The 72089-nt window shown below is 34.9% G+C and overlaps 3 pseudogenes; all 3 read right to left on the bottom strand.

Annotated features, from left to right (window-relative positions):
- Window positions 1-13880: 13880 nt before the first annotated feature.
- On the bottom strand, window positions 13881-15210 carry LOC149253287 (xyloglucan endotransglucosylase protein 2-like; annotated as a pseudogene).
- Window positions 15211-23080: 7870 nt separating this feature from the next.
- On the bottom strand, window positions 23081-27635 carry LOC149253286 (F-box protein At1g67340 pseudogene; annotated as a pseudogene).
- An 821-nt stretch (window positions 27636-28456) lies between these two features.
- Window positions 28457-53335, bottom strand: LOC149253285 (protein trichome birefringence-like 11; annotated as a pseudogene).
- Window positions 53336-72089: the final 18754 nt, after the last annotated feature.

Raw genomic sequence — 72089 nt, 5'->3', positions numbered from 1 at the left:
TAAATGAACTAACTAATCAATTATATATATAAACTGATCAATTATACAACCAAAACCTATGTGGGTGATCAAGGAATTTTACAAATTAAATCAATGGAGATGTAACTGAGAAAGAACAATTTCTTATATTCATAAAACTAGAGAAAATCCTTACAACCATGGAGCCTTGATGTTGCAAGTCCCTTCTACAATCTCCAACCCTCTCCCTTGCTAGATAAGTCTTCCAACCTAATCTCAATAGCATAAACCTACTTCCAACAATCCTTCCCCAATCTTTCGACCTATAGTAGCTTTATAGGCCAAGAATGGGAAGTTATGGATCCATTCTCCAAGGGATGAGATCCACTATTAGTGGGATAGAGGTTCCACAAAGGAAGGGGAGTTACTCCATGATCAGAGGGATCAATACTGAATAGGCCCTCATTCGAAGCTTGTTGGTTGGGATAGATGCTACCAACAATGCTTCTAGACTTTACTTTTTATTTTTTCATACTTCAAGTCATGTTTGCAGGTCATAGTGGAAGACAGTGCGTACTTATGCACAAACATTACTTGTCTTCTCTACGTGTGCGTAACAATTAGCTAGGAAACTATGAATATAGCCAAAATAAAGGTTTTGTACCATAGGGTCCAGAAATTCCACTTTCTTAAAGATATTTTCGATTCAAACTTTGTAGAGGAATGTTCTTGGGACACATTTGTGAATGGTGAAAGATCCAAACCGATGGTCATTTGCCTAATGTGACAAAATGGCATGTAATACCTCATCCTTCCTTTTATCATTAGACTAATCCACCATCACTCGAGAAATCTATGTGTTTCCCCATTATTATCATTGATGCCTCCGTAAAGAGCTAGAAGTAAGAAAGTTACAAGCTACTATAGAGGCTTTGGAGGTTCATGAGGCCAACAACAAGCTAAATCTTTTGTGCATTTATATTGAAACCAAACATCTCATCATATTTAGGATGAAATTGTCATAGAAGAACAAGACATTGCAAGACAACATTTTTGTCTCATTGATTTAGAAGTTGTAGACTGGGTGCTTGACATAGGGCACACTAGAGGAACGTTTAATTAATAGATGAACACCGTGGACACTTACTAGCATATGAAAATTCTTCTAGGTAGAGTCGTGATAGATGTAATTGAGGCCGAGGAGGGAATCGTCCTACTATTGGATGAATTACAATTATTCTTGAAAAGTTTGGATAGGCACCTAAAGTGGATATAAGACCACCTTATCTTGCCTCTAGATCTTAGAAGCTCACCTCGGAGTAGTAAGGATCCAATCACGGTAGACTTATTAGATACCTCCAAGTATGCATGATTAGTCATAGTTTTTTAGGCTTCTTTAGTTCTATATTGGTTTTTTATTTCCATGTTAAATGATCGATTATGTTGTAAATATACAAATCAAATTCTCTTTTTTTATTAATATTTCGTGAATTATGTTTGAATGTCAAAAAAGTTATAGTTTTACCATGAATCTGGTTTTTCGAGGATAAACCAGAATAAACCAAAACCAATACATATGAATAAACCAAAACAAATATATCTTTTTAATAAATAAGTAAAAATTAACCCCAAAAAATTAACAAAAATTCAATCTGTATTTCAAATAAATCAAAACTTTTAAAACCACAACTTCATTCCATATTTAAACTTTTTAAATTCAAATTATCTCAAAATTTTAAATTTTAAATAATATTATATTCACCATCGTGGTAAAGAAGACAAGTCAATGGAAACTTTTCAGCATACAAACTTTCACAATGTTTTAATGTAATTACATTCGTAATGTGTTTCCCTTTGAAAACAAGTCCGAGCTACCACCGTGTGCAATTGTGTGCCTTCCATTCTCTATATTAGAGGATAGAACTATCTTATACCTTCATATTGATACTTCCATCGACATATCAAGGGGTTAATAACTCCCAAGCAGCTATAATGGTAAAGAAATCACCAAAAACAAGAATTAAAGGGGGAGCGTTTCAGTAGATCAGCCATGGCAATGGCGATGACAGAGGAGGACTTTCTAAGTAGCCTACAAATAACAATGTAGGCTCCTTTTGTTGTGTGTCCAACCAAGATTTAAGTTATGTTTCTTGAACTTGATATTGTTAAATTTAATTTATGTTTCTTGATTAGTTTAATATGTTACATGGAAAAGCTCAATGAAAAGTTCTATGAAAATATAGCAAAATAATACATCAAATGAGAAGAAGAAGAAAAAGAGACAATATGCTAACAATCTAATCTGGAAAAACAACAAACGAAAACGTCATTGGAGACTAAGGTATTTTCCGTTAATGAAACAACTTTAACATCCCTATGGGGGTCGAAACTTATGTGGACGATTTTGGAGGAGTTTGTAAATCATGGTATAGTTGCAGGGACCTCACAGCTTTTTGCAACTTTTTGTAGAGGAATTCCTGATGTTTTTATTCTTTTACGTTTTCTTTAGACACCCTACTTTCCAATAGCCTATTTAAATCTATACTTCTCTCGAATGTGCACTTAAATTAATTTAAAGTTTATTACAATTTTTAAATTGAAAACTACATTGGGAACGAATTGTTGGAGAGTGATTTGTCGTTGATGCTAGAGCCATGGCAGGATTATGGCATATTGTTTTAGCATTTGATTTCTCAGATTCTTATAATTTATTTCTGAGAATGAATATATATATTATATATTAAAAAACATTGTTTTTTAATAGGAATTATTTTTTAAGAAGCAGGGATTGTTTTCTATTATTGTATGTTATAGTTGTGAGAGTGACATATTTTTGTCATAATAGTCAAGATTTAATCTCTACCCTAATGTTGATATTGAGATTGAGGGAATACTTTGATATATATGTTAATATGACATTGCATTTGCACATATTTATATCTAAATATCAAAGGTTTAATCTCTACCTTAATTTTGATGTTTAAGGTTGAGGGAAGTTGTGATAGCTATGTTAATATGGAAATTAAATTTTTTTGTTAGCTTTGACGTTAAGGTTGAGGGAAATTGTGATATTAATGTTAATATGGAAAACAAATAACAACTTAGTTCATCCTAACAACTTTCATGTTCAACACTAGAGACATTTATGTTGGCATTATGTTTCTGGTATGGCTATATGTTACAGATGTTGTACTTGATGGCAACACCACTGGCAAGGCTCTCAATATGTTGAAAATTAAGAAGTACGCAGGAGATTAGTTCAGAAAGTGCATACCCGCAGGTACACCGTGAAGGGACCGCGACCTGATACGCAGGTCAGCAGTTCAGGAGGTGCGTACCCCCAGTGCACACATTTCAAGGCAAAGAAAAGCACACGTGGGGTTTCTTATGTTTAACCTTTGGTATTTAGCCGACGCTATATGTGTTATTATGGTGTCGGCCCGTGGTATTGATCCATGATTTAAGGAAGAGCTTTCCTATATAAAGCAAAGGAGATCATTTGGCTTATGCATGTTTTGGGTTGAACATCTTATGAGAGCTAGATCTGAAATATTATGATCTCTTGGGAGTAATGTCTAGATCTAAATAAGGCGAATCTACTGATGGTTTGAGATCTCTTCGGCGCATGATCAGATCTGTAGATCTGATTGTCTGGGTTATTCTTGAAGTCTTGAAATCATCTATGCCCGAAGGTACGCAGGTACAGTGAAAGAAAAGTGCGTATATACGCTAGCACGAAGCGTTTCAGGTGCGCCGATACGCAGGAACAGCAGGGTTGTAGGTGCGGAGGTCCGCAGGCAGTTCAATGGACATAGAGCGAGGTAAGCAGGTGAGCAGTTGATTACAGTGCGTACGTAAGCAGGTGAGCAGTTGACTACAGTGCGTACGTAAGCAGGCGAGCAGTTGAGCAGAGTGCGTACTGTAAGCAGGCAGTACATGGGTGAAGCTGCTTACTTCTCTTAAAATCTCTGTTTATCATTTTTATGATCTGGGTTGTTGAAGTGATGTTTGGTTCTGGTATTATGTTCAGATAACAGCAGTGATTGAGTGAATGATTATGATTAACTTCAGTTTTGTTGGATGAATGGATCGATTTAAAATGACTTATCTTCATGTGATCTGATGTACTAGATCTGGTTGATAACTCTCATAATATCATTGTATATGTATGGATCTGATGATTGGGTGATTCAGAAGGTTGTTTGATTATGAGCTTCAAAGTTGTTGTTGGATCCAGTTTGAAAATTTATGAAAAGTGGTCCTTGTAAGAAAAGAAGTAGGGGGTTGTAGCTCCCTTCCAGGAGAGACTGGAAAACGAGAGAGAGAGTTGTAGCTCTCTGCAGGTTGCAGCCTGCGTACTGGTAAAGGACTGCACCAGTACATAACCATTGTAAAAGGAGTTTCTAATTTGAAAGAAGATAGAGACATATTGCAGCAGGTGGTTTTCACCCACATTGGGTTTCCACCTTACATCTTGTGTTCTTTGGTGTGACTATCTGTTTTCTTTGTTCATGTTCATTATTTTATGGTACTGACATGCAAAAATAATTCAAAGAACAAATAAGGAAGATTTATTAAAAGAATTAGATAATACTGATTCACCCCCCCTCTCAGTATTATTTCCAACAATTGGTATCAGAGCAGGTCCTTCAGAGAAGCTTGATCGCTTGAAGGTAGATCGTTCATCATGAGCAACTACGAGAGAGAAGCATCAATCAGGCCATCGGTTTTTGATGGGACAAACTTCAATTATTGGAAGGTAAGAGTTACTGCCTATCTTCAATCTCTTGGTACAGAAGTTTGGGACATCGTAGAGACAGGCTACACTTTTCCTTCAGCTACTCCTACAGATGCAGCTGAGAAAAAGAAGTATGAAACAAATGCGAAAGCAGTCAATACCCTATTAGGATGTATATCCCAATCGGAATTCATGAAGGTAATTTACTATAAATCCACAAAAGAAATATGGGACAAAATTGTCACGAGCTATGAAGGAGATGAACAGGTAAAGCGTGCTAAACTTCAAACTCTCAGGATTCAGTATGAGACTCTCAAGATGTATAATGATGAAAGTGTGGCTAACTATTTTCTTTGGGTAGATGAGATTGTTAATTGTATGAAAAATTTGGGTGAAGAAATAAAAGAGGCTGTTGTGGTTGAAAAGGTTCTAAGATCATTGTCCCCCAAGTTTGAATCTAAAGTATCTGCAATAGAAGAAAAGGAAAATCTACGAATTCTTACTATGTCTCAGCTACATGGAATTCTAACTGCTTATGAAATGAGAAAGGGAGGTCCATCAGACAGAAGAGAAGTTGCTTTCAAGGCATCAGGCAAAGGAGATTATTATGAAGCAAGCCACGTCCCAGAAGAAGAGGAAGAAGAATCAAATTTTGTCAGAAATCTTCAAAGGGGTTCTGGAAGGTTCAGAGGTAAGTTACCTTTTAAATGCTTTGCTTGTGGAAGAGTAGGTCATTATGCTGCAAAATGTCCTTATAAGGATAAAGGAAAGGAACCTGCTAGATGGAACAAGAAACAGAGTGCAAATAAGAAAAGCTACTACACTCATGAAGATAGTGATGGTCTATCAAACAGTGATGAAGATGAATGAGGTAATGAATATAAATTGTTAATGGCATTTGAAAATGATGATTATATGGATGCTATAGATGTGGATAACCTTTATGAAGAAATTACTAGACTCAAGAGATGTATAGAAGAAAAGAATATGATCATTGATACTCTACAATTTCAAATTGATGAAAAGGAAAAACATCTTGAAAAATTAGAAGGTGAAATTGTTGGTCTTAGAAAAGAGATTGAGAAAACAAAATCTATTAACTTTAAGTTTGTCAAAGGATCTGAAACTTTGGATGAGATTATCAATGTGCAGCGGTCTCCACTAAACAAAACAGGTCTGGGCTATAATGGAGAAACTTCTCAAGCATCCACCTCAAGAAGTTATCTTGATGCAGCAAGAAGAAATGAGCAAAAGCACAATGAAGATCATCAGGTAAAGCAGGGACGAATTACAAACAGAAACTATCAGGGGCAATCCATCTTAAGGGTGAACAAAAGCTACAACCAGCCACAGGTAAAATCTTCTCAATTTGGTTCAAGAATAGATGACAATAGAAATTACAATCAATTGGCTGGTAGATTCGATAACCGCAAAAGTTTCTTCAATGGACAATGCTTTTCTTGCCATAACTTTGGTCACAAAGCAGCTCAATGTGTTGCATATAAAACGATCATGACTAGGGAAGCTCAAAAACAAAGAAGTATGACGGGGATTACAAAAAGGACCTATAACAACTTTTCGGTTCTTGAAAATGAAGTTGAATGTTCTATTTGCAATAACTTTGGTCATGAAGACTCTGAATGCAGGAGCAGGTTTCAGCAAAAAAAGGAACAAGCCTCAAGCACCAAAACATGGAGAATAAAGGAACCTCAAACAGAAAGATGTGGGATAGCATTTTATGCAGAGGGACAGGAAAATCTATGGTACATTGACAGTGGATGTTCGAAGCATATGACAGGTGATAAAGAAAAACTTGAGTCTTATTCTGCTCTAGAAAAGGGAAAGAAAGTCTCTTTTGGAAATGATACTCCTGCAACTATAAAAGGAAAAGGCATTGCTCAGTTAAAAGAAAAGGTCAAGGCTGGAAATGTTTTGTATGTTGATGGATTGAAGCATAATCTTCTAAGTGTCAGCCAGATGTGTGATCAAAGAACCGAGGTTATATTCAGATCAAATGGATGTCTTGTTCGTGATCTTGATACAGGTAAAACAGTGATCAAAGGCAAAAGAACTCCAAATAATCTGTACATATTTGAAGAAGGACAACAACAATGCTATCTGAGCAAGGATGATGAGCACTGGTTATGGCATCGGAGGTTGGGACATCTAAGCTTTTCACAAATAAGGAAAGCATGCAAATATCAGGCAGTTCGCGATCTTCCAGATATCAAAATTCCTGACAACACCATATGCAAATCATGTCAGTTTGGAAAACAAACCAGAACTAACTTTCCAGAGAAAGAAGGATCAGCTAGCATGCCTCTTGAGCTAGTACATACAGATACATGCGGTCCTTTCAGGAAAAGAACACCTCGAGGAGAAGAATACTTGATATTATTCATTGACGATTTCTCCAGGTTTGTCTGGTTAGGACTTATGAAGCACAAAGATGAAGCATTCGAAAAATTCAAATCCTTCAAAGCCTTGGTTGAAAATGAATCAGGTCACAAAATTAAGTGCCTCAGATCCGACAGAGGTGGGGAATTTACTTCAAATGAATTTTTCGATTTCTGTGAAGAACATGGGATAAGAAGAGAATTCTCTACAGCAAGAACTCCTCAGCAAAATGGAGTTGTGGAAAGAATGAACAGAACAGTCCAACAAATGGCTCGTGCTATGCTTGATGAGTCAGGAACTCCCGCAACTTTCTGGGGTGAAGCTGCACATGCTGCGGTTGTTATTCTCAACAAAACAAATGTCCGGGTGAACAACACTCAAACTCCTCATGAGCTCTGGAGTGGTAGGACTCCTTCGGTAAAGCACTTCAAAATCTTTGGGAGCAAATGCTATATCAAGAATACTGATGAGCAGCTTGGCAAACTTGAACCTAGAGCAGATGAAGGCATTCTTCTTGGTTACTCTCCACATAGCAAAGCATACAAATGCTACAATAAAAGACTTGGCAGAATTGTTGACAGCATTGATGTAGTGGTTGATGAGAAGGGATACATTCCTAGGCAAGTACATCATGAAGACATCGAAGAAGATGAAGGCTACCCCCAACAACAAAATGATGAAGAAGAAGAACCTCAAGAAGAACCAGAGGAGCAAACAAGAATAGAAGAAAAGACTCCATCCAGATATGTTCAGAAGAATCATCCAGAATCTCAGATTATGGGGCAGAAAGAAGCAGGTGTACAAACAAGAAGAACAGTTGCAGAAGCTTCAAGCTATTTGGCATTACTCTCCTCTACTGAACCACAAAATGTGAAAGAGGCATGCAAAGATGAATGTTGGGTGAAAGCAATGGATGAAGAACTTGAGCAGATCGAAAAGAACAACACTTGGGAGCTGGTTCCTAGACCAAAAGATAAGAATGTTATCGGAACAAAATGGGTCTTCAAAAATAAATTGAATGAAAATGGAGAAGTAATTAGAAACAAAGCCAGACTTGTTTGTAAAGGGTATGCGCAGCAAGAAGGAATAGACTTTGAAGAAACCTTTGCTCCTGTTGCAAGACTTGAGGCCATCCGAATGTTCCTTGCTCTCTCAAGTTTTCAAAACTTCAAAGTATTTCAAATGGACGTGAAATCAGCCTTTCTGAATGGAGACTTGGAAGAAGAAGTATACATTGAACAGCCAGATGGGTTCATTCTTGGAAATGATCCAAATCTTGTATGCAGATTGAAAAAGGCTCTCTATGGTCTCAAACAAGCTCCAAGGGCTTGGTACTACCGTTTGGACAAATATCTTCATCAACAAGGCTTTTCAAAAGGATCAGCAGATAGCAATCTTTATATAAAAGTTGAAAATGACAAATTGCTAATACTTGTTGTGTATGTAGATGACATTATTTTTGGGAGCAATGAAGAAGCTATGAGTCAAAGCTTTGCCTTGGTCATGCAGAAAGAATTTGAAATGTCCTTGCTAGGAGAACTGACATATTTCCTTGGTTTGCAAATCCAACAAAAAGAAGGAGGAATCTTTTTATCTCAAACCAAGTATCTCAAACAGATTTTGAAGAAATATGGTATGGAAGATGCAAAACCAGTATGTACACCCATGGTCACAGGATGTAGCCTCAGTGCAAATGATGAATCTGCAGTAGTACATCAACCAACCTACAGATCTATGATTGGAAGTTTACTTTATTTGACAGGTACCCGACCGGACATCATGCATGCAGTTGGAATAGTTGGAAGATTTCAGGCAAATCCGAAGGAGACTCATCTTCAGGCAGTGAAGAGAATTTTCAAATATCTTCAAGGGACTAAAAATTATGGCTTATGGTATCCTAGAGATATAGATCTTACACTTCATGCTTATACAGATGCAGATTGGGCCGAAAGCGTGGATGACAGGAAAAGCACAAGTGGTGGTGCGTTCTTTATGGGTTCCAGACTGGTATCTTAGTTCAGCAAGAAACAGAGTTCGATTGCCTTGTCTACAGCTGAAGCGGAATATGTTGCTGCTGCATCTTGTTGCACCCAACTCCTTTGGATGATGCAGACTTTGCAGGATTTTCAAATCACTTGTACACCACCAATCCCCATCTTATGTGATAACACAAGTGCAATCAGCATCTCAAAGAATCCTATTATGCATTCAAAAACCAAGCACATACTAATCAAGTATCATTTTCTCCGGGAACAAGTGCTTGAACAGAAGGTCAAGTTGGAGTATGTTCCTTCTAAGGAACAAGTTGCTGATATTCTCACCAAACCATTGCCCAGGGACACTTTTGAATACCTCAGGCAAAAGCTGGGGGTTGTTGATGCATCATCTTATTGCTGAACCTCTTCTGATTGATGGTACAGGTTCAGGGGGAGCATATAATGCATTGTTGGCATTATGGAGGATGTGCAGAAGGAGATCTTGGAAGTAGCTGCAATATGTCTCTATCTCTTTTATGGTGGATTATGGTTCTTTGTTGCAGATCTGGTTCATATTCAGGGGGAGCATGTTCTTAGGGGGAGCATAACCCTTTGCCCTTGATGTCAAAGGAGGAGAATGAAGCTGAAGTTTTGAGGTTGCCATCAAGTCCAAAGGGGGAGATTGTTGGCATTATGTTTCTGGTATGGCTATATGTTACAAATGTTGTACTTGATGGCAACACCCATGGCAAGGCTCTCAATATGTTGAAAATTAAGAAGTACGCAGGAGATTAGTTCAGAAAGTGCGTACCCACAGGTACACTGTGAAGGGACCGCGGCCTGATATGTAGGTCAGCAGTTCAGGAGGTGCGTACCCCCAGTGCACACATTTCAAGGCAAAGAAAAGCACACGTGGGGTTTCTTATGTTTAACCTTTGGTATTTAGCCGACGGTATATGTGTTATTATGGTGTCGGCCCGTGGTATTGATCCATGATTTAAGGAAGAGCTTTCCTATATAAAGCAAAGGAGATCATTTGGCTTATGCATGTTTTGGGTTGAACATCTTATGAGAGCTAGATTTGAAATATTATGATCTCTTGGGAGTAATGTCTAGATCTAAATAAGGCGAATCTACTGATGGTTTGAGATCTCTTCGGCGCATGATCAGATCTGTAGATCTGACTGTCTGGGTTATTCTTGAAGTCTTGAAATCATCTATGCCCGAAGGTACGCAGGTACAGTGAAAGAAAAGTGCGTATATACGCTGGCACGAAGCGTTTCAGGTGCGCCGATACGCAGGAACAGCAGGGTTGCAGGTGCGGAGGTCCGCAGGCAGTTCAATGGACACAGAGCGAGGTAAGCAGGTGAGCAGTTGATTACAGTGCGTACGTAAGCAGGTGAGCAGTTGACTACAGTGCGTACGTAAGCAGGCGAGCAGTTGAGCAGAGTGCGTACTGTAAGCAGGCAGTACATGGGTGAAGCTGCTTACTTCTCTTAAAATCTCTGTTTATCATTTTTATGATCTGGGTTGTTGAAGTGATGTTTGGTTCTGGTATTATGTTCAGATAACAGCAGTGATTGAGTGAATGATTATGATTAACTTCAGTTTTGTTGGATGAATGGATCGGTTTAAAATGATTTATCTTCATGTGATCTGATGTACTAGATCTGGTTGATAACTATCATAATATCATTGTATATGTATGGATCTGATGATTGGGTGATTCAGAAGGTTGTTTGATTATGAGCTTCAAAGTTGTTGTTGGATCCAGTTTGAAAATTTATGAAAAGTGGTCCTTGTAAGAAAAGAAGTAGGGGGTTGTAGCTCCCTTCCAGGAGAGACTAGGAAACGAGAGAGAGAGTTGTAGCTCTCTGCAGGTTGCAGCCTGCGTACTGGTAAAGGACTGCACCAGTACATAACCATTGTAAAAGGAGTTTCTAATTTGAAAGAAGATAGAGACATATTGCAGCAGGTGGTTTTCACCCACATTGGGTTTCCACCTTACATCTTGTGTTCTTTGGTGTGACTATCTGTTTTCTTTGTTCATGTTCATTATTTTATGGTACTGACATGCAAAAATAATTCAAAGAACAAATAAGGAAGATTTATTAAAAGAATTAGATAATACTGATTCACCCCCCCTCTCAGTATTATTTCCAACAATTTATGAAATCTTCTTATCAACTCCAACATTATCACACTATCATGATTCCATGTCCATAAACTCATCATAGTCTACTATCTTCTCTAACATATATTGATTTAGTGGTCCTCCCCATTCTAGATAGATTCTCTATTTCATCATTTTGGAATGACATTATGGATAGATTCTTTACTTCAACATTTTGGAATGAGATTGAGAGAAATTGTGATATTAATGTTAATATGGAAAACAAATACCAACTTAGTTCATCCTAACAACTTCCATGTTCCACACTAATACATTTATGAAATCTTCTTATCAAACTCACAATAGTTCCCATTATGCACCAAATATTGTTAGAGTACCATGCCACCAAACTTATAAAGTATACAATAGTTCCCATTATGTCATTATGCACCAAATATTGTTAAAGTACCATGCCACCAAACCTATAAAGTATGAAAGCATTTTACTTATTTTGTTTTTGAATGCTTAGAAAATACATTTTACTTGTTTTATTTTTGAATGCTTAGAAAATACATTTTACTTGTTTTATTTTTGAATGCCTAGGAAATACATTTTGCTTGTTTTATTTCTCAATGCTTAGAAAATACATTTTACTTGTTTTATTTTTGAATGCTTAGAAAATACCTCGATATCTCAGGTTAGAGGTGTGCAATATGATGAAGTCTTGTCATTAGATGATTCCAAATTGTTATCAAGTTGATGTCACATCAACTTGAAAACTTACATTTGAAAGTTAATTTCCAAATTAACAAAAAAATTGTCATAAATGATGTCTTATATCACCTTTATCTCACAATACTTATGTATATAGGAGTATTCACAACACACTTAACACACCTAACATATAAATTGTACACACCCAACATACAAATGGTTTGTTATAGCTTAGATATATCTATTAAATCAACAAAATATTAAATTATTAATATTAACATTTAAATAAACATGCATATTTACATTAGAAAGCTTACCATTTTGCAAAAAATCAACACTTGTGTAATAATTTTTCATTTAAACAATGACCATTTGGTAATACATTGGAGTAGTCTTAGTAAGACTCAAAATCAAATCTTCGAGTTGTCACATAAAACCATGAGTATATCCAACTACCTACAAGTTAGATATATCAATAATTTTTTGGTTTAATAAGAGCCAAAATATTGCCAAAAAAAATGGTACCTACTCTTATTTTATCATAACAAGCTAAACATATCTCCTTATAACAATAGAACCAGAGTGGAAAAGAAAATTGCTTATAAGTCTCTTATTCACCCAAATTCTACCAACCTAAGAAAACCCTTATACAATAACAAAAACAAAATTTATAAACTTAAACATTTTAAAATTAAAATTTATTATTACTCAAACAAAATTTTAGAACTCAAGATAATCTAAAACTAATATTTATTAATCCATTTTCACTTATAATTACTATTTTTATTTGAGAAGCCAACATAAGACATTCGAAAACATTTTATTATGAAACGCTCAATGATCCTTTTTATTTTATTTTTAAAAGAAAGCATAAGACATTTGAAAAAAGAAATTACTAAATTACTAAAAACCCCTTAATCTTTTTTTTACTAGAAATTATCTAATCATTATGAATTATAGTAATTATCTTTGATTTTATATACGACTTGACATTTGCCAATATTCAATTAAAAAAATTAATCATTTTTTTCAGTATTATAGAAATTATCTAATCATCATGAATTATTGTAATTATCTTTGATTTTATATAAGACTTGACATTTTGTGAATATTCTATTAAAAAAATTAGTAATCCATTTTATTCTTTATTATTTTATTATAAAACTCATTATATAAGAAAGAAATATAAGACATTTCAAAATGTTTTATTACAGAGATTTGAATTTGAATTTTATTCTTTATTATTTTATTCTAAAACCTGATGTATTATCTTGATAGAGATAGTAATTATATCATTTTTTTAATAGTTAATATTATATAATATATTTATTTTAAACCCACATCGAGGAAGTTGAAAATATATGAAAAAGGGGTATATTAGTGGGTCTTAAAACCCGTCATTTATTTTGATAAAGATAAGGAAGATTACATTAATTTTTTAGATTCTCTTAAAATATATAAATATATATATTTTTTATTTTGATATTGTTTAAAAAAATTAAAACCCATCATATATTTCCATAAAGAATAATTTTTTAATATTCTTAAAAAAAATTATATATATTTTTAAAGAATAATTTTTTAATATTCTTAAAAAAAATTATATATATTTTTATATTTTGATATTTGCTATAGGAAATCTCTAGAAAGTTTTTTTTAAATCATTTTCATTTTATAAAAATTATTTATATTGATAATTTTGTTAAAGATGGTTTTTATCAAATCACTTCTTATTTTGGTGAATGATGAATGAATAAATGATTGATTGATAATTAATCATTCGTTGGAATAATTTGAAATAAACCCCAAGATCAAACTTCCAATTACTATAACGCGCTTCGAATCCTTTGAAAAGGATTTAAAATTCCTTTAAGAAATACATTAAGAAAAAACAATAAATACATTCGGCAACAACCAGACATGAAAATCAATTTGGAAACCAAAATTTTCAGAGAAATGATTTACCCAAAAGCTCACTGCAACATAACATTTGGGCCTCCCCGGACTAATAATCCGACTTCGGATTATTCAGCCATGGGTAGCATCGAATAATGATAACTGGACTACATATTGTCGCGATCGCGAACACATTCCGGAGGCATTTGCTTGTTTCTGGGCGTCTCAGTGCAGTAATTGTAGTGGTGTAGTGCTTCCTCACCCATTTCAAGTACCGCCATTGGCGCCCACATCCAGTTCTCTGAACTCCTCCTGATCCCACCACCGCCGCCCCTACGTAGCGCACATCGATTGTGGAGCAGAAGCCTCACAGGCATCGACATGGAATTCCCTGTAGGAGGCGATGAACGACACCTTGGCCCAGTCGGTTTTCTCCAGACCCCCTCGGGTGGCCTAGTCATCAGCATTCCACAGGATTGAATAGATCCTTCATCGGCTGGTTAAATGGGCACCTCACGCCCAGATCCTTGTTGTTCTTGAACACTCGGATTGTTACCTCATCTACCAAAAATTTGCGCCCCAAAAAAAAACATCACACCAAACCATATTAAACCAAAATAGGTTCATTGTAAAATTACATGCTACATTTGCATTTGGCTCTGGTTCGATAATAAATAATGGGCTCGGGAATGGGGTCTTACACAATTTGTACATGTTCCAGAGCACAGCATAGGAATGGTAATCCTTGGTGGGGTCGCACCAGAGGTATATTCGATGTTCTCTATCACCCTTCCCACCTGTAAATACATTGGTCTGAAGAATGTAGGGTTCCACGAACTTGTTCCCCAAGAATTCAAAGTCTATCTCATTGTGTTCTGCAATCTTAGAAGAAAGCTACCCGCACCAAAAGAAATATAGATACATAAACAGGTAGAAGCAGACTTAGACCCCCCAAAACCCCCAAGATTATTATGAATACTTACATAAAAGGCGGTGACAGTGCCAGCGGAATCGTCAGGAACTAGCTTTATCTGCATACTAAAATGCCCAAATAAATATGTCCCCTTAGACTCGAACCCGGCACCTGCCAACCCATATTTCATCCCACATTGTTATTCCCACAGCTCATAAAAGGATAAAACAACCCAAAAATATGCAGAAACAAATCCAATGTATAATAGCTTACCATATTGTTTGTTGAGGAGAAGCTCGGTCTTTCGACCGCCATGGAATTGTTTGATGTGATCTGAGCCCCAGCTGGCGACATAGTTGTTGTGAAAGGGCACACTCACTGGCTTCCTGGGAGTGGCAGCCATGGCAGCAGAATGGAGTAACAGAATGAGAAACAGAACAAGAAACTGTGTCCTCTTCATGGCTTCCAATGACCTTACTGGCGCCCGAAAATGAAGCTGTGCAGAGGAAGGCGAGCCTTATTTCCTAACGAGGATCCTATGTATCTTCCCATTGAACGCCAAAGCTGCGAAAACAATTTGTTGAGCAGTGATATAAATTTAGTTTTTCTAATTTAAATATCGAGCGGGAATGTTGAATTTGAAATTCTGTGAGGCAGATGGTGCATGGACGGAACGAAATTACAAATTCAAAATTCAAATTTGAATTCCTTTAGCGCCTTTACTAAATTCAAAATAAAACAGAATTTGGAAAATGGTGGTAGATGAGGAAGCCAACAGAGGTTGCAGGAGGAGACGGGACAGGTCTGACAATGGTCGCAGATACATTGAATACTGGAGCTTGCCGGAGGTAGGGTGATCGAGTTGTCGGAATATGCATGGATATGTATGGATTTCATGCATATGTAGCATGCCTTCGGATGCACGAATGTCCTGTCATAGGTACTTAGCGCTCATTTATGTTTCTATAGGGTTGGAAATAGCTCTTGCCCATCGCACAGGTGATGTCCTTCAGTCTTATCAGTCACAAACCAAATCTGTTAATCCAACAGTGTATAGTCACATCAAATACAATAGGGTACTTCACCAATTGTCAATACAATATAGTGTACAGTCACATCAAATGCAATAGGGTACTTGACCAATTGTCAATACAATATAGTGTATAGTCACATCAAATCATGTTATAAAACTCAGTACAGTGCCAGCATTAAATATTTTAGAGCGCCACTGATTGTCCTTGGGTTGGCCCAATCCAAGTTATTCTGAATTGCCGGAGGTTTCTCGACCATTTGTGTCTTCAATATGTGTCATTTTGTTTTTTGTGTCCCCGCCCCACGAAATCCCTCACTAATGTGACATGCACTCTTCAGTGCAGGGGCAACGAGGTCGAGCTCAACAACATGATCTTCAAAGTGAATTTAGTGATAAGGTTCTTGGTATTGATGTATGGTATCAAAGATTGCAACTAATATTTATATTTGTGTGTAGTTCTAGTTCCATTAATGTCTTGGATGTGGTATATTGGATTTTATATTTGGTTAAATTTAATAGATAATATATATTGTTTTAGTATATTAATAGAATTATATGTTCATAAATATTGATAGTTATTTTTATTTTTTAATTCATAGTTGTACTTTTTATTAAACAATTAGTTATGTTTAGTTAAATGGTATTAAAATTATTGGCATGCACTACCTTGGATATATATATATATATATATATAAGGGTGTTGCACGCCTTTTGTCTGGATTTTGAAAATGGAGTGTGACTATGCAGAGGCTTACCATGGGAGACCCTTTGTTCGTGTTTAGATTGTTTTATGTGGATGATAATACAATTTATAACTAATAAAATTAAAAATTAATAATATTTATAAAAAAAAATTGGGTTGGGTTTGAGTTTAAATTGTGATTTGATATTTGGAATCAAGCTGTTGTTAAATATTTATTAAAAAAAGTATGATCTTATTTAAGGTTAAGATATTAGCATTACCTAAATATTATTTAAGTTTTTACTATCTCAATTTTTTGTTGCATTTATCATTATGAAAATTTATTTGTTGTTGTTGTTTTTTTCACAGATATAATAATACTTATTTTACATAAGTAATATAAGTATATTGTTAATATTGTCAATATTTATTATATCACTTGATAAAATTGAATTTGAATGGGAAGAATCTCATTCCTTTCTCTCTAATCACTTAAAATAACCCAAATTAATATCACAAATAAAAATTTATTTATTTACACATTAATAATATTTTTTTAAATAATATATATTTTTTATAACAATAATAAATTAATCCATATTTATAATAAATAATATAATAATTATTTTTACCATAAATTATAATAAATTTTACTATTTCCCAATAATTTAAACAAATCAATTATAAATTAAAACTAACGCATTATATATTCTTCTAAGTTTATAAAAACATCATTTATGTCCTCACAATTTTAATATGTGATTTTACAAAATCGTTCAGACTTTCTAAGGTTTGACCATTATAATTACCATAAACAACCATTCGGAAGCTTTGTACCCAAGCATTTAACTCGGCAATGATCACGGAAACTGTTTGAAATGCCACCCTTGAACCAAGTGCTTAGGTATGTGATCAAATTTATTCATTCCTTACAATTTTAATTATTAGTGATTGTCCTAAAAGGTGCAAAGAGAAGCCGATAGATTTTTTAAATTGGAAAAATAATAGAGAATTTGAAAAAATGATATAATATGTATACCTTATACCATATATATTGGCAAAGTTAAATCTTATACAAATATTATAAAAAATGATATTTTAATTTTATGAATGTTTATTATATGTAATAAATTGTATATATATATAAAACTAGAAACAATAATTTATATACTTATAATAAAATATTAAAAATAGAAAATATTAGAAACCATCGTTTAAATCATTTTAATATTAAAAATAAAGAATGTTAAAAATCACCATTTAAATTCAATTAAAATAATTAGATTATATTATTATATTATTAATTAATATTTTTTTTTTAAATTGATTAAAATTTATTTATAATTGTTTTTAAGTGTATATCTTGATTGTAGTTTCTCCTCATCAAACTCCTTCATCACAAAACTATAATATATCATCATTATTGATATAGTTAAACTCCTCCATCACAAAACTATAATATATCATCATTATTGATATAGTTAAACTCCTCCATCACAAAACTATGATATATCATCGTTATTGATATAGTTAAAATTATTGCTTACTTATTTTCAATTATATATATCATAGTTACTAATTTAAAATAATAATAATAATAATAAATTAAAAAAATAAAATAAAAAAATAAAAACTTTAAAAACTCTTATATTATAGCGATTGCAGTGGCTGTTTTTAGAAATGCTATTCATTATAAAAGTTCACACTTGTTTTTAGAAATGTTGTTCATTATAAAAATTCATACACCTTGAAACTTCATTGTTATCTATGTTTACATACCTTGAAACTCCATCGTTATCTAATTGAAATGAACTACATCCTATATTGCTTTCCAATTCCATCCTAGATTGCTTTCCAATATTTTGGTATATTAATTATATTTCAAAAGTTATTCAATGCTTATGCTCAAGATATTTAAAAGTTATTCAATGCTTCTACTTAAGATATTTATAGTTTTGTTGCAGCCATATTTTTCAAAAGCTATTCAATGCTTGTGCTAAAGATATTTAAAATCTATTCAATGCTTCTACTCAGGATATTTATAGTTTTGTTCCAGTCTATATATCAAGTGATTTTACATATGATGTCTTAGTATAAATTACCTGTATATTTGCAGCATAAATTATAATGTTACTTTGTTTATTTATTGTGGATCCCTGAAATATTATAAGCTTTATCGGACAGGTTGGAAATGAGATTTGAATTGGTGGTTCTAAACTTGTATAGATTACAAGTATATATATATATATATATATATATATATATATATATATATATATATATATATATATATATATATATATATCTTAAAAATCAGGATTTTCACATTTTTATCTTAGTAATGCACATGCAATTAATAGGAACAAATATATTAATGGATTACCACAATTCACATATTTTGGTGATAATTTATTTAGGATGTTGTATGCATAACTATAAGACAAATCTTCCCAAATCTTGACAAGAATTCACATATTTTGATGATAATCCATTTAAAATGTTATATGCATAACTATAAGACAAATCTTCCACACCTTCAATGTATCTTTACACTTTTAAAAACAATTACTAATTTTTACTATTTTGAATTTGAATTATACCCTAACATACACGCCCATTAGAAATGAGATTTGAAGTGGTGGTTCTAAACTTGTATAGATTACAAGTATATATATATATCTGAAAAATCAGGATTTTCACATTTTTATCTTAGTAATGCACATGCAATTAATAGGAACAAATATATTAATGGATCACTACAATTCACATATTTTGGTGATAATTTATTTAGGATGTTGTATGCATAACTATAAGACAAATCTTCCCAAACCTTAACAAGAATTCACATATTTTGAAGATAATTCATTTAAAATGTTATATGCATGACTATAAGACAAATCTTCTACACCTTTAATGTATCTTTACACTTTTAAAAATAATTGCTAATTTTTACTATTTTGAATTTGAATTGAACCCTAACATACACGCTCATAAATCCAGTAACTCGAATCCACTTATTACAATTATTGCTTGAAAAGTTATCTATAGAATTTCCACTACGCAGTTTTAAGAATAGATACAAAATTACCATAGAATAATAATAATAATAATAATAATAAGGTGCTAAATAAAATATAGCTGAGTTGTTGGGTCGAGTCTCCCATTTGAGCTTTCCTGTTGTCCGTGCAAATTGTTCCTGAGTCCAACTCATGTGATATTGTTTTCACATTGTGGTTATGGTTCTGTAGAAGGGCATGATTGTATATGTTCGCCTATTATGTAATGGCTTCCGTTACTCATTGGTCTTTTCAATTCATTGACATTTGAAGATGGCACATGTATGGTGCAAAGAATGGCTAAAGATATTTTTGGTGTCCTCCTCCAAGTAAACAATAAAGCGGTTCCGGAAGGAATGGTAGTTCCAGAGTCGTTCAATGATCTAGTTGCTGAAATGAGAGCTCATCATTATGATCCCATGACATTTGCCTTAAAGTTGAATGCCATGGTATGTTCTTGTTAAATTCAGTCTTGGACATTTCCACTAGTATTTCATATGCTATTTTCGGTTGCTGTTTTTTGTTTCGACTCCCAAGTAGAATAATGAGATTGAGATAGATATAACAGATAGATCAATGCAAATACAATCTGCAAAACTGTAGGAGGTAACGTTCTGATAATGTCTCAGACTCCCAATTGTATCTGAGACCAATGCATTACAAGAAATACTTAAAACGTTTAATTGAAATCATTCCATAATTTACTGAAAATTTATGCGTTGTCCTTCAGACTAGCTCATGGTTACTTGTAGTTTGTACAAGTTGTCATTTTTTCAACAACACAAGATAAATTTCATTCATCTCACAAGAATGTCACATGGCCTATGGCCATAACTATGTGGAAATCAGAGTAGCCATAACTGTGGGGCAATCAGAGCTGATCTTTTCAAAGCATTTTGATTTAATTTCTTTTTTATATTTTACTTCCTCAACCTCTAATTTGCTTTAGCTTTTTCCTCATTGTACCATGGTAAGTTGTTGCAATGCTGATGTATTTACTTAACTTGACATGGTTACAAAAGGTTGTATGCTTTACAACTGAAAATGACTTTAAAGGTGACCATAGTGTTGGCAACTCCTGTGTTGTATATCCCATAAGAACAAAATTGTACAACCCAGCCACACATTAAGAAATAACAAATTGAAAAGAGTCTGCATGAACTGGAGTCTGTGGATCGAAGGTTGCATGTTGGGATTGTTGAAGGCTAAGTACTGGGAAGGTTGTTTTTGTTCAATTATTGTTTTCTCAGCTATCCATGCCCTAATTTTCCATAACGAATACCGTTTCTCCCCTTTGACATTCCACCAGTGTCATGATTTAGAGTTCATTCTTCGATGAGTGCTGCAGAACTGCCACATGTTTCACAGGACCTAAGGTAGGCATTGTTATAATACTCCTCTTCATTAGTCACCTGTTGCCCTATTACAAGGCCCACAGATTGAGCCTTTGCTACTGACAACCAATGTTTGTAGTCACAGAGTTTCTTTGTGAGTTCCTTGATCTGCGTGGTGAGAGAGATTCTTTTTGGAAAAATCAGCTAGTTTGGTACTTCTCAGAATGCCATTAGAGTTATATTGTAGATGGACTTCACAACGTACCCTTTGGTTGAGGTCTTGGAGTTCTAACAGTGGCAGCATAACGAAATCAATGGTAATCAAGAGTTTTCATTGATGAAGTATGGGACTGTGTCACTAACACCTGATGTGAGCACAAAAAATCAAAAGCTAACAAGGAAAACTACTAGGAGCACTGGGGGTGAATGCTCTTGCTTAGATTGTGCCAGATATTACTTAATGCTGAGAGTATTACTGCAAGATGATTTGTTCATCTGAATCTCTTGTGCTGAGATCAGCCCCCTTATAAGTGCGTGCATTGGTTTATGAGTTAAAAGTTATATAGACTTGCATAAAACTTATTGTTTTAAGTTTGATGTCAATGATTTATCTTCAGTAATAATTCTTGACAAGTTAATGCTAGTGGGGAAGGCCACCCCATTCATAATGTCAATGATAATTTTGGAGTCCTCTGCAATTTTGATGTCTCAAATCTCTAATTTGGATGTCGGTTTTAGGCCTTTGCATAAAATGTGTCCTGCAATATTATTTGTGGTTTGGTCACATGCTCATGCTTGAGCAAATTTTAGTCTTGTCTTTTTTCATGGGTCCCTTAAGCACCCTCCCCATGCTCTGCCAGGGTTTCATTTTGCTCTCCCATCAAGGAAGAATATATTACCATATACATGAGAGAGTGGGCTGAATTGGGGAAAGAATCTCAGGTGGGGAGTCTGAAAATTGAGTCCACTCTTCAAGACCCCAACCTTTCACCCATTGCAATTACTTGTCTGTATAATTGATTGCCTCATTTTGATCTTTTGCAGCAGGCCCTAATTTTTTCACTAATGAACATCGTTGCTTTCATGGCTTCCCTTGCCTTAATGGAAGATGATCTTATTCCAAATTTTCCAAGTGACAAACTTTGGAATCAGATTCCATAATTTGGAAATGAAAGATTTTTCCTTGAGAGAGCTTGGATAGTGATTATTCCAGGTGAGGACAGAATCTTCCCAGAACCTCTGGTCTTGTGAGATCCTGTGTGCTGGTACTGGCCGAAAAGGTTTATCAGATTTCTTTAGCTTTTTTGCTATGTGAAAAGAGTAATGTTGTTTGTGTATGCTTTAGAAGTATGGCAGACATAGAAGGTCTGGATAAAACTTGTGTAATTTCTCTGCTACCAGTGGTTTGTTGTTAGGACTGTAATGTACTTGAAAGCAAATGGCAAACCGATACTTCAATACTAATTTGACCTAAAAGTAAAAGCAGAAATATAATAGACATGAAGCTCAAAATATCAAAAGTAAGAGCTAAAAGCATAAAATAAGTATTGGGGACACTCTCACAAGTCACAACCAAGTAGATTGCACCTGCAAATCCAATTCTAATGGAGGAAGAGATATCTGAGAGAAACTTTGTTGATTAAACATCTGAAATAAAATTTACAAAAACCACTATTTATGCAAAAACGAGAATGAAGCCCTAACTTAGATATGTTTCTGAACTGAAGCATTGAAGGCTCTGTTCGAGTCCTTTTTTCAACTTGTTAGAAACGTTGGGTTGGCTGATCCTCCAAAGAAAATCATTTAGGTTAAAATCACATGAAAAAGCATAAAATAAAAAATAAAATAGTCAAAGTGTGGGACCTTAAAACACTATCTTTTGCGTATAAAGTACCCCCCTCCCATCCTAAAGTACACAATCAATGTTTCTCATAGAAGTTCACATTTTTTAGATTTGTGAGAGTGATTTGGAGCAAAATAGATAAAAGAAATATGAATTCTCTATGTTTCTGGTCCAAGTGTCTATTTTTCTTAATATTTAGGTTTATCATAAATTGTTTCCACATATTTAGATCCAAACTTGTCAAAAAATTTGGTGGATCCATCTCTGTTTGTTTGCATTCAACTTAGGACCAAAATTAATCAATAGGATTGAGATGATTTTGCCATCTGTTGCCGCCATTTAGGTTCTTGAGCCATGGTTCAAAAGGTTGGAGCCGTGTATCTTGATGTGTTCTAAAGTAATGGGCGGGAAAGATTGAGGCGAGCTCTCAGGCGTTGGATTGAACGAGAAAGCTCCTTCCTTCGGCTATGTTCTTGGTAACGCCGTAACCGTCTTGCAGGCAGTGGCCGAGCTCTCGCAAGGTGTTCACGTGGCCAAGAAATGCTGACCTGGTGCACAGGGCTTCCCCGACTTTGAAATCCTTGTCTTTCTTTGTGCCTCCATTTCCGTTGAACTGAATGATGGCTAAGGAGTATAGGGCTGCGGCATGTGATGAAATGGCAGCCTTGGCCATCAATGACGCTCCGCTGCCTCGGTTTTCAAGACAGTAGAATCGGATCTGCACATGAAGGGGAGTAAATTAAGGCAGCTCTCTGGAATCGTAAACGTTTAAATAAAGTAATCTCATGGGCTACTACGCGGACTTTTATTAAAGAATCAACACGCTTACCATGCCTAGAGTGTAGCAGGCTTCAATGTTTCCTGCTTCAGCGCATCGTTTCAGAAAATTGTGTGCACCGCTTGACCAGCTGGAAGCTTTGACGACCTAGAGTATTGAATCTCTTACATCTGCGTAAGGAAAACGAAATCTGTAAATATCAAATTTAGTTTACTTTCGAGAATCAAAATGAAATCGGCAAATCTAAAAAAATTATCAACGATATCCATTGTTCTTTAAAGATTGAAAACACTATATTGAAATATGTATCTGAAATTTTTTCTCAAAATCTGAGGAAAATAATGAAGATAAACTACAGTTCGCCGGATTTAATATTGCTCTGGCACTGAAAATATTTCTTAAATAATAATGATCCAGCTACAGCGGGCGAACCCTTGAGAACGCTCCCTGATTGAAGACTCTCAGAAAAAGAAGAAGAAAGCTACGAAATATCAGAGCCGAATGATAAGACGTTTTTTTTCTCATATCAAATTTGTTCAACCTATCAAAAGAGGATGCTTCTTCCAAAAGAAAAAGAGGAAAAAGAGGATTATCTTCTAAAACTACAGAAAGTTATTTACACCAGGAAAAGCAATAGAGTTCAAGCAATCCACCGGCAAGGGATTTCCTTCCAAAGGAAAACATAGTTATTTACGGTAGAAAACCCGAGAGTTTAATCAATCTACCAACCAAAAAAAGGAAAATTTCCATTCTAAAGCAAATGAGGGTTATTTACAGTGGCTTTAACAACGGGTCTGTTTCCATTTCCAGATTGTGAAAACTTTATGCCGTTTGCATTTGAGTGGAAAATACAAGCATTGATTTATTTCCTCGCCCACTGATCTTGTGGCTTAAGTCTAGCTTGAATTTGACTAAAAATCTCCCAGGATCTGTATTAAGTTTCCCTAATTGAAATTTTTGGAGATTAAAGCTCTGCAAAAGAAACAGATTACCCGCTATTCTCAGCACCAGGATATCATTTTAAAGTGATCCTGTTATTTTCTTGACCAAGAAGCACTCAAAGCAAAAACTAACTCTATAATGAATTCAAACTGATTCTTCTGTAAGCCTGGCAGTGCGCACAAATGTCAATAGAAATTTGTGTATAGATGTCAAAAATAAATCTGTGTACAGATGTCACAAAGATATGAGATATTTAACTTGAACAAAGGTCAATTAGATCACATAAACACAGGCGAGATGTCAATTAAAGCAGATGTTCCAGATGTCTATCTGAGAATCAAAAGGTCAACGAAAAGCTCTTTCAGAGGAAGGCCTATCGGCCTAATAAGAAACCTTCCAAGCACGGATTCCACGTGGATGAGGATGACACCTATAGTTTAACGTTCTAATTTAATATTCATGGTATATCTGCCCATTCCATTGAGCCAAGTCCTTTCTTTCCATAATTTTTTGTTTGAAAATATATAATGAAATTTGCATTATATAGGAAATGTTATCAACCTCAAATCAAATTATTTTTAAACAAACCTAAAAAAAAACACTAACTCCCTCAAATTTACAACATCAACTTAAGAAGAAGCGCCACTAAAATGAAGAAGGAATTTTCATTTTTAATTTATGGAAACTTATGATTCGCTATGTTAATAAATCCAAAACATCCTTAATGTAAATACATGTTTAGATGAACATGTATTTACATTAAGAATGTTTTGGATTTATTAACATAGCGAATCATAAGTTTCCATAAATTAAAAATGAAAATTCCTTCTTGATTTTAATGGTGCCTCTTCTTAAGTTGATGTTGTAAATTTGAGGGAGTTAGTGTTTTTTTAGGTTTGTTTAAAAATAATTTGATTTGAGGTTGATAACATTTCCTATATAATGCAAATTTCATTATTTATTTTCAAACAAAAAATTATATCATGTCAAATTGTAAGAGGCACATGTTTTTAAATAAAAAAACCACATTAACATGAACAAAACAACCATGATAATTAACAATCTTACACATGTAGGATATCTATACAACTAGTGTTCACAAATTCTAGTAAGTGATGATACTTACCATGATATTACACCAATTAAATGGTCTCATAAATGTCCAAATGATCATTACCAATTGTAATAGGGTGTATTGAAAATCATTAAATAATCATCGTCAGTTGTATTATGGTATATTGCAACTCATTTTAATTTATGAGTAGAGTGCTCAATCCTTATTACAAAATGGGACTAGATTTATGTCATTAAACTTAGAAATCCCTCTCATCTATATTTTAGTAATTCGCAAAACCAAAAAAATTCCTTCTCATCTATATTTAAGTAATTCATCCAGTCCAAGAAAACAAGGTTTTCCACAAACCAATTAAGCCTTTCAACCTTTTCGGCTTATTTTCTTATATCAAACATTTGTGCAGGGTTTCAACCAATTAACATTTCATTGAGTATATATCTACAAATCAGTGATTTTGGGATCAAATCCCACAAAGAAATTCTATACCTGCTCTTCAAATTCCTTCAAGCTTTTGAAAGTAAAACCAATGAATTATCAATACAATTTTAAAATAATAAAAAGCAATCATCCATTAGGCTTGAACCAACATCTCTTCTAGAGAAATTCAACAATTCTAATTTAATAATCCTATCGGCCTCTCTTTGTACCTTTTGGGACAATTGCTAGTATTTATTTGTTCAATTCTATTGTGGATGATAGTTTACATAATCCAACTCTATTTTAGAAGATAGCCACAACCATGATATTTTTGAATGTGAATTCCTTTCGATGTATTTTCTTTGGAGTAGGAAGATTCCAAACCTCCAAATGTATAATTAATGTTAGATATTATTCCATCAATTACTTATTTATATAATAAAATATTTTTTTATAAACATAAAATGGTTTAGAATTATAATTATAATTTTATACAATACATTTGACTTTTTTATACATTTAATAAATACATTAAACAATCAGTGTTTTGCAATTTTGAATCTTTCATATTCTATCTTTTATAGTTTTACTTTAACTATAAATAACTTTCTACAAACATTTAAAATATAAAACAAAAATAAAATAGATTAACTATCTTAATTCAAATAGCTACATATAAGTTAAGAATATTCATAATAATGATCCAATAACCAATTAGTTATTGATTTAATTGAAAGTGTAATGTTCATATTCTCACATTGAGAGTACAAAAAACCAGAGGAATTCTCTTCTAATCCACTAATTGATTTGTGTTTGCTGTTCAAAAATGTAAGTTTAATTTAAATTCATACTCCCCGAAAATAGACACTGAGTACTGAATAGTTGGAGTTCAGTGCACTTGAATTCCATCTTTGAAAGGGCTTGGGTTGAATTCCACTTGAATTTTTGTGTTTACTGGTGATAACTATATTTTCAGTTTCTATTCATACTTCCTGAAAACACACACTGAGTATTCTACAGTTGGAGATTATTACAATTGAATTTCAATTTTGACAGGGTCTGGGTTGAATTACACTTAAACTATAGAGCTTAATGGGAGACTTCCAAGAGCGTTACCATTTGCATGTTGTGATAGGCACATGCCACTATGGAAGGTTTTTTTTTTGTTTTGCACCCTCAACAAAATAGTGAAAAAAATATGGATGGAGAGATGGCCAAATGGAAAACATGAACCCTACCTTTATGTACTAAAAGCATAATACCTAGACCTTGGCTACTCTACAAGGTTGAAAGCAAACAGAAGTTCAAGAATGAACCAACAGAACCATAAGTGCACAATCCCACCCTGTAACATAGATGATAAAGAAATATCTTCTAATCTCTGATTCTCCATATGGCCACTTTCTTGAGACTCAAATAACTCCCTCATGTCTCCATCCATGGACTCTGAATTAGAACTTGGCTTCAGTCCCACATTCTCCTCAGAAACAGGGCAAGAATTTGGGTCTGGATCAGTGCTGTCACAATGTTGCAAGCCTTGAGCCACATCTAGTCATTGATGATCCCTTGCAGCCTACACAACAGTCATTCATATAATAGCTTTTGATAACGTACATGAAAAATATGCCCTCAACCTGCACAAGTCAAGATTTTTCTTTAAAAGAAGACCTACTAAAGGCCGATGGCTTCTTACCATGTGCTTCCTTGGCTTCGAGACCTTCTATAGAAGGATCATTACCTTACCCATAAAGCCTTCAACAACATGCCCATTCCCCGAGACTGGTCTCAGCTTCGATTAGACTAGGAGCTTGTTCGAGGATGGGGAAGCCATAATGACCCAACTCACCTTATGAAAGGCCACACACTAAGTAGTCAGCTCATTGCCTTAATTTATTTTTTCTTGAGCTAGATTGAACCTAGACTAGGAGCATAACTTCTTTTTTTCCAATGTGAAAACACAGGAATAACTATGTAATAACCAAAATTATCACAATCTTCAATTCATCCTTTTTCAAAATTTCCAACCTTAAGTTCATTTTTTTCTATTTAAATTTGTTAACGTTACAACCATCAATAAAGTGGATATTCCTTTACCCAAAAGCGTAAGAGGGCAGATCAATCATATTTAAATTAAATTCTCGTGTAATTTGTACAATTCACGTATTTACACAACCTTGAGTAATGAAATACAAGTTGTAACAAGCAAACCCCAATGGTGGAAGAAAACCAAAAAAAAAAAGTGTGACTTTTACTTCACATGCAGATGGTATGGCCATGCTACTTTATGTTAATTATATAGGAGCCATGATCTCTGAGAATATGGCCCAACTTTAAAGCAGCATGAAGGGTCATGATTTTCCACTTACAGTTAGGTCATGCTTTTCCATTCTACCACTACTGCAAATTATTATTTTGTTCTCCAAAAGAATGCCCCCTGGATCATGGGGCATGTGTTAAGTAAAAGGAACTCTTATCAGTAGATATTTTTGTTGTTTATGAAATTAATTTAACAATCCACCTCCCATTTTGTGGGTTGCGGTACCAGGGAAACAAATTTTGCACCATCCAGAAATGTAGGTTACTCAATAATGTTATCCATTTTTAATTAATGTGCTCATATCTATTTCATATCCACTGGAAAGCAGGTAACCATAAAGAAGATGATTTCATGTATCCGAGACACCGGGTAGACACCAATGGTTGCAATCTTTCTTGTGGAGTGGATCTAATCCCTGCGCATTCCCGAAATAGTATAATGAGGAATGACCATCCTTTCTAAATTCAATCAAATATGTTATGTTTAATGATTGCACATTCTTCTTGCCATTGAGTTGTCTGATTGCTTCAAACATGATCTGGTTACATACTGGCTCCCATTGAAACCAAGTAGAAATAAACTCTATCCAAGTTTCCTTATGCCACTTCCCTCTAGTTTTCCAGGACCCTCCTATGAATTTTAAGATGTTTAAAGACACATATATGAGATTAAGCTTTTAAATACAAGTATACCCTTAAAAATATTCAAATCCTACCATTTAAGAGGAAAGCATGTTGCGATATTTGAGTCATGAGATTGTGACCAATTCAAAATAAAAATCACATAGAAGAATTGTTCTATTTTCTTTTCTCACATCTAGTACATAGATGTTTCATCCTATGAATTGAAAGCATTTGACATGGACTAGTGAGGCCAAAATTATTTGTAGTGAATAGGAGCATAGCTACGCAAAATAGATGGGCTTTCTCAGATTTGACATGTTGGAGAAACCATTCAACCCATGTCTTCATTACTCTCTAGAGTGTGGTTTCGACATCCATCTTCATGTCCACTGTATTTCCCTCTTGGAAATAACAACCCCTACAAAAAACTTTTGTCAAAAAATTACATTCCTTAAACTTACATGGTTTTTTTATCCTCAAAAATGAAATATCAAAAACCATACATACCCTTTAATTGTATTTCCATAGTTCCACCAGTGTCCTATGTTGAAGATGAGCACATCCCCATTAGACCAGAGATGTGAAGTATAATCTAGGGTGTCGACTATCAGCGTGGTTTATACCTCATGAGGAACTCCTCTAGGTGGGCAGCCCTGGAAAACTAGAAATGGTGCCCTGTAATACTCTATTGTACAATTGTAATCTACAAATCTGAAGGACAGAAATCCCTTGTGTTTCTTTATGGGATTTCCATTGACTTCATAAATCTGTTTCTTGTTCAGAATTGCTTCTACAAGCATGCAAATTAGAGACTCCCATTAGTTCCTCCCAGTGGAATCAACCACAAAAACCACATGTATGTTGTAGATCCTCTTCAAGAAACCGCTTATATTGAACCTGAAGTTCAATTCAAGCTGGACATTAAATCTATTTAATGAATGTTGAGAAGAATATAAGTTCAGAAAAATACAGAGACAAACAAATCAAAGTTTTCAAACTTATAACCACTCAACATTTATCAACATTGTATAATGGTGCTAAACCTTTTTTCCCATTGAGCATTTTATGAACAATTATCACATCAATGGAAATTGGTAAACTGGGTGAAAATTTATGAACGCACATGAACTCTCGATGAAAATGGAATCTAAAAAAACATCATATTATTTGCAAAATTCTATTGCTCTCAATGGGGTTGGAGTTTGATGATCAAGGTGGTGGGATGTGATGCCACCCACCAAGGTTCAATTCCCTTAGAGAAAGGAATAACCGTTGAGATCGGGTGCAAGTTCTGGGTGATTTCAATGGAATAGTGCACTCTATTCTAAAAGCTTAGCTAAACAAAAGCTAAACAGAAGATCCTTGTGTTCAGTGGTTTGTTGCACTTCGAAAACAAAAAGAATCATTTGTCCATAACTTCTAAAATCACCTATATCCCAGAAAGAAAAAAAATGATATTTTTACTTTGAGCTAGCAAAACTCAGAGCTCCAACCAACAAAGCATGGCTTGCTAAACATCCTGAAATCCCAAGAGAAGCTTAGTCAATCCTAAAATCCTTGGATTATCAAAATATTCACATTTTTCGTTCAGTGGGAAGGAAAATAACCACGTTATCACAGTGGAAGACAAAGCTTAGGGTTCAAATAAAACACCCACAATAGTTCGATGGCTTAGCAGGTCACACCAGTGACTTACAAATAAAAGGGCTACAGTAAGATTATTTCAATCTATAATTTCATTGAATTGGTAATTTTCGTAGAAATCAAACATGAGAAGGAAAGATTGTTATAATTGGTATTGGCCTAATAGGGTTTTATAAGCACTAGAGGTCTCTTAGGTGGATGAAAGTGGTCCACTATTGTGGGTTCAGTATTCAAGGAAAATGGCCATTGGTTCACTCTGTAAATCTATGTAACATGAATAAATAGAACAAATGGATATATGCCTTACCAATTTAATAGAGTCCCTATGGAGAGTGGATCCACGGACAATTTAATGTTCAGAAAAGGGTATTAGAGGGTGGTTGATACATTGTTGCATAGAAAACAATAATTTCATTTTTTTCCAAAATTACAATTTTTTTAAATTGCAATTTTGAAAGTTCATAAAAGCATAATGTTAAGACTTAGTTACTAGATTTTGAATTGGATTTTACACTAAGGCTAACTGCGAGAAGCTCTACACTGAGCAAGGTAGTCATCTATGGTCGTGAATTTTATAGGCAATGAAATTAACATGCTCAAATTCTTCGAGTCAGTTTCAACCACTGATGGGATCAATTGCTCGTGTCTGGAATACATTTCTCTAATGAAAAGCTTCATAGAAACAACTAGAGGTGTTGCAAGAATTACGAGCAAGAACCCACAAAAATGTGTGAGAGAACAATTATGTGATTTCTAGTGATGTTGCAGGCGAGAAAATAAACCGCCATGATGATTGTTATAACATTGAAAGTAGAGAAGCTTTGAGCTTCTTCTATTTCTTCTCTTTCATCGGTGGAACAACGATTAGGGTGTAGGAATATCATGGAAGTCATGCACACCATGCCCAGTGAGCATGAGCATAAAAGATGTGATGAAAATTAGCCTGACCATTTTCAAGAAGAGAAGCCTATCAGTTTAATTATTGAAATTATATTTTTATATAAATAAATATAATGTTTAAATCTTTTGAAATATTAATATTAAAATTACAATTAAAAATAAAAATAAAAGTAAAAATAAAAAAAAATTGCAAGGTGATAACTTTATAGTTAGTGCAACCAACATTGCCTCTCCAATGATCCTCGAGAGCAAGGGAGGTCAATTCAGCGTTAAATTCCATTCCGTGGATGTAAAGTTTTTTCTCTTCCATTGTAAACTTTTGTACAAAAAATCGGTCGTCTGGATGGCAAAAAGAACAGGCCAGTGTCATGGACTACAAAATTGGTTGTCAATAGGATAAAAAATTGGTGCTAAAAGGTGAGGACGAATTCTTTATTTGGTCTATAAATGTTACAATCATTTACCACGTGATGCTAAGTTCCAAGGGGAATCTCTTGATATATAATCGAATTGGCGGGCTACTCTGACAGAGTTTTGAGAATCCCCTGGATACACTCGTGTCGCAGCTTTTACCATATGGTGTTTTGGAGCTTAATATGTTTAGGAAATATAACGATAGGTGTTTATTAAATCAATCGAATTGGGTGTTATGATTTTTTTGGGGGGAATTTTGTGGATTTTAATTTTAAAATAAATATTTTAATCTATAATTAAATTTAATTATTTAAATTCATTGTTTTGGAAGAATTCGTACAATATTTAAATTATATAAAATTAATAATTAATGATTAATTCTTTTATCAACTTAGATGGAACATTTAATTTGAATTTTACAATTTTAACGATGATCAACATGACAAAAGTTTATTCAGCCTCACAATTTTAGTTATAATCATACAGTTTAGCTTACTCTAATTCCAGGAGGATCCAACAACTCAAACTATGGATTGTTATGCAAATTGTTCAAATCCCGATCAGAGAAAAATAGAACACAAAAATTCATGACAAAAACCTGAAGCAATCTTTGTCATCAACATAACTTGATTGTAGGTTATATTCGAGTCAATGGAAAGATAAGCACCCAAGGTCAACCATTGAATTTGAAATTGGACCCTCTGATCCAACGAACCCTGGCCCCGTATGGGGATGTTGTACGAGTTCTCTATCATGGTTTTCTCCAATTTCCAGAAGGCTTCCGATATATCATAATGGAGCTCAACACGAACATAAAGCTTTATTTGCATACCTCATTGAGATTGACAGTAGAAAATAATTTCTTCATCGATTTCTTCAATGGTATATTTCTCTTTCCCAACTACTGTGTCCCTTACGATATTGATGCAGCTATGAGGAATCAATTATTTTCAAGCAGGTATTTGTGTCTGCGTCAAGCAAGCTTGGATGAATGCAAGAGCCTCTGCGTGTCCAACTACTATTATGTAGCTACGTTTTATTGGCAATCTTCTAGATCTTGTTTGCGTTACGAAGAGATTTTATCCATGAGAATCATCTAGGATCAAACCTAGGTAGCGTTCATAAAGGTCATGGATGATTTAGCCTAGCCAATAGAAAAACTTGGAGGTATTGTTTCTAGAAGCAGGCACAGAACATCGTCCGCATCAGTTTGGGGGCTTTTCTGTTGTTTATAATAATTTTTTTTTTTCTCTTTTCCCTACTATGACACAAGCAAAGGATGAGAAAGGCAACAACGGATTGTTGAAGACACTAGAAATCTATTGGCATAGAAATATGTGGAGACCACAATCATGCAACATGGGGAAAGTTCACAACTGAGAATAAATGTCTTTCACACACCACGGGACATATGTCATCGCAGGACAAAAAGGGTAGATGAAGGTTGGGCTCACCATTTTCAAGAAGAGGCGCCTATCAGCGTAAATATAATTTTGTATATAAATGTATAATGAATGTTTGATATAATTTTATCAATAATAAAGTTGTGTATAAAATCATTCAAGCAATAAATCTCATTGACAATGACTTTTCGCATAGCTTGTGCCACATTAATAAGTTAATTGGACAAACACCATTACCATACCACATATGAACGTAACTACATGTTGTTGATAATATTTTTAATAATCATCTCATTGCAAAGTAGAGTGTTATTAATGTGTACATTAATAATTATCCTCTACTTGCATATATGTATATGCAATATAACTTATAGAAGAAGTCGTCTTTTTGGGACATTTTTTCTATTTAATTTTAACTAAAATCCAACAGAGATTTTTAAAAACTTAGGTTTAGGTTGTTTAATATGTAGAATTTGAGTGTCACGAGGGGGTTTCAGGGTGTTGAATCTATTTATGCATTCAAAAAAACATTTTAAATAACAAAAATCACATTCTTTATTGAAATTATTTTGTCAAATTTCAGTGAAAAAATCTATTCCATCCATAAGTTAGACTACGCATATATATAAACTAAGAATGCGTAAAAGTGCAAGCATGTCGCATTATATAATGCAATGGTCAATTTCCTTGCTATTTTAATTGTGAGTAGTTTTTAAGTGCGACTTTTTGAAAAGTTTTCCGATCTAATTTGTTTAGAATCTGGGAGGGATTCATTGAATCAAAAATTTTACTAGTGAATTCTTCACAATCGAAGTGTCCAAGGGGTTTTTGAAGGCTTGAAATGATATATCCAGTAAAAAATCTAGTTTAAACAACAAAAGTAAAGATTTGGACACAATTTGTTTTGCCGAATTCTGACCAAAAATCCGCCGAAAACTCCAGAAAGTTGCACTTAAAGACAACTTCCAATTGTAATTTTTATTAATATAAAGTTGTATTTTTTTTATTGTTTTTGACTCTAATTTTAACTATATTTAAACTAAGCCAGAGTAGGTACATTGTATCCCTTGTTAAAATTTGATAGCTAGTTCATATCTTTCCAAGTTTATTAATTAAACTAAGCAGCAGGGAACGCTAGCTATCTAGCCTTGTTGTGAGGGTGCGAGGGTGCTCTCTAAATTTGAAAATGATGTTGAATAGATTAGTTTAACTATTTGATGGTTTTTGTTTGTGGATTTTGTTTAAATTTATGAGAAAATTGTTGAAATTATAATTTTGAATTGTACTCAAGTATAATTTGAGCATTTTTGAAGAGTGAAAAAATATATATATTAAAATTATATTACAAATAATTTAAAAATACATTTTTTATAAAATTATATTATAAACAATAGAAAAAACAATTTTTTATTGAAAATTATATTTTCAAATGAAAAAAAAAAAGTAAAAATCAAATAACTAAATTGGGCATATAGACAAATATAGATCTCATTAAAACACAGTGAGCTGAGACCCCGAGATCATGTAAGAATTAAAACACAACCAACTCAGACCCCAAGATCATGTCAGATTGGAATATAATTTTCAAATTTAAAAAAAATAATATCAAATAGCTAAGTTGGGAAAATACAGAAATCTAGATCTCATTAAAACATAGCTAGTTGAGACCCCAAGCTCATGTAAGAATTAAAACACAGCAAGCTCAGACCTCGATATCATGTCATATTGCAATGTAATTAAGCACATCTTGTTGTAGAAACTCAAAAGAACAAATGCACATAAGTTTTCATAGCATTAGTGATATACGACCCACCAGAAAATGAGAAAACTCAAACAAGAGGCCATATATGAAAGCAATTCTTAAGGGTCGTGCACTAATCCAATCATTAGCTTAATGCATGGGCATGGTGATGTATACCATGGATGAAGCTTTTACATTCCCCGATTACTTCAGTGAATTTTCCGGTGTCTAGATTTCTGACGGATGTGACTTGCTAGTTGTAGATGGGACGACGACTAGTTGTTCGAGGGATGGGGAACAATGTTCAATTAAGCCAAGTTACTGTTGAATTAACTCACCCATCTAACCTTTTGGATCTCGATGACACCTCGACTCTCATCCATGTCAAGTAGTAACTGGAGCGTGCCCTGTTGAGCAGAGAGCAGGAGTGTAATTCGTTGTGAACGAAAATTTAGTACCAACATAAAAGATTCGTAGAGGGCGTGAGTGGAAATTTCTTGTGTTAGTCTATCCAATACTTCGCACGCCCAAGTCACAAGTAATTTTCTCACAAACTAACCATTAAGAAAAGCTTCCATTTTTTATGTGGTCATGCCTGCTTATTTGTGCAAGACCTTGAGAGTTAGTAAACAATAAACACTAAATAACAAAGTATTAAGATCACATTGTTTTATGTGCATACATTTAAGGTTGTCGCTTAATTCATATTTTTATATTGTTGTTCGCATGGTTTTCCATATCCCATGCAGAATACTCGAATGGTTTGCCATATTAATGATGATAAATTAGTAATGTAGTGTAACCATTGGCATATTTTCTTGGTATTTTTATTGGTTCAATTTTTCTAGAAATCAAACAATATTTTTTTTGAAAATGTGTAAATTATTATTATTTTTAATTTTTTTGGTGCAATAAATTAACACACAGGGCCAAATTAATGAACATTGGTATTTATTTACAGAACGAACTTTCAATAATCCAATATAGGTGTTTCGAACTCATTATGCATCAGAATTTGGGAGAAGTTGAATTATTGGATAAAATAACCACATTCAAAAATCTTAATTGAAAACTTTATTGCCTCTCGAAAAGGTTAAACCTTACCAATAATCTATTTCTTTGTCCCTATATGTATTTCAACTCTTGTATATTCTAATTGTTGTGTATGTATTACAAACTCCTCAATTCTACCCTTCTTGCTCCTCAAGATTTTGTTTATTGTCACCCATATCAAAGCCATTTTTACTAGTTTTACTTGCCATCCTTCAAATTTGGGAACCGGGAAACTCTTCATGAAAACAATTTCAGGGTCATACATGGCACGGTCTTATTTTTATAATGTCTCAGTAATTACAAAAAGAAAAGAAACAACAAATTATACATAGTGATGAAAGTATTAACAAGGTGTATTTCCATATTGGAGTACATATAAGTTAAAAAAAAAAATATTGAAGTCGAGGTTTACCATGATCACAGTCAGTTGAATTGTATTGCATTCTAAAATTGCAATTCCTAGTAATATTACGATAAGTATAATTGTTACAGTTGCCAAGTTGTCATAATAATTGTCCATAACTACATTTCTCACCTTCAATAATATTATTCTTTTACATATGTAAATGTGTATCTAAATCATTTGCATTAATAGAAACTAAAACTATAGAAAGAAGGGTTTACCATGAATATTTTCATATTTATAAATGGTTTAAACTTTCCTTTGTTGTACTTATATATTTTTTTAGTAAGTCGTGGGACATAATGTCCTGTATAAACAAACAAATTAAGAATTTTTAACATGAATTTTATATTTGAAAACATAGGGAATTTTGAATTATTGTTCCCAATTATCTCAGATAAATACAATAAAAATTTTGTGTTTTCCACTGGCACTTTAAAATTCTGTCATCCACTTTAATTTGATGATTAAAGACTAAGGTAGACAACATTTTACAATAATTAAATTTGTATTATTTCAAGATTTTACATTTTAATTCAGAATTTCAAGATTTTTGTCTATTGTCACCCATATCAAAGCCATGCCCCGCTCCTAATTTAAAGTGACTCCTCACTTGCATAGCTCTCGCCAGTAAAATACAATTTCATGTTTATACTGAGGAAACCTTTCAAACTAGTTGATTGGAAAAGGAGGAAAATATATAATTATGATCAATGTATTTTTGCAATAACTTTATATAACTAAGTAGATGGATAAAAATACCAGTTCGTTTGTCTCCAGTGTCTTTTAAATTTGAGCTCGTGTTTGTATAAGAATATCCCACTCCAGCAAGAGACTCCAGAAAAAGTAAATTGGCCACTGCTAATTTTTTAATTTACCCAAACGAATGGTTATGTGAACGAACAATATAACAAGGTGAAGATTATATATTTAATTTTGAAATATTCCTAAAATCTATTATCAAAAAATTAATATTTCTAATACTCATCATTCCATAGTACTCATCATTCCAAAAAGTGGGTCAATTTCCTAACATGATTTCAATAACTTACATTTATTTCATGTGAAAGGATTCAAGTGCAGACCGACGCTTCTCTTATTTAATCAAAATGGGCCTATCTCTTTCGATTCTCCATAGGCTATTGATGAGCATCTTGGACCTACAATTAAACAATATTATAATTATTATTGTCATACTTTAATAACTCATGTTATGTTTGCATGCTAATCATTTTTGGATCACTTGGAGATAAAAAAAATAAAAAAAATTATACATAGCTCATGAAACAACATGGTTTATTCTTTAAATTTCCATTGTAAATAATAGGAACAACATGGCTCATTTATGATTAACAAGAAAGAAATAGATATGAATATTGATTCTTATTTGAAAGTGTTTTTATGATGGTTTTAACATCACTATTGTTTACATGTTCATTTATAAGGGACACAAGATATGCTTTGGGAAACCCTTTTGGGAGAAAACCCACCTGGAAGGTGAGGTTGCTTCACTCTCTTTCTCTGTCTATAAATTTGTTGCAAGTACAAAGAAGTTAGTCTTGTGGCTCGTAGGCTGCTACAGTGCACAAACCCTCCCTGTGTTCTCTACCTCCTATCCCTCTTGGCTACCTTTGCTTAGTTATGAAACAAAATGTTCTCGAAAGGATGGAATGCCTCTTCCTCCTAGTGGCCCGATTATAAGATAACCTGATAGCCTACTAATGGTTAAGTTTGACTACATCAACTCTTAACGAGAGTTACAATATAGACTCTTCTAGATTCTTTTAAATCACAAACACCTGGCTAGTCCCTTTTCTATGAATAATGGGGGTTGACGTGGCATCCTCCCGAATTATAGGTGTGAAAACTAGAAGGTCAACTTCTAAGTGGCATAACCTTTGCATACAGACTCTGATTGATGTGCTTCTTGCGTCATTGGAAATATTTGTGTGTAGAATAGCATAGAAAAGTTTGGGGCTAAAGTGACAAAGTTTTAAACCCCAAAAAATTTTGTTTGATGCCTCAAAACTCTCCTAGAATGTTTCAGACACTGTTTCGCCAAAAGGGATCTCGCCAGTAAAAACAGTCGCATGAGCTGATTCCTCCACTTTTTCCACTTCGAATGCATCGAGATGGATGAAAAACAATATAATGATCCAATCTAGATCATTTATATTGTTATAATTTTATCATATTTTTACATTTAATTCTATTTGAGTCACATACTTATATCTATGTATAATCTAATGTTCATAGTAATGAATATACATCTCCCAAAAGACCTTTTAACATATATGTTGGTGGACGTGATAATCAACGTGTGTGTGAGGTTATTTTGTTGTTATCTATTTTTTTGCATAATTTTCATTTGCGTGCATACACTAATTACAGTTAAATTTACAAATATAGAGTTTTAATAAAACTGTAATAGTGTAGAAATTCAGAATTTTAATATATTATTATCATATATGTTGTGACGAACTGTCTAGCGGAATATCCATGACAATTTACGAATCAATAAATAAATATAAACTTATTTTGCAATATGACATTAGATGTGAAGATGGTTGTAGCATTTGAACCATTTCATTTCCATCTTTCTTAAGACTTTGACCATCTTGTGGGGTTTTCATTGATTCCACTGGTTCTAAAGGCAACACCTGCAGACTTTGACCATCTTGTGGGGTTTTCATTGATTGCACTGGTTCCAAAGGCAACACCTGCACCATAAATAAGAAACAACATATAGATTTAAAAAAATTAAATATATATAATCAAAACAAATCAAAGATAACAATATAAAATATAGAACATCCATTTCTCATCCCATCGTTATAGTAAAACATACCAATTTATATATTAATGCTTTTGTGGAATAAGTTATATGGATTAAAAAATTACTGGCCCAATAACCCCTTGAAATCTTGGTGAGCGTCATAATGGTTGGTAGCTGGAAGTTTGTTGTATATCCAAGTCTATGGATCTATATTTAGAAACCAAACTATGTGGAGATCTCTCCAGGGAATTTTGGTGATTAGGCTATGCATATCAATAACAATGGAAAATTAGTATACAATTTATAATAAAAGTAAATACAATTTAATGTTAAAATGTCTTGAAAAGTAATACATGCAAAAAAATGCACTGAACTATGTAGTCATTGTTATTATTAGTTTCATCAAGTTTTAATATATGGGTATGACCATCTAATCCTTCTTCCCCTACATCATCAGTGACCTTCATCCTTACTTTCCGTTTTAAAACATTATCTATGCACTTCATTGTGGCATACGTCTACGAGGTAGAATTCGATCCCAACAATGAATTTTTTCACAATAAATTTATATTATTGAAAAGCATATGCACATAAATACCAATAAATACTTACAACTAAAACAATTTCTACATTGACAAATGTTTTATATGCTTGTTGGCGTGCACGACATAACCTTGCATCTAAATCATATTGTATTTTTTCATTTTTCATTTTAACTACACTTGTTGATTTGGCAACGCATTTAGCATTTGCATCTCTTACCCAACATCTTTGACATGGAGGAATTGGAGGGATATTGTGTATGATAACACGATGGTGATTAAGGCCAGATAATTTATATTGAATCAAGATCCCAACACAATCATCAACAAGACAAGTGAACACTTGCTTGGTGCCTTTGATAGCTACATCCCATTCATGTCTATTTTCCTCCATTTTCTAAATTCCTTGGGTGAAAATGTGAAGTTGGGTTACAATTTTTATGTTTAGAAATTCATTTTACAATAAAAAGAAACTTGTCAGAAATTTTAGCTTTCTATTACTTATTGGAAATTTTTTATTCACATTTGATATGTCAACTTAGTAATTCTTTACTGTGTGTTTTTTAAAAACCAAGGGATTCATAAAAATTCATGTTTTTTGGCACTAGTGTATTCTTTGTTAACCTGGCGTTTTTGAAAAAAAAAAAGTGTTGCAACAATCTAGACAGACTCTACTTTGATATTGTTATATTTACGAAACCAACTAATGCACATCATAATTACTAGAATTTTTTGAATTGAACCAATACGAAAAACTGCAGATTTTGAAGATGTTTAGCATGGTGTCAAGTTTCTCAACATATTAGTTAAAAACTAAAAATCTAAAAATTAGCAGAAATTTATGGGGACTTCTTGCATAAATTGAATTATATTGGGGTCCATGCTCATAGAGAAAAAAAAGTTAGATTGTTGGTCCATTCCATTTTGATTCCTCTGTTGTCATGGCACGGGACCTTTGATGACATACTGAACAGATAGCCACTCGAGAGTTGCTCGATATGTGGACTCCACCTATGTCGTTGAGAGATGAGAATACATTCTGGCTCATTCCACTATTCTAAATGATAGGATGAATACTCTCCCTTTTGCAAATATCAATTCAAATGTCTCTCTCCATCCAAAATCCCCTCCTCTAAGAAGCAATCCAATTACACTCTCCACCTCGCCACTAAACAATCACTCCTCTCAACCTTCCCCCAATAATAACATTCTAACGATCCCTTGCCCCACACCCTCTATTACATCCCTCATCTCTAACAACATCCATAGCTTTATCTCAAACCCCCAAACTATACCCCCAATTACACTTCGTAACCCAATCATCAAATCTTCCTCATCAATCATACATAAGCCCCTATCAGCACCCTCAAACACAATACCATGCCCCCCCCCCCCCCCCCCCCCCATATAGTGAATCTTGAAAGGAAATATGTGTCCCCAATAATGACTTAATCACCTGTTGATCAATTTTTCTCTTCCCCTATCAAATTTGGGGTTCCCTCTGGTTGAACATTCTCCCCTTTCTCAGAAGACGCGGAGCTAGAAGTCCTAGTTCGGGAGACGCGATTCTCTCTAGAACCACTAACAATTAAAAAATCTTTCTTTGATTTGGATGACTCCCATCCCTATTGTGCTTCCCATAAAAATGTCACCATTCGATGGAAGAAAGGTTCCAAACTCAAAAAAATATCAAACTACACCATTGCCCCATTCAATCTATTGGAACAATTTCAACAGTCTCTAGTCAACATTGCATAAATCAGTGCCCCTTCATCCTCCCAAACTGACTGGGATCTTATTACCCGAAAAATTCGGGTCCTTGAGCAAATCCCCCCGAACATGACCATAATGTCACTGAATGTTAGGGGTCTGGGGTCATAGCAAAAATGAAGATCCCTGAGAAGACGATTCCTAAAAATCCTAATTGGCATTCACAATATTGAATTGTTCTACTACAAGAAACAATGAATAGCAAAGATAGGATGTGGGGATACTTACTGCAGGATTGTCCAAATTGGAATATATGTGCAATCACTGCAACTAGATTATCTAGGTGAATGGAAACAATGTGAAATCCAGAAACCTAGAAATTTAAGGCTTTCAACACAATAGTGGGTTTACTCATCATGAGGGGTTGAAGAGGATCCAAAATCCGCTTCAAATCATTAATATATATGCACCCTACTCAAATAGAAAGGTGTTATGGAACAACACGAATCACAATGGTTTCCTTGAGCTCAACTCATTGATGCTAGTTGGGGATTTCAACTTCACTAATTCTTCAGAAATATGGGTTTCCCACTATAGGCCTGACTCTTTGGGGACATTCTTCAAGAAATTATTCAATCAGAAAAGCCTCCAAGACATCAAACCAAGCCCTATTGGACCCACATGGAAAAATTGGCAATGGGGCCCATAAGGAATTGCAAAACAACTTCACTGATTCTATGTACAATAATTGACTGTCAAAAAATTATAGGAATTGAATTTGACAATCCTCTAAATCAAAATCTCAAATCATTTTCCCATTTTGCTAAAATGATCTTGGGGGACAACAACCAAAAACTCCACCTTTCAAATTTAAGCACTTATGGCTGAAGGAGTCGGACTTCATCGTCCTTGTCCAAACCTTATGGCAGACACCTTTTGGAGACCATGGCTCCTAGAAAATGGATAAGATCAATTTTAAATTGAGAGCTCTAAAAGAAAGGTTCAGACTATGGGCTCAGAAGAAGAAAAGGGATCTAACTAGAGAGTTAATCTAGATTTAACATCAGGTTAAAAAACTGGAGGACACTTCTAACCTATCTTACTTCTCTGAACCCATAAAACAAGAGGTCCTACAACTAGAGATTCGCAGATCATAAATCTTGATAAGACATAGTGAAGAAATGCAACAAAATAGTCATATTATGCGGGTCGAGGAAGGAGATAAGAACAACAAGTTTTTCCATAAACAAATCAAAATGAGGCAACAAAGAAACTCTATATGGAGAATCAAATCAGAATCAAGTGAACAAATTTCAACACAGTAGGAAATCAAAAGGGAGGCAATGAGACACTTTTGCAACATATTCTGCTCCCAGGAACAAGTCCCACTAAACAAGCAGCGGGAACATGCGACCTATTTCCTTTTTCACCTAGCATGGGGGACATTAGGAAAATGGACCACCCCATTACACAAGATGAAGTTCTTTCAATCTTAAAATAAATTTCCCAAGGAAAATGTCCGTGTCCAAATGGCTAGACAATGCAACTGTTCATTCATTTTCAAGAAATCATGATTATTGATCTCACTGAGATGGTGGAGGAATCACGTAGCCTTGGTTTAGTCTCCAATGCTACAAACACTATGTTCATCACCCTGATCCCGAAGGTCCCTCACTCTAGCACCTTCTCTGATTATCGCCCCTTCTCTTTGTGCAACACTATCTACAAACTGATCTTGAAAACCATCGCAAACCGACTCAATTTGTTTTTGTCAAAACATATTTATGCTTAATAGTTTGGCTTCCTATAGCATCGACATATCCATGATGTTGTAGTAATCGCACAGGAATGAATTCATTCTATCAAGACCTACCATCTAGACTCCTACCTCATGAATATTGATCTTTCCAAGGCTTTTGACTGTGCCGATTGAGAACTACTCTAAATGATCCTACAAAAAAATTGTCTTGGGTTCACTATGATAAATTGGATAAAAGCACGCATTAAGACTACCTTCCTTGCAATAATAATAAATGACTCACCCACATATTTTTTCACAATCTCCATAGGACTCAGACAAGGCTGCAATTTGTCTCCTTTAATGTTCCTCATCATTATTGATGGTTTGTCTAGAAAACTAGCTCATGCTCATGATAATGGTCTCATATATGGATCCAGAATCATTAATAGGGTCTCCCTATACCATCTAATGTTTGTGGACGAACTAATTACAATTGGAAAATCAGACTCTTTTGAATGGAAGGTTCTCTTCAATACCCTCTCTGATTTTGGACTCACCTTGAGCCTTCTCATGAACCAATTAAAGTCCAATCTGATCTCGAGTGAACCTGATGCAGACCGAACCAAGGAGATTGGCAATATCTTCGAGGGTAAAAGTCACTCATTTGGATAATGGTTTTACTTACTTGGGCTTCTTTCTAAAGCCAGATGGATATAAAAGCAAGGATTGGGATTGGCTTCTTAACAGAATTGGTAAGCGACTAAAAAAGTGGTCTCATCGTTGGATCTCTTTTGGAGAGCATCTCATTCTTATCAAGTTTGTACTACACAACATTCCCAGCTACTGGATGCACATATTCAGACCTCCAAAAGGAGTTTTTTGTAATCTCAACGCCAGCATCTCAAGTTTCACATGGGTTGGGACACAACCAAAACGCAAATTTCATATTTCCAATTTAGAGATCCTCAACCTTACGATCATAAAAGGTTGTTGGGGACTCTTAAGCAAAACCTCTTTCAACTTGGCTTTGTTTCTTAAAAACCTTTGGAGAGTATTATTGCAATGATGGTCTATGGAAACAAATTATCAAGTCAAAATACCTCTAGAACAAAGATCTCATCGAATGGCTTCGTGTTGGTTCCCTGCACCCTCCCAACTACTCGATTTCATGGTGCAACCTCCTACTCACTAATCACTAGTTTTTTGGGAACCTAAAATGAGATGTTGGTATGGGATCCACTCCAAAGATTGGCTTGGACCCCCTCTCAGGCTTAACATGTCCACATATATTATCCCCTGCTCTCATTATTTTTTTTGCAAAATCAAGGCCTTTTGTGATGAATGAAATAGAAAATGAATATCTCTCCTCTCCTACAACTACACATTGGAAAGACATACATAGCTATAAATTTTAGTCCCTCTGATTCGAGAATGGTCAACATACATTTCAAATCTTAAACTCTCTCGGATTGTGCTATCCACAAAGGCAAACAAGTTTATCTAGTTCAGTGGCTTAGAACAGAGAAAGTTAATCATAAATGAAGCATATCAGATAATCTTCCAACCTTCAAGGAATATATCACTCCTCTCTTCATTGGCTCAGTGTTGGAAATGGAATTTTTCTCTCAAAAACAAGTGTTTCTCCTGGTTGGTGGCACACAACTAGATTATAACCCAGGAAATACTCTGCAAGAGAGGCTACCGGGGCCCGAGAATATGATTCATTTTCTTATCGGTTGGAGAGGACATCAACCACCTCTTCCTCCATTTCCCATTTTCTATCTGGACACATGCACTACAACTTACAAACTCCCCTACAGACTGGGACTCCTTTGACATTGTCTCTTGTCTTGGCAGTTGGACTCTGGATCACCCTCAACACAAAATGCTAGCCTTCTTTGTCATCTGATGGATTTGGCGCTCTAGAAATTCTCTCATCTTTAAGCATATGAATCCCGACATCTTGAAAATTAGTTGTAAAATATTCTCTTTCTATCTTCATTACTCTCCATTTAAGTCATCAGTCTCTAAATATCCCTCTCCTCCTCAAAACATCTGGCCCTCTTACCTATTCGACTTCTTTGACGGGGCCTCCTCTTTTGACATTTGTGGTTGTGGCATGGCCATCCATTTAGGACCTGTGAGTTTCTATAGGTTTCACTGGCACTGTGGAATTGGAACTAATAAGTGTGTTGAATTACTAGCTCTTTGGACGGGCCTACACTGCGCTTCTTGACTTGACATTAGAATTTATATAGTTTTTGGAGACTCCAAATCTATCATCAACTAGGCAAACGACCGAGGCTCCCTAGACTCTCCTAATCTCAACACCCGAAAATGCATAATCAAAACCCTGCTCATGGAGTTCCACTCTATCTCCATAACACACATTTATTGGAGTGAAAATGGTGAAGTGGATTGCCTCTCCAAAGAAGGATGCAACTCGAACACTTCTAAGATAAAATTCAAGTTTTTTGCCTCTGGAACTTATCATAGGTCGGGGTATATTTTGATCTAACTTCTGGCATTTTATTGTACAGCTTGCACTCTGTTCCCTTTCTGTGCAAAATACCTCTATTTTATGATCATTGTAACCAGACAACTCTCTACAGTTTTCATCTCTCTATAATGTATCCTATTACATATTAGAGATCAAATGCATTAGATACAGTGCTTGGTTGTTGATTTATCTTTCACAAGAAATCAGTGAGATTTCCTCTCCGTTAATGTACTTTCTCTTATTATCAATAGAAAGCATTTTTTTAAAATAAAATATTAATATGAAAGAAAATCAACAATCATTACATTATTTAAAAACTAATTTTAATAATTGAAAATTAATTACAATAATAAAATAAATTAGATAATATTTAGTTTGATTTAAATAATCTAATATTCATTTATTAATTTTTTTTTTTTTGTATATCTTCGATTTACTAGCTATCCTTTTATAAATTTTGAATTAAATTATTTGATGTTTTTTCTCTCCTAATTTTTCATACATTTTATTTTGAATTTTTTGTTTTTTTTTTCAAACCTAATTAAAATTGTCTTGCCACCAAATTAGAATTGTCCTATATAAATTGGTTTGCCTTAAAAAAACAAAATTTAAAGCTATATTGTTTTAGGAAAATTTAATATAAGGTTATTTCTAAAACTATGATTTAGTTAGTGTATGCGATCTTTATTTTGTACATGATAGTATTTTTCTTTCATTTAAATCTTTTGGAGTTGATATTGATCATAGATTTAACTTCACTTATAGTATTGGAAAAAAATAATGGAAGATGGAAAACTTAGTTTTCTCTTATAAAACAACTTAGTTTTGTCATAATTACTTGCATAATAACTTACTTATGGCTTATGAAGATCGATAAAAGATCAAGATATAAAATCTTACGATTATCTTTTTATTGTGGCAATTTAATAAGGATGAATTGTTAGATATTTAAAGATGACATGTTCGATATCTAAAGATGATGTGCTTGATACTTACGGATAACTTGTTTGATATTTGCATGATATGGTTGTGTTAATTGTTAATTGTTGCATTAACAATTAAGGCAAAATAAGTACATCAATAAATTTGAAATATACAAAAAAAAATTAACAATAATAAATTAAAAAAGTATTTATAATAAAAGTTGGACCAATTCAATTTGATTTTGTGTTAAGATAGTTTGTGTTACGAGTGACAAAACTTTCTAGAGCAACCCATTTTGTTTCTTATCACAATTACAACACTCACCATTATATTTATCCTCAAGTTCAAAAGAAAAAAATCAAATAAATTCTAGAGCTACCACTTACCATGCATGTTTTGTGTTTTTACATGTGTACATTTTCTTTGGTGCACTCTCACTATGCATGCATATTTATTTTTTGTATTCTCACCATACATACTTTTTGTGCTCTTATTCTCTTATTCCCACCATAGATAAATAAAGGAATTGTTAAAATATATATAAAACAAAAAGAAAAAGAAAAAGAAATAAAAATAAATGAATATATATATAGATATATATATATATATATATATCTTAAATTATATTGGAGCAACTTACAAAATAAAGTTTCGTCCTTAAATGCTAGTATTGAAATGGTAAGGCTCAAACCTTTATCGATTTTTGCAAATTTTATTATAAGCCATGTATATTGTACTTCAGAACTTTAGTCATCTTTTTTATAAATTCAAAATTAAAATAAATCTAAATTTACACACACACACACATATATACACTTCATGTACATGAGACATCTATTTTTATCACTAAGCAAAGTTCCATGGTAATGATATGTTAGTCCATGCATGCAACATCGAGTAAGATATAAATATATAAGTAACTTGTAGATTTGATAATTTCTAAATAAAAATAAATAAATCCATTCTCACTACATTTATCAAAAGTAATGTAACATTTATAGAATATAACATCAAATCCACATCATGAATTTAAAAGTCAATTAAGACATTGTTATATACACAAGTCCAAATTCATGTATTTTTATTCAAAATTGGTTCAACTATAAATTTTGCTTTTCTGCAAAATGGATCTTCATTACCAACATGGATAATGAAAGTTCTGCCAATATAGATGACATAATGGAAAAATGGCATCATCATTGATCTAGAAAATGGGTCTACAAGTCACTCTTGCCACTCTTAGCACTCCCAAGTGCATTTCCAAATTGAAATTGCTGCAAAAATTACATTATAGAAAATATCATGGGTTTCCTTATTTTGGCTATGAACTCAATAATCATCGTTACTCTTTTCATCAGGCACACAATCTTCATTTGAGATTTGGTTAATTCGACACTTGAATGAATTCAATTGTTCCTCAACTTTTCTGGGTCGTACAAAACCAACTTCTTTTAAATGTTGCATATGATTGTAATATAATACAACCTTTGTTAACAACACATAAATTAACCAATCAACCCGTCTATGGCATGCATTGTTCTTCTCACTTAGGTACATTTCCTTGATATACCAGTGGTAGGATTTAATTGCATTGTTTGTATCTTGATTGGAGCGTGGAAAATTTATGTACGCTTTTGCTCACATATTTGTAGAAAGAAATTTATTAGCTATGCATTAACAACCATACATATGACATGAAAAATAGAGTCATTAAAACCACTTACAAGAAACTTGCATATTTTGTTGTTGACTAACCAAGTGGTTTTAAAATATTCCAAAAACTCTTTATGTTCACTAAATTCTTAAAACAAATTTTCAAATGTCTTTCTTACAAATTCATCATTTTGACATGTGCGCATAACTTCTCTTAAAGCACAAAAAATGCAGATTTGGTTTTCCCTTACTTGGACTTTATTTCTAACATTCTCCAACCATGCACGACAAACATGCCACACACATAATAATATTATACACCTGATTGAAGACCTGGAATAACATAAATTTTAGAGAGAATATACATTAATAATATTTTTTCTCTTATAAAAAGAATAAACACATCATCTTAATGGTTCAATTTCAGCAGTAGAATCATCTATCATGAAGGCTTGAACATGCCAATTTGGCCGCTCTTTCTTTCCAATGACAAGTTTGGTCGACATCCATTTCGAAATATTAGTTATAGTATTGTGCAATGATATCACCCAAGCTATTGAATAAAGCTCAAAAGGAGGAAATAAAAAATAATAACTTATTCATGAGTAGAAAGGTTAAATTTCTTCTCTATATGATAAGCTAGAGGCAATTTTATATTGACAATGTCACTCAGGCTAAGAGACGACAGGGGGATAAAGCATTGGGATTGATCTTTCTTTCTATGCTTGGGTGATTGTTATGCCATCACTTCAACAAGTTATAAATGAACCCATCCACCTAATTTAGTGAATGAATAACATTGACCCCAACTCAACAAACATAATATATTTTCTTCTCAACCATCCAATTAACATTCAACTGCTTTATACAATGAATGGGAGGAACGAGATCAAGCCCATCAACTAATTTTTTGAGGTCAAAGAAGCCTTCTAGTGAAATGATAAAGGTCAAAGAAGGCACAACCAATAAGATTTTTCGTCAAGTGCATAAATGTGAGGGAACAACAGTTAAATCTAGCCAAGTAGTCTTAAGAGGGATTGATCTCTCATCACTTTTGATTGAGTGAGAAGTTCCCAACGGGGGGGGGGCCTTATTTTTAACCTATCCAACTAACCATATTAGTTAACATCTATTGGAGAAAAGAGAAAAAAAAATTAAAAAGACCCACACAATACCATCCATATTTGCCTATTTTATTAAAACAACAATAAGTTGAAGCATCCTTCATTTAAAAACAATTGCAATCAAGATAGTAATAAGAACTCAAAATATTTTGAAGAGAATGATTACCTCAATGCTAGGGTTGTCAATGAAGAGGGGAGAATATCAATTATGTAGTTGGTCATTTGTGGTTTGCTAACAACAATAGACCCCTTTATCACACTCAATTGTTGTTATTCTTGTGTCATAGCTCTAGAACAAATCAATGCAATGGACCAATGAGAATGGCGGGTTTTAAATAATAAAGAAGGCAGAGAGAAAAGAAGAAAATAGAAAGACGCTCAATAAAGTTTTGGTTAAAAAAAAATTCAAATAATATTACATGTTTTATATGGCTTATTCATTGGCTACCCACCACCCACAAATACCTAATTAAATACTAACCACTAAAAACACTAAAAAATTTTACCATACAACATATATTTTCCTATATTATTCCTTTTTAATTAGTCCTTATAAATAAACATTATAATACCATTAAAAATGTAAATTTCAAAAGCATCAAAATTATTTATTATAACCATAAAATCTATAACCTCATTTTTCTTTCTATACAAGGACAAACATCATTTAGAATCCTCCTTAGAGGACCAACAAATACCAACCAAAGTTACGGACAACCCAATAAAACACAATACCATCTTTGAAAATGGTTGACTTGAAACAAAAAAACCTTATTGGTCCTAGTCTTCGCCTAAGACCAATACAATAAGCTAGCTTGCGTTAATATTGAAAAAAAAAATATTGTTATTGTCCCTTTTTCCATTATTTTTATCTAAGCTATTTCTTTTAAATGCAACTTATTTTTTTAGCAAAGGGGATACTTCCTTTAGTTACTTCAAATGCAATGTAATTCATTTTCCACAAAGGTTGAATAATACATTGTGCGAGGGATATATACCCTACAAAACTATGGATTGGTGAAAATTGTAAGGGATGGATTGAACTCCTTATAAACCATTTTTCTAATAGTTTTCCTTTGGAGATAGAGTTTTTTACTCAAATTTCTCTAATGGATGGAAGGTTAAAATCAATTCATGGGCCCTCTAACTCATAGCTCAGTTCACTAAATGAATTGAAAAATTTGAATAATGGAGCTAAACAATCCTCCAACATATTGTTCATTGGCATATATTATGGAAACAATTTACAAATCTCTACCACTCAAATAAAAAAGTTTGAGGAAGCTACCAATTCTTACATATTGGGATCTCTATTTCAACTGCTTGGATGTGGACAAGACAAATTCCATCTAACTTAGGTGATTTAAAAACGGAGGCACTTCAATTTCCATATGATATATAATAAACATATAGAGTTCACCTTAATCTTTGGAGTTCGAAAATGTAGTAGCCATGTTTGTTGTTCACTCGGTTTTTACAGATCCTCTGTGCCAAACTCCTTAGATTTGGCCGATGCTTTATGCTTTTGCGAGTAATTTAACTATACAATATTCGATTATAATGGATCCTATTGACTATCTACTCACTCACATTTATGCAAATTCTAACTTTAATTTTATAAAGAACCCTTGATGAAGCGTTGTTAAAATGAGAAACTAACTTTGCCTTACTTGATCAAGCTAAACCTTAAACTAGATCTAGTTGCTTAGGTTTTCATATGGAACATGGTAACTAAGCCCACAATGCCCCTTTTCCTTCTACCGCAAGACAACTACTCACACAATGCCCCTTATCTACACTCAAATGTTGCCATTCTTATGTCATAACTTTGAAACAAATCAATGCATGTACCAGTAAGGTGGGTTTTTAGTAGTGAAAATGGCAAAGAAAAAGAAAGCTCCAAGTAAAATTTTGAATAATAATAGGTATTTCAACACAAATTGGGAGGTGGAAGCAAAAAGCACATCACATAATATTATATATTTTATATCCCTTATGCATTCCCTACCCACCTTCTCACTCACAAATACCTATATAGATGCTAACTAAAAACACTACATTTTTAACATACAATAAATATTTTCCTATATTTTTCCTTTTGAATTACTTCTTTCTAAATAAACAAAAAAAGAAAAATTGAGTAATAATGAGTGTTCCCACACAAATTGGAAGGTAGAAGAAAAAAACACATTAAAGGCCAATTGTAAGAATTCAATCAACCACTATTTTTAGAGGCCCAACTCATCTCGGGTCCGACGATGACCAACCAACTTGCCGACCCAATAAGACATACATAATAGCATCTTTGAAAATTGTTGACTCAAAACGAAACACCCTACCAAATTGTTTTGGTATTGGCCTAGAACTAATCCAGTAAGCTAGCTCAGCAATCATGGTCTCCCATGAAGATTGGCTCAAAATTTGTGGTGTCAAGTTACGATTGAAAAATGTCTTGTTATCTTGTTATTGTCCTATTGTCATTTTTTTTAACATTATTTTTATCTAAGAGATTCTTTTGAAATGTAACTATATTTTGTCAAAAAAGTAAACAAAAAAATATTTCCTTAAGTTAATTTGTATGTAATGTACTCCATTAACTACAAAGGCTGAATACATTATATGAGGGATATGTTGGATTATCGTGTGAATCTCACTCCTTATAAACCATTTTTCTAGCTGCTTACCTTCCCAGATCGGTTTATTGCCTCAAGTTGCTCTAATGGACTGAAGGCTAAAATCAATTCATGGGTTCTCTGCCTCATATCTTGGTTCACTAAATGAATTGAAAATATTGAATATTGGAGCAAAACAATCCTCTAGCAGCTTCTTCCATTGACCTAATCAATTTGCCAATCTTTATCACTCAAACAACAAATTTTCAAGGCTTAATTCTACAGATCTAGGAAGCTACCAATTCTTTCATATTTGGATCTCTATTTCAACTCCTTGGATGTTGAGAAGATAAATTCCATCTGATTTGGATGATCTATTGATTTACTACTAAAAATGAAAAAAAAGGCACTTCCAATTTGTGTTTGATATATAACCAAACTATAGAATGCACCCTAATTTTGGTAGTTGCTTTTTTTTATCCAATGCTTTGTTGTTCACCCGTTTTTTTTGGAAATCCATTGTACCAATTTCCCTAGATTTTGCTGACACTTTATGCTTTTGCGAGTAATTAACAATGAATCCTATGAGCTGCTTATAAATATACGTTGTTGAGAAGGTCCTACGATGGGCAAAGTATAGTTTCTACAGAGAATAGAATACTCTAGAAGCGCAGGATCTGGTAGCATTCACCAGGGACTTCCAAATATAGAAATTGTATATTCAAATGGCAATTCAACACATGTTTGAGTTACAATGGCCGTATGACTATTTCTGCAGTTTTTAAAGAGCAGAAATACAATTTCATATGAAAGTGAGTGCTTAGATTTTCGAATCAAACATAATAACTGGGACCCCAATATGCCCATTTTTCCTTGTGAGGCAAGTCAAATACTCACACAATTGGTGACTTATATACATTAATATTACATAGTTTGCATAAATAATGGTTCCTTCATAGATTTTCACAAGACCATGGTGGTTCAACAAAATATTCAGTCAACCACTATTTTTGAAACTCCCAAGTCAGCAACGACAAAGATTTTAAATGACCATTCATCCTACCTGCCATTCAGTGGTTTTTTTCTTAATCTCTAGAAAAAAGTGTAAACATGGTAGATAAACAATTTTTTTTTTTTAATCTGTATAAAGAAGTGTAAACATGGGTAGATAAACACATACTGTTGTGTTTTTTTCTTTTCAATTCCACCCATTCCATTCACAGCTTTATACTGTGCAGTTTCCAATATTTTGGCCTCCACTAACTGTACAACGATAATAAATATCTAATACACAAAAGGCTGATAGAACAACTAATTTTCCTATGAGAAAACACTCTAGGTTTCCTTACCTGAATCCCAATGTCCTTGGTACAAATCGCCACGGCGCCATGGATTTCAAAAATGGAACGGTGAAGATTCTTTACTTTGAAACCTGTAAAAGTCACTCACTTGGATGATGGTTTCACTTACTTGGGCTTCTTCCTAAAGCCGAATGGCTACAAAAGAAAGGATTGGAATTGGCTTCTTAACAAAATTGGTAAGTGACTAAAACAGTGGTCTCACCATTGGATCTCTTTGGGAGGGCATCTCATTCTTATCAAGTTTGTACTACACAACATTCCCATCTACTGGATGCACATATTCAGACTTCCCAAAGGAGTTTCTTGTAATCTCAATGCTAGTATCTCAAGTTTCATATGGGTTGGCACACAACCAAAACGCAAAGTTCATCTTGCCAATATAGAGATCCTCAATGTTACAGTCTAAAAAGGCTGTTGGGGACTCACGGACATAACCTCTTTCAACTTGCCTTTTCTTCTTAAAAACCTTTGGAGAATAGTGTGCAATTATGGTCTATGGAACCAAATTATGAAGTCAAAATACCTCTTGTTACACAAAATATTGTCACCATGACTATTTGCAGTCAATATGGGTCTATCATCATTCATATTATCCTCCTTAGCAAGTCTCAAACCTCAGCTCTTCATGTCAAGCTTTGAAAATGAGAGAAAGACCTTAAAAATCAATAAAGCTCTAGTTCCGCACTTTCTCTCACTATTGCCTGCGGTCCTGCACCCCTTGTTCATGTTACCTGTGGACCTGTCCGCTCTGTCTCTAAAGGAGTGGATGCGGACCCCTGTGAAAGTAAAAAAGGCACAAGTTTATTCTTAAAAACTCACTTGTGGTTAATTCTGGATGATTCTAGAAGGAATCTTGACGTGGATGGTTCGCTCCTAGGTGGTTCATGCATCCCAAAACTGAAGGAGCTAATCCCTTGATGAGAGGAGCTTATCCCTTTGAAGCAAGGCTTTATCCCTTTGAAGGTGAACCTAGTAACTTCCCTCCATTGCACTATAAATTAAGGCATTGGGCTGGTTGCTAGGGAGGTTAGAATCTGAACACTTTTTAGGGTAAATGTTGTTGGAATTGAGACTTCCTAATTAAGCTTGAGAGGAGAGATTACATACCTTTTGGCTTCATTGGGAAGAGAGTGAAACTTGTCAAAGTAGAGGAGATTCTTGCTGGACCCTAGGAGGAGCTTGTAAAACATCAAGGCACCAAGGTTGTAAAGTTCTTCCTTGATTAAAGTTAATACAATCAGATTCATTTTTCTCAACAAATTGTCTTATGTGATTTGTTTCATGAATTCCTTGATCATCATGATAAGTATGCTTTATTATATTGGCTTTTCAGGTGCTATTTAATGTGTGTGCTTGTTTGTGTTTGCAGATTCTTTACAAGGGAGCTCATTTGGATCAATGGAGTGTGGCTTCCACAAACTTGCACTGGACCCAAGGTAGGCCTAAAACACTTGTTTTCCTTTATCTAGAAATTGCATATTTAGAGAAAGATAGAATCTGTTTGGTTTGTTTGTCGCTAGATATCATTAAATACTAGGGAGGTCGGTCTTGTTCGCAAGAACGACTTATCCGGGCCGACAAAATGGTGACTCCACTGGGGACTTGAATTTTTTATTTTTCCTTTGATTTTACTTTGACTTGAGAAACTGTGTTTTTGTTTTTGTTTTTGGCTTGATGTGTGTGGGATTGGGTAGGTTTAGTTAATCTTGAATTATTTTTTGTTTTTCATGCTTTTGGGAGAGGACCGCACCCTTTGCTTGTAACACAGTGCGGACCTATCCGCACTTTTTCTTTACACACAGAGCGGTCCCGCACCTGGGTAAACTGGGAGCATGCGGACCCTGTCAAAATTTTGAAAAACTTAAGATTTTCTCTTTCAGTCGGCTTAGGATTTGTTAATGTGTTTTTAACCTCTGCCCAGATCTGCACGTGACTTGTCAGGAACTTTTCTTAGGTTAATTCCATTGGCATTAGGGTTTTAGGTGAAATTCCAAGAAGTTTTGGTTGTCGGGCTTGATTTTCATTTTGGTCTTGTAGTAGCTCAAAGCTTAGAAGCCTCAGACCACCTTGGTTTTTACTGGCCTTCTTATGAGTCTGACCATTTGCAAAATCTGCCTTTGTTAAGGAATCGATCTTGTTTTTCTCTTTGCGAAACTTCGAAAGGACTTGTGTTAAAAGTTTTGGATTTCATTTTTAGAAAAGAAAACAAAAATTGGTTGTTTTTAGAATGAATTGTGATTCTGGACAAATTAGTCCTTAGTTTGCTTATAGCTAAGGAAAACATCCTTGAAAAGAAATCTTGTAAGCTTTTACTTCAAATAGTTTTTAGAATTTATAGATCTCAAGATTAGATTTTTCCATAGTTTTGAGTGTTTTATAAAAATAAAAATCTCTTTTGAAAAAGTTTGTTTTTGTAGTATTTGAGTGTTTGAAAAGAAAGCGAAATTTTCGTGAGCATAACTAGTTGTCTCGTTTTTTAGTGTATTGGAAAAGACAAAAAGCTCTTCTTTTGATTTGTTTGTTAATGAAAAATTTGTTTTTACAAGCATTTGCATTCTCAACTCTTTCTTAGCTATAAATTCATTGAAGGGAAAAGATTTATTATCATCTTAAGTGCATTTTTTAGTGATTTGGAGTCGAGTCTTCACACCATAAGTTTCATCTCCGCACCTTTTGGATTAAGAAAAAACCAATAAAAATAACGCTTAAAGTAAAATCTATCTAGTAATCTTTTTATTTCTAGGGCTCTTTATCACCAACATAGCTTAGGCTAGTATCTTGGAGTAGGGAGTAATTAACTCTCCAAGATAGTAAAACAAACAAGTAGTTGTATCTTGCGGTAGGAGATAAATTCCAATTGTTACATCTATGCTCTGGGAAAGCTCCTCTTAAAGGAGAAGCACGAGATCATATCTGAACCAGTGTGGGAATCAATCCTTCCTCATTGGGAACGATAGAAGATATTCACGTATTAAAAACGGTAAAACTCGGATTAACAATTGTCGAGGACCCTGGGGTCACTTGTTAGTAAACCTTGGATTATGTCAAGGAGCCTTCAAGGGGATTGAGCTTGTTACTTTGCCTTTGCGCGCGTATCAGATCGTAGACTGTTCCCCCAGGTATATGTGTTTCCGTTGGTAACCTTAATGACCATATTCTATAGGATTCTTTCCTAAGATGACAGTGGAGTGAAGATCCCATTGTACCTGGAGCAGACGTCGGCTAGACTCACTTGGATTTTCTGAGGGGTTCTCTTCACTCGAGACGGTTTAGTGGAGAAACTTGTGCCAGTCTATTCATTAAGTAGGTTTTCGGGGTAACTGTTCCAACCGCCATTTCTGTATTGAATTCTGCGACGTTGGATTTCATCACCAACCAGTGTTTTCGGTACGGAAATTTACTGTTTGTGTGTGGTTTGATCTCCTAGATTCTTTAGGCGTGTGATTCAAAATTGTTTGGTTCTTTAGAGGCTTTAGGTGGTTTTTATTGAGATTTTTCTTTGTTTGTGTGTGAAGTAGTTAAAATATTTAATCGTGGCTGAATTACCAAGGAAATCCCATAGACTTCGGGGCCAACCTCCTGAGTTTTCACCTAGCCAGCTTAAAGGGCTTCGAGTCCTTGTAACTCCTAGTGACAGTAAAGTTGGGTCACCTGAAGAAGGAGAGTCTTCTTTGGTTGTACATCCTGATTATCAAGCTCTAGTAACAGATTATAATCCACAATCTATTTCATTTTCCGAAGTTACTGGTAGTTTTTCATCTACTAGTGATTTAGCTGAGGAACCTGAAATATCTGAACCTGAAACTGAATTTCTTGCTACTCCAACATCAGGATTTTCCTCTCCAACTTCCAGTGGTCCTGATTCACCCAGGGTAGAAAGACTCATTACCCAAAATCTTCCTTCTGGACTTATTGCTATTGAAGAACTTGTTACTCTGGAAGAAAGTATCCCTATCCCTGAAAATCAACTAGCTATAGAACTTAGGGAGCGTGAATCGATCTTTTACGGTCCACCTAGGAGGGACGCTTGGTATCTTTCATTGACCAATTTTTTGGAAAACCCGGGACTAAGTTTTTCACCACCTCGAATTCTTTTTCACCCAACACCTAGGGGTTATTATCCTCCGTTAAATATGTCAAGACAGACGTCCACGTTTTCTCAATCTCTAGAAACCTTTTTATATGGCGGTCCTTCTGTTCCCTTTGGGTATCAGTCACTTACTGGTACTTTTTCGGGAGCATCTCCTCAACCTATTGAACAAGGGTTATTAACTAGTAATAACGGAACTAAGCCGTTGAGTGTAGAAGATATTCGCATGATGTCAGGTACTATTCCTAATCCGCAACCTCAAGGTGGCCAGTTATCGCCTGGGGGCAGCCTCAAAGTCCTCAATTATCACCTGGGGGGCAGCCTCAAGGTACCCAATTTCCCCCTGGGGGGCAACCTCAAGGACAGTACATACCTACGGGACAGCATATTCCTCAATGTCAACCCCAAACTCAGTATGTATGTCAAGGTCAACCCCAGTATCAATATGTACCTCAAGGTCAACCCCAGTATCAGTACATGCCTCAAGGTTATCAACCTCAAGGTCTGTACCCAACTCAAGGTTTCCAACCACCTTCTGGTCAATCATTTGTCCAAGGAGCTGGAAATGTACCTTTGAATTATCAACCCTACCCTCAACCCGGTTATGGTCCTCAATATTCTCAACCTGCTGTGGGTTCGTACCCTGGAATGAACATAGTGTGGGATCCATCTCAATCTCAGCAGATCTTGCAACCGAATGTGCAGTTGTCATCTCAAATTGGACAACCTTTGGTTTCTGGTTCACCCCAGCAACCTGTCCAGTCTATTATTCAAACTTCTGCACCTTCTGTAGTTTCTCAGCCTGGGCCTAGTACGCCTCGTACTCCACCTCAAACGACTGCAGAAACTACTGCAACATCTGTTCAATCTACCCCACCTACTTCTGGAGTATCGACAGCTCCGGTTTTTACTGTTCATGTATCAACCCCTCAAGCATATTTACCTCAGTCTAGATCCACAATTCAAACTTTGGTTCAAATGCCGGTAGGACAACTTGGTCCAAGTACGGTTGTCGCAAGTCAACCTCAATTTACTTATCAACTGTACCAGGGACAGTACCAATTCGGCCCTGCTGTGCAGCAGCCAGTCTATCAATATCAATCGTACCCTGGATATACATATCAACAACCTCAACAACCCCAGTACGGTCTGGTTAATCATGGTTTTCCGAGAGGATATAATATCCCAAATGCAATTCCAATTCCTAGTTATCCTGGATATCCTCCTACGGGGGCTAGTCTCATGACCCAGGGTTTCAGGGACTCTAATTTTCAGTTACCGTTCATTGCAACTTTGGACTTGCCTGACTTGTTGCGCCTTACAAACGATCCAATTAACTATCTTCCGTTTTGGCCGCCAATGCCGAATAAGTTGCCTAGTGATATTCCTAAGTTTGAAGGCAAATCAGGAGAGGACCCGTCAAACCATGTGATGACTTATCACCTCTGGTGTGCGTCTAACTCCATTTCAGATGATTCAATTCGTTTAAGGCTTTTCCAACGCACTCTAATTGGTCTTGCGGCCAAATGGTACATTGAGTTACCGCGAGCCACTTTTTATAACTTTAGTCATTTAGATACTTTGTTTTTAACTCATTTTCAGTTGCCATTCAAATATGACAATGGCACGGAATTATTAACCTCATTAAAACAGTCAACGTCCACTTACATTTCAGATCACATTCATGAATGGAGACGTCGACGGCGTTTAGTGAAAGTTTTTATTCCGAATCAGATCTTAGCTGAATGGTTTGTAAAATATCTATTACCAAAGATCACTAAGGATGTAGCTAAGGCAGAAGTCCTTACTGAAGAGCAAGTAATTGCTCAAGCTCAGTACCTTGACTTAGTTTATACGCAGTTAGGTACGTTACATGAGAAAATCCCCGACCTTCCTAAACAAAATCAAATAACTGTAGCTCCTTCAGGGTCTCATGCCGCTGATGATATGATTGGTACAGTTAATACCAAAAGTAAGAAGAAATCTTCCAAGAATTCTTCTCCTATCATAACTTTACTAGATTCCCCGACAGGAGATTCTTCCGTGGAAATTTCTGCCGATATTCATGTTGTAGAATCATCTACCGTGAAATCAAAATCCGGCGGTAAAAATAAAGGGAAGAAGAATACTAAAACAGATAAAAATTCGAAAGAGAAACCAGAAAAAACGGAATCAACTGATGATAAACACAAACCTCATTATCCTTGTCTCATTTGTGACGAAGAGCATTTTATAAGAGACTGCCCTCGTCGTGCAGAGGTTGCGAAAATCGTCAAAGGTTCCCAAATGCCTGCTATTTTGAAGGATCCTTTTCCTAGTCAAGACAGTAAGATGATAGGTTCTTCCTCAAATGCCTTCGAAGAACCCATAATGATGATGTCCCATGTTAGGATTGTGACTCAATCGCAAGATTATGGAAGTAAAAGTCCTGTCGGTGGTAAGGAAGTAGAATCTTCTAATTCGAACCCATCAACTTCAACTCCCGATTCCGATCCACTACAGATCGAGAAACCTAACCCAGACTTAGTAATCAAACCGCCCGCCAAGGGTATACTTCGAAATTCAGCTTTCAATCCACATGCGAGAGCGGCTCAGAACTATAACATTGTTGAATATTTAACTATTTCACCTTCAACAATGTTGGCTTTGGAAGTGTTGCAATCATATCCAGCACAGCGTAAATTGCTATTGTTGGCTATAGGAGCTGTTGACGTTCAGGACTCAAACCTTATAATTTTCGATCTAGAAAATAGTACACCTCGCTTACCTCATCAAATGGCTTTCCATATTCCAGTGTTAGTAAAAAACAGACCTTGTTATAGGACTGTGATTGATGAGGGAGCCTCAACATGTATTATGTCGATCCAGTGTTGGAGATCGCTTGGTTCTCCTACACTTAATCAATCCCCGACGATTCTAAAGGCCTTTGATGGTCGTGGGTTCCATCCTTTTGGCATTCTACAGGATTTACCTATAGGGGTTGAAGGAAAAACTGTTAATCTAGATGTGGAGGTGGTTGATGCCCCTCTAGATTACAACCTTCTCTTGGGTCGTAGTTGGTCTTACGCTATGACAACTGTTGTTTCATCGGTCTTTCGGCTTATAAAGTTACCTCGTAATGTAAAGATCATAACTATAGACTAGCTAACTTACTTTTCATCTGACCCAACCTCTTCTGAAAGTATTCAGCATGTCGGCAAAAACAACTATCTCGTATAAGGATGTTGGAGTAGGACTAGTTAAAGATTCTAGTTTGCTAGGAACTTTTCCTTTTCCTCCTATCAACGCATCGTCTTCTACTGCAACCATTCATATGATTTCATCAGACACTATTATTTATGATGATTCTTGGATCGTACCTTCCGAATCTGAGATAGATTCATTTGGTGATGTTATGCCTTTGAGTCCATATGAAATTGCGTATCAAGCGATGCAGTCGTTTTCCGACCCTTCTTCAACCGAAATTGACTTAATGGATGTGGTCCATGAAGAATCACTTTCAACATCAAACTCAGATTAAATAACGTTTTCCGAACTTGTTCACACTAATGAGCAAATTCGTGAGATCCTATGTGTTGATGATTTACCATGGGAGGATCTTCATCATAGATCTTCGTTTTTACCTGAGATTGATCGCTTTGAAAATGATTTTTCATCTATTTTTACGACTGAATATGTCAAGGAACCTCAAAACCCAATGAAAAATCATGATTCTGAGTTAAATTTGGGAAACATTTCTCAAACTATTCCTATTGACATTTCGGTTAAGCTTGGAATTGTTGAATACATTCATATAGGTGTCTCTTGTACGGAAGATGAAATTCAAACATATAAGGCCCTATTTCAAAAATTCCACGACGTGTTTGCCTGGTCATATGAGGAAATGCCAGGGAATGACCCAACAATTGTTGTTCATGAAATCAAAACTTACCCGGATGCTAAACCCGTCCAGCAATGTTTGCGTCAGATCCACCCACGAAAAGCTGCTGCCATTAAAGCAGAAGTTGAAAATTTACTTAAAGCAGGTTTCATTTATTCAATTCCGTTAACGGATTGGGTATCGAATATTATTCCTGTTAACAAAAAGCAAGGAACAATAAGAATATGTATCGATTATAGGGATATTAATCGATCCTGTCCAAAAGACATTTACCCAACTCCCTATATCGATCAAATCATTGATGATTGTGCCAGCAGTGAAATATTCTCCTTTATGGATGGTTTTTTCAGATACAATCAAATAAATATTCTACCTGTTGATCAACCAAAAACGGCTATCATTTGTCCATGGGGGACATTTGCTTATTGCAAATTACCTTTCGGGCTCAAGAACATCGGGGCAACTTTTCAAATAGCCATGTCTTACACGTTTCATGACATCAAGCACATTGTGCAACCCTATCTCGATGATTTACCTGCTCATTCATTACATCGAGCTGATCATCTCATCCATTTACGAGCAATCTTTATGAGGTGTAGGCATTATCGAATTAGGTTGAATCCACACAAGTGTGTTCTATGTATAGAAACGAGTCAGTTACTGGGATTTGTTGTTTCGAAAGTCGGCATTCGCGTCGATCCCTCGACGGTTGAAGCTATTGTCAAATTGCCTCCTCCTTCGAGTCTTCGCCAACTCCAAAGTTTGCAAGGGAAAGCAAACTTTTTACGTCGATTCATTCCTAACTACGCCGAGATCACAAAGGGTTTTCCCCGGTTGTTGAAACAGAATACTCCATTCTTTTGGGATGAGATAGCTGACAAATCTTTTGATGCACTAAAACACGTGTTGACCCATGCACCGTTATTGCATCCTCCCAACTACAACCAGGACTACTTCTTGTATCTCGCCACCTCGCATTCCACCATTGGAATGGTGTTATTTCAGGAAGATGAATTCGGTAGTGAACATGTGATATATTACCTTAGTTGAACTTTAAATCCAATTGAGCTAAAATATTCGCATGTGGAAAAATTGGCATTGGCAACTGTTCAAAATGTCCAACGTTTTCGTCATTACATTTTACTACGCAAAACTACATTAATTTCCGATTGCAACCCTATGATCTATATTTTGTTCGACTTGGAATTTGAAAAGTCTAAGTTGAAGAAATCTTTAGTTTTTACGGAGTTGATGTGTGACTTCCCGCGTGCTGACACGGAAACTGTGGCGGAGGAGCCCATTGCGGACGAATCCTTATTTCTAATCAGCACTTTAGATCCATGGTATGGAGATATTATCGTTTATCTCCAGACCCAATCCTTATGGCCCGAAATTTCAAGATCAGAGCGTCGAAAAATACAATTCCAGTCCCAAAAATTCAAAATTATTGGAGATACACTTTATCATCGAGGGGCGGACTCTGTTTTCCGACGTTGTTTAACTCATGAGGAACCTAAAAGGGTTCTAAATGACTGTCACTCTGGAGCATGTGGCGGTCATATGTCTGGTTTTGCCACAGCCCAAAATATATTGTGCGCTGGCTATTTCTGGCCGTCTTTGTTTAAAGATTGTATTAACGCGGTCCGAAAATGCCACAACTGCCAAATTTTTTATCGAAAGATGCGTGCTCCACCTGCTCCTCTCCACCCTATAATTGCCGTCGGTCTTTTTGCGAAATGGGGTGTCGATTTTATTACCTCACTCGGTCGGGGGGCATGCGTATATCATCCTTGCGGTAGATTATTTTACCAAGTGGGCCGAGGCGATGCCTACATTTTAGGCAGACGGCAAAACTACTGCGATTTTCATGTTCAATCATATAATTGCTAGGTTTGGTGTTCCACAAGTGATTATCACTGATCATGGGCGTCATTTTCGAAACATTATGATGACTGAACTTACAGACCAACTTGGCCTGCGTCACGATAGTTCAACTCTTTATTATCCACAGGCTAATGGTCTGGTTGAAGCCATCAACAAATTTCTAGTCATCATGATCCGACGAATCATTGGGATTCATAGGTCGAATTGGCATAACATGCTATTTTCAACGCTTTGGGCATATTGAACCTCATTAAAAACGTCAATCGATTTCACTCCTTTCCAACTAGTTTATGGTCTGGAAGCTGTGTTACCCATTGAATGTGAAATCTCGTCATTGCAAATGGCCATCGAATTACTTCCAACCACTTCCGAAGAGGAAAAAAGTTTGTTATACTTGGCTCAGCTAGATGAGAATCGACGTGATGCTGCATTAGCAATCAAAACTCATGTCAAATGTATTAAATCTCATTATGATCGAAATGTTACCCCTCAAAATTTTTCGGAAGGAGACCTAGTTTTATTGTATGATCAAGCAGATGATAAATTAGGCGCAGGAAAATTCGTACCCATGTGGCATGGTCCTTAGGTTGTTAAGCGAAAGCTGGCAAAAGGGGCTTATGAATTGGTAGACTTTGACAGGGTCTCTTTAGGTAAACCCAGAAATGCTCTTTACCTGAAGAGGTATTATGCTTAAATCTAGGTGTGGAGATTTTTAGTTATGATAGTTTTCTTTCTAGCTGGTGTGTTTAGATTAAAAAGTATGCTTAGCTTAGAGAGCATTTTTTGTCATTTTCCCTACTTATCTTGATTTTACTCTTGATATTGCAGATGTCGACGTCTCTCTAAACATACATTGGTTTTACTGATGGTGCTTGTCGTAATACAGGGAACATTTCTTCCGCAACTTGGGTTATCTATTTGCCCTCTGACGAGTTGGTATCTATGCATGGGGTAAGCCTCAATCAAACAATGAACAACATTGCCGAGTATAGTGCAGTGATTGAGTTATTATCTGAATCTATCTCATTTGGGATTCAGAGTTTGATAGTGAGGTTAGATTCTGAACTCGTTGTATTGCAGCTTAATAGAGTATATGCCATTAGAAATCCAGTGTTATTGAGATTATTTTTGAGAGTTTATCTCTTGGAACGTGAATTTGACTATATTGAATATCAGCGTATTCCAAGATATTTAAATACATTAGCAGATGCAATTGCTTCTCGAATGTTAAGTAGACATTTGCAATAATCATACAAGTAAATTTAAAAACATTTCATAACATGTTTTACAATATAAGCCGGTAATGGTGATATAGTATAGCATAGAAGTGTGTCAAATATACATCGTCTTCGTTCATGGGTTGAAAACACCTTATGATCGGCAAAAACGATAGTACAAAAAGAAAAAAATGTCATATGTGTCTACAACAGGCGATCATCCTATCACTGGTGATGATCACGATAAGAAACCACTGTACGAGCCACCCTACAAAGGAACCTCCTGAAAGGTCATGGGACCCCAATCACATAGCACTATAGCCTAAGAGGAATGTCATCTATGCTGGTCTCTGGAATGTATGTTGTCAAACACTCTAGATAACTCTCCAATTCAACCAAGGTCTTTGTAGATTTGTCCTGTGGGGCTGGTGCTGCTGCAGTTGGTTGTTTCCTATCATAGGGCCGGAGAGTGGCTGATCATTGTGGGCCTACATCTGTATTTGAAACTTTTACTATCAATTTTGGGACGAGATAAAAACAAAAAACAAAAATTAAATTAGAAAATGTTGAAAATGATTTTACCTGAGTCATCCCATTTCTCTCCTGGTGGAAGAGCCATGTCTGGGTCACCATGATAATCTACCCCAGCATAAGGAAAGCCCTGAATAGCAAAAACTTGGTTCTCCAACCAATGAAAATACTCAGGAGTGAATCGAACGACTTATGTTCCCTCCTCGATGAAGGGCCATAACTGCAACCCAATGCATCAGTTTGGGCTCTCGGGGAAGTCCAGCTCCAACGGTAAGATGTTGTGGGACCAACATTGGAACCCTCTCCAGACCAAAGCTCACAACTAAAGCACCATATCCAAAGGTCTTCAGTTGTTCGTTCTTTTCTCTAGTCAGTTGGTCTTTTATATTAGCCAACACAGCCTCGCACTAGTTGAAGATGGTGCCTAGAAAGCAGTCCACTGCCATCCGCATTTGGGATCCAGTGGCTATATGTAGTGTTGCGCTTCCGCAGACCCTGGTAACAGTAAACACAATCACTTTCAGTTCAGGAAGGGATATTGTTTTGATATCTATCCCTTTGTCTCTAGTTTGGTTGTTACAGAACTCTAGTCGAAGGCTATCGACAGACTGGCCACCTGGCCTAGTCCCGAATAGAGTCAAATGTTCACCTCTCTTAGGAAAACCAGTCAAAAAGTAAATGTCTTCCGGCTCCATTTCGAGCTGGTGGCCACCAATAAAGAAGCATTGGTCCTGTATGTTCCACCTGTCTACCAGCCACTGCAGAAAGTCCACTTAGGCCCTCATGCCAGGTATGGCCCAGAATTTGTATAAATCGCATGCCTTCAATGCATCAATCGAAGGTTGTTGATTAATCACGGCGAGATCGACATCCTCGTGCTTCTGTTCTCGCCAATCAAGCATGATGTATACCCTACATTCAATAAAAAAGGCGGATTAGAATATCTAAAAGCAAAATTTTTGGGTGGAATTTGAAAAATTTAGGTTTAAAAACCTTTGTTGCGGGGACGGCACCCTCTCTGTTAGAGACAGTGCGTGGCTCCGCACTTTATCTTCACGGCAGGTGCGGGCCCCTGACTTTTTTCCTTTTACGAAAAAGTCGGGGTCCGCGGGTTTCCTGTGCTATGCCTGCGGACCCCCGCGGGCGGGTTTTAATCTAAAAAATTTCCTAAAAGACAAAATAAAGCCCTAAAAACAATTTTCAAATGGATGAGATAAAAGAGTAGGATAATGTGGATTACCTCGAGGAGATGGCGTTCGATTCCAACGGACGGATTTTCCACAATTTTCACGGAAAGTTTTTGACCAAAAGCTCTATTTTCTCACTCTGAAGTCAAACGGTAAAAATGAATTTACGAAAGCCCTTTTTATAAGCTTTTTTGAATAAATGAATTGTTAATTTGTTTATTTTTCACTTTAAAGAGGTAACTTTTAAAGCATTTTTATCTATTTTAAACAGGTATGAGTAATGTTTGAGTTTTTGTGCAGGATAATGAATTTTTCAGGCAAAATTGATCATTTTTTACAAAAAAACATTAGTCACCTTTAATCTCTTTTCTGACTCCTAAAATATGAAAATATTCCCGAGTTTTTCTTTTTAAGCTCATTAAAACAGAACTAAAAAGATGGTCCACTTACAGCCCTTTTCTGACCGTAAAAACATGAAAAGATTGTCGGATTTTTGTCGTTTCAAATTCTATATTGGTTATAAAACGACGTGTCATTGATCGCTTTTCTACTTTTTTGGATCAGAGGCACTAATTATGAAAAGTACTCCTTGGTCGTAATGATCAAACGGTTCTCTCAAGTATTATTTTATACTTTTTCGGGCTTGGGAGACACAAATTTATGAAAAAACACAACCATGGAGTTTTCTTGAGTTTTTTCAGACTCTCTAAAATTGAAAAATGTCGAGTTTCTCCAATACTGGACTCGTTAAAATTTAACAGTAAAGGACCTGTTCAATTACAAACAAGGACGGACCACTCCTTCTTAGGGTTTGAATTTAAACTAAGTTGGACTCATCCGAAGGATGAGCTTATAATCAAGCAAATGTTATCCTCCTCAAGCTTGTCAAAAATAAAGAGGTACTTGCCAGAAATGGTGGGGGAAAAGAGAGAAAAATGAGTCTGTTTGTCATACTTTGTAACCACTCTTGAACACGACACTTTTTATTCCCCTGGGTTGAGAAATGCTTTGCCTAACAGTTGATCAAACCATATTGAAAGTCTTCAGTCGGTTTTTGGGTATTAACTTTGGGTCAATTGTCACTAAACTATCTACTGTTTCGTTATGTGTTCAAGAGGTCAATGCAAATAAACCATTCATCTGCAAAATATCTGTCATCCATCTTGACCATCCCTGAGTCAGTCCTTGCAACTAAATTTCTTCAAACTTGATCTATGATTTCGTGTTATGAGCTTGCCTACGACGAATCGCTTTCTATCGACTTCAGCGCATTATCTAGAAAGATGATCTAGAAAACGTCGGTACTTTGGGATCTACATGCCTCAATGGCAGGTTTCTCTCCTTCGACGATAGGTTGCATCATTGACCTTCAATCAAAGGATTTCGTGACATGTTCGACATCAACACATCTATTCACATCTCATGGATTGTACTAAGTACTTTGAGAGCCATTGACATTACTGGTGGTTTCTCTCACACTTGTTAACAGTTTACATCATTGACTAGTAATCAAGTGGTTTCTACCATGTTCGACTTCGACACATTCATTCACATGGATAGAATCGTACTATTTCGGGAAGTAGAAATCAAGACCCTAGATCTAGTTTCCACCATCCAGGCTGCGAGGACTTTTGTATTCATTATACAGTGGACTATTCATAAACAAATGGTTGCGTCCATACTGTGTCTACATGTGTCTATACTTGTGATGTATTACAAGATCATTCATATATCAGAGCAGTAGTTCGTTTTCTAGTTAGTTTTGATCTGAGTATGGGAATGCCTACCTCAGCAATGATATGATCTCATATATATATTTTGTATTGAATGTTTTTATAGGTTCCAACCCGGCTCTCCACAAGATTATCCTCGAAATGATAAAGTACTTCACTCTTCTTAGATGATAAATGAAATCCTCATCTACTACAGAGTTCGCACTTTATGGGGCAATCTGTTACACAAAATATTGTCACCATGACTATTTGCAGTCAGTATGGGTCTATCATCATTCATACTGTCCTCCTTAGCAAGTCTCAAACCTCAGCTCTTCATGTCAAGCTTTGAAAATGAGAGAAAGACCTTAAAAATTAATAAAACTCTGGTTCTGCACTTTCTCTCACTGTTGCCTGCGGTCCCGCACCCCTTGTTCATGTTACCTGTGGACTTGCCCGCTCTATCTCTAAAGGAGTGGGTGCGGACCCCTGTGAAAGTCAAAAAAGCACAAGTTTATTCTTAAAAACTCACTTGTGGTTAATTCTGGATAATTATAGAAGGAATCTAGACGTTGATGGTTCGCTCCTAGGTGGTTCATGCATCCCAAAACTAAAGGAGCTAATCCTTTGATGAGAGGATCTTATCCCTTTGAACGAGGGCCTTATCTCCTTGAAGGTGGACCTAGTAACTTCCCTCCATTGCACTATAAATTAAGGCATTGGGCTGATTGCTAGGGAGGTTAGAAGCTGAACATTTTTTATAGTAAATGTTGTTGGAATTGAGACTTCCTAGTTAAGCTTGAGAGCAGAGATTACATACCTTTTGGCTTCATTGGGAAGAGAGTGAAACTTGTCAAAGTAGAGGAGATTCTTGCTGGACCTTCGGAGGAGCTTGTACAGCATCAAGGCACCAAGGTTGTAAAGTTCTTCTTTGATTAAAGTTAATACAATCGGATTCATTTTTCTCAACAAATTGTCTTATGTGATTTGTTTCATGAATTCCTTGATCATCATGATAAGTATGCTTTATTATATTGGCTTTTTAGGTGTTATTTAATGTGTGTGCTTGTTTTTGTTTGCAGATTCTTTATAAGGGAGCTCATTTGGATCAATGGAGCGTGGCTTCCACAAACTTGCACTGGACCCAAGGTAGGCCTAAAACACATGTTTGTCTTTATCTATAAATTGCATATTTAGAGAAAGATAGAATTTGTTTGGTTTGTTTGTCGCTAGATATCATTAGATACTAGGGAGGTCGGTCTTGTCCCCAAGAACGACTTATCCAGGTCGACGTGCCTCTAGAACAGAGATCTTATCGAATGGCTTTGTGTTGGTGCTCCGAACCCTCCCAACTTTTCGATTGCGTGTCGCAACCTCCTCCTCACTAAGCACTAGTTTTTTGGGACCCTGAAATGGGATGTTGGTATGGGATCCACTTCAAATATTGGCCTGGACCCCCTCTCAAGCATAACAAGTCCACATCTATTATCACCTCCTCATTATTTTTTTGCAAAATCAAGGCATTTTTGTGATGAATGACAAAGAAAATGAATATCTATCCTCTCCTACCACTGCACATTAGAAAGATGCCACAGAGCTAGAAATTTCAGTCCCTCTAATTCGGGAATGGTCAGCGTACATTTCAAATCTTAAGCTATCTGGGATTGTCCTATCCACAAAAGCAAACAAGTTTATCTAGTTCCTTGGCTCACAACAGAGAAAGGTAATCGTAAATCAAGCATATCAGATAATCTTCCAACCTGCAAGCAATATATCACTCCTCTCTTCATTGGCCTTTCCTTATCAGCTGGAGAGGACATCAACCACCTCTTCCTCCACTGCCCATTTGGCTCTGTTATCTCGACACATGCACTAGAACTGACAAAATCCTCTGCAGATTGGGACTCCTTTGACATTCATCTAAATCACCCTCAACACAAAACACTAGCCTTCTTTATCATCCTGAGGGATTTTGCGCCCCAGAAAGTCACTCATCTTTAAGCATGTGAAGCTCAACATCTCAAAAACTAATTGTAGAATCTTCTCTTTCTATCTTTAGTACTCTCTCCATTGAAGTCATTGGTCTCTAAATGTCCCTCTCTACCTCAAAAAAGTTGGTCCTCTTACCCAGTGGGCGTCTTTGACAAGGCCTCCTCTTTTGACCTTTGTGGTTGTGGCATGGTCATCCATTCAAGACCTCGGAGTTTCTATAGGTTTCATTGGCACTGTGGAATTGGAACTAATACCTGCGTTGAATTACTAACTCTTTGGGGGTCTTACAATAAGCTTCTTGGCTTGACATTAGAGTTTTTACAATTTTTGGAAACTCAAAATCTATCATCAAGTAGGCAAATTATTGAGGCTCCCTAGAATCTCCTAACCTCCACTCCTTGAAATGCATAATCAACACCCTGCTGATGGAGTTCCACTATGTCTCCATCACAATCCTTTATCGGAGTGAAAATGGTGAGGTGGATCGCCTCTCCAAGGAAGAACGAATTTCGAACACTCTTAAGATAAAATTCCATTTTTTTTCCTCTGAAACTTATCATAGGTCTTGGTATATTTTGATCTAACTTTCGGCATTTTATTGTACATCTTGCACTCTGTTCCCTTTTTGTGCAAAATACCTCTATGTTATGAACATTGTAACGAGACAACTCTGTACAATTTTCATCTCTCTATAATGTATCCTATTACATATTAGAGATCAAATGTATTAGATACAGTTATTGATTGTTGCTTTATCTTTCACAAAGCCATCAATGAGATTTCCTCTCTGTCAATGTGCGTTCTCTGATTATTAATAGAAAGTGTTTTTTTTCTTTTGAAAAAAATAAAATATTAACATGAAAGAAAATCTACCATCATTACATTACTTGAAAACTAATTTTAATAATTGAAAATTTATTACAATAATAAAATAAATTAGATAATATTTGCTTTGATTTAAATAATCTAATATTGATTTATTAGTTTTTTTTCATACAAGATAATTTTGCACAGGCATGTAGAATGTTGAAGGTTATTCAATTAAAAATTTTGTGAGGTCCATAACAGTGCCTTTAGGACCAATCACTAAATGTTGCTCAATGAAACGTGAAGATTCCCCATCTTTCCAAGTTTTTTTAATATCTTTGTTTTACTCGCGATCCTTTTATAAATTTTGAATTAAATTATTTGATGTTTTTTTTCACCTAATTTTTCATATATTTTATTTTTAATTATTTAATGTTTTCTTTTTGAGACCTAATTAAAATTGTATTGTCACCAAATTAGAATTTTCCTATGTAAATTGGTTTGCCTTAATTTTTTTTGAAGTTATATTGTTTTAGGAAAATTTAATATAAGGTTATTTATGAAACTATTATTTAGTTAGTGTATATGATCTTTATTGTGTACATGATTGTATTTTTCTTTCATATAAATATTTTGGAGTCGACATTAATCATAGATTTAACTTGACTTATAGTATTTGAAAAAAAATAATAGAATATGGAAAACTTAGTTTGCTCTCAAAAAACAACTTAGTTTTGTCATAATTACTTGCCCAATATCTTACTTATGACTTAGTTTTGTCATAATTACTTGCCCAATATCTTACTTATGGCTTATGAAGGTCGATAAAAGATCAAGATATAGAATCTTACGATTATTTTTTTATTACAGTAATTTAATAAGGATGATTTGTTAGATATTTAAAGATAGCACGTTCGATAAAGATGATGTGCTTGATACTTAAGGATAACTTGTTTGATATTGCATGATATGATTGTGTTAAACGTTAATTGTTTTATTAACACTTAAGGTAAAAGAAGTACATCCATAACTTTCAAATATACAAAAAATAAAACAAAAATAATAATAATAATAAACAAAAAAATATTTATAATAAAAACACTTACTAAACAACCCCTTTTGTTTCTTATCACAATTAAAACACTTTAACATTATATTTTTGCTCAAGTTCTAAAGAAAAAAATCAAATAAATTATAAAGCTACCACACTTAAATGCATGTTTTGTGTTTTTACACGTGTACATTTTCTTTGTTGCACTCTCACTATGCATACATATTTAATTTTTGTATTCTCACCATACATACTTTTTGTGCTCTTATTCTTTTCTTCCCACCATAGATAAATAAAGGAATTTTAAAATATATATAAAAGAAAAAGAAATATATATATATATATATATATATATATATATATATATATATATATATATATATATATATATATATATATATATATATATATATATATATATATATATATATA

Source organism: Pinus tabuliformis, chromosome 7, assembly GCF_031772625.1.
Source record: "Pinus tabuliformis cultivar Carrire ecotype Pingquan chromosome 7, CPIR1, whole genome shotgun sequence".
Taxonomy (NCBI): domain Eukaryota; kingdom Viridiplantae; phylum Streptophyta; class Pinopsida; order Pinales; family Pinaceae; genus Pinus; species Pinus tabuliformis.
The sequence above is the reverse complement of the archived record's forward strand: the minus strand, read 5'-3'. Positions and strand labels throughout refer to the sequence as shown.